This window comes from Vigna radiata, chromosome 8 (genome assembly GCF_000741045.1).
Source record: "Vigna radiata var. radiata cultivar VC1973A chromosome 8, Vradiata_ver6, whole genome shotgun sequence".
Lineage (NCBI taxonomy): Eukaryota > Viridiplantae > Streptophyta > Magnoliopsida > Fabales > Fabaceae > Vigna > Vigna radiata.
Window position 1 is genome coordinate 40,480,115 of NC_028358.1, and position 61,405 is coordinate 40,541,519.

At 30.5% G+C, this 61,405-nt stretch overlaps 8 protein-coding genes across 10 annotated transcripts in view; 2 read left to right on the forward strand and 6 right to left on the reverse strand.

The window, feature by feature from the left end:
* Positions 1-1,303, reverse strand: part of LOC106772649 (short-chain dehydrogenase TIC 32, chloroplastic) — a 4,723-nt gene extending 3,420 nt beyond the window's left edge. Inside the window, exons 1-3 of the mRNA XM_014659185.2 lie at positions 1,105-1,303; positions 258-489; positions 1-69 (exon numbers count right to left, since the gene is read on the reverse strand). The exon at positions 1-69 is cut by the window's left edge and continues 11 nt beyond it. Coding sequence (XP_014514671.1) covers positions 1-69; positions 258-489; positions 1,105-1,210 — 407 coding nt within the window. The 5' untranslated portion in view covers positions 1,211-1,303. The remainder of the gene's footprint in view (positions 70-257; positions 490-1,104) is intronic.
* A 3,661-nt stretch (positions 1,304-4,964) lies between these two features.
* On the reverse strand, positions 4,965-6,192 carry LOC106771156. Its single transcript, XM_014657078.2, has one exon. The coding sequence runs from the start codon at positions 5,993-5,995 to the stop codon at positions 5,261-5,263; it is 735 nt and encodes a 244-aa protein (XP_014512564.1). The 5' UTR covers positions 5,996-6,192; the 3' UTR covers positions 4,965-5,260.
* Positions 6,193-8,292: 2,100 nt separating this feature from the next.
* Positions 8,293-14,590, reverse strand: LOC106772577. Its single transcript, XM_014659076.2, has 10 exons — positions 14,379-14,590; positions 13,563-13,786; positions 13,131-13,267; positions 12,935-12,979; positions 12,799-12,852; positions 12,150-12,251; positions 11,843-12,046; positions 10,951-11,036; positions 9,078-10,060; positions 8,293-8,857 (listed from the first exon to the last, which is right to left on the reverse strand). Exons 2-10 carry the CDS (start codon positions 13,741-13,743, stop codon positions 8,598-8,600), a joined length of 2,052 nt encoding a protein of 683 aa, XP_014514562.1. The 5' UTR covers positions 13,744-13,786; positions 14,379-14,590; the 3' UTR covers positions 8,293-8,597.
* A 2,300-nt stretch (positions 14,591-16,890) lies between these two features.
* On the reverse strand, positions 16,891-26,595 carry LOC106772098 (U-box domain-containing protein 33). Of its 3 annotated transcripts, XM_014658269.2 has the most exons (10): positions 26,108-26,595; positions 24,558-24,688; positions 23,843-23,964; positions 22,599-22,703; positions 20,821-20,933; positions 20,575-20,690; positions 19,312-19,656; positions 19,129-19,242; positions 17,787-18,533; positions 16,891-17,412 (listed from the first exon to the last, which is right to left on the reverse strand). In XM_014658269.2, exons 1-10 carry the CDS (start codon positions 26,271-26,273, stop codon positions 17,233-17,235), a joined length of 2,139 nt encoding a protein of 712 aa, XP_014513755.1. In that variant the 5' UTR covers positions 26,274-26,595; the 3' UTR covers positions 16,891-17,232. The 3 variants fall into 3 exon arrangements, with proteins under 3 accessions (XP_014513755.1, XP_014513754.1, XP_014513753.1); XM_014658268.2 differs by having other exon boundaries at positions 19,129-19,656; positions 24,558-24,676; XM_014658267.2 differs by having other exon boundaries at positions 19,129-19,656.
* Positions 26,596-34,886: 8,291 nt separating this feature from the next.
* On the forward strand, positions 34,887-36,960 carry LOC106771391 (uncharacterized protein At3g49055). The gene is made up of 5 exons (XM_014657362.2): positions 34,887-35,640; positions 35,729-35,805; positions 36,076-36,187; positions 36,280-36,396; positions 36,496-36,960. Exons 1-5 carry the CDS (start codon positions 35,011-35,013, stop codon positions 36,820-36,822), a joined length of 1,263 nt encoding a protein of 420 aa, XP_014512848.1. The 5' UTR covers positions 34,887-35,010; the 3' UTR covers positions 36,823-36,960.
* Positions 36,961-37,626: 666 nt separating this feature from the next.
* Positions 37,627-38,873, forward strand: LOC106771160 (60S ribosomal protein L36-3). The gene is made up of 4 exons (XM_014657084.2): positions 37,627-37,756; positions 37,883-37,988; positions 38,356-38,555; positions 38,671-38,873. Exons 2-4 carry the CDS (start codon positions 37,887-37,889, stop codon positions 38,699-38,701), a joined length of 333 nt encoding a protein of 110 aa, XP_014512570.1. The 5' UTR covers positions 37,627-37,756; positions 37,883-37,886; the 3' UTR covers positions 38,702-38,873.
* A 2,837-nt stretch (positions 38,874-41,710) lies between these two features.
* On the reverse strand, positions 41,711-46,119 carry LOC106772180 (protein NLP6). Its single transcript, XM_014658398.2, has 5 exons — positions 45,687-46,119; positions 44,404-44,975; positions 44,242-44,289; positions 43,198-44,134; positions 41,711-43,020 (listed from the first exon to the last, which is right to left on the reverse strand). The coding sequence occupies exons 1-5, from the start codon at positions 45,946-45,948 to the stop codon at positions 41,873-41,875; spliced, it is 2,967 nt and encodes a 988-aa protein (XP_014513884.1). The 5' UTR covers positions 45,949-46,119; the 3' UTR covers positions 41,711-41,872.
* Positions 46,120-53,119: 7,000 nt separating this feature from the next.
* Positions 53,120-57,275, reverse strand: LOC106772775 (signal peptide peptidase-like 1). Its single transcript, XM_014659361.2, has 4 exons — positions 57,160-57,275; positions 55,721-56,646; positions 54,881-55,081; positions 53,120-53,453 (listed from the first exon to the last, which is right to left on the reverse strand). The coding sequence occupies exons 2-4, from the start codon at positions 56,516-56,518 to the stop codon at positions 53,337-53,339; spliced, it is 1,116 nt and encodes a 371-aa protein (XP_014514847.1). The 5' UTR covers positions 56,519-56,646; positions 57,160-57,275; the 3' UTR covers positions 53,120-53,336.
* Positions 57,276-61,405: the final 4,130 nt, after the last annotated feature.

Below are 61,405 nucleotides of genomic sequence, written 5' to 3' on the forward strand. Positions count from 1 at the left end.
GTGGCGAACTGTAGTTCAATTTTGTCTGCAGAGAGCTTGAAAGGGCATGCCATAATTCCTGCGTTGTTTCTAAACAAACCAGAAAACAATATTACCCTTGTGCTTTCTTGAATGATCAGGATTAAGAGATATCACTTGCAACATAGCCACACAAAATGAGAGAGAACCAGTAACTGACGATTTCACTAAAAAACAGTGATAAAATAAACAGTGAATAATTAGTTGTTAATATGATTTATGTCATCTGCTTTTCTTACATCAAGATGTTCAACGGAAGACCAGAAGACTTAAAATCTGATGCAAATTTATTGACAGAATCCAGTGAACTGAGATCTAATTCCAAGGCATCAACTTTTGCAGAGGGAATCTCCTTGAGTATGGTTTCTTTGACATCTTTAGCAGCAACCATATTTCTCACACCCATGATCACATGGACACCTCGCAAAGCAAGTACACGTGTAGTCTCAGTGCCAATACCACTGGATGCTCCTGTTACCACAATGTTCACATACCATATTCAAACGATGGAACATTTCGAGAATTATTTATCATGCTAATTGCAAGAATTCAATAAAGCATACATATGAAAAGATAAAGTATGCTACTTCCCAGTAGTTTTTTTATACAGAAGGTCTAAATTTAAAAATCAGTCCATAAGAATTTCAGCCCGAAGTCGACATTTTTGGATTGTCTATAACTGCAACCTGACCACAACTGTGGCTGCCTAAGCTGCGATTCTTTACAATATCAAAGATTCAGACAATAGGGCCCACTAAAAAAACTCATTAACAAGATGAACAAATTTATAGGTAAAAAAGCACTACCGCTTAGTCTGCTTAGCAATAACATAAGCCAATTGAACCCGAGATTAAACATTTTTCAATTTGTTCAGTCAAACACTGAACTGGATAGAAGAAAAATTGCAGCAAGAACATGAGAATAAAAAAGATTTTTCAAAGCCAACTACAACGTCAAAACAGCGTCTGCAAGATCAGACAAAAAGGTCATCGGGGAAAAAAAATGTTTTTTTTACATGGATGAAAGATACCCATGAAAAAAAATATATAAGAAAAAAGAAAAAAATATGGAAAAAAAGTGAGGGACCTGTAACAATGGCAGTGAGACCAGTTCCATCAAGACCTTCAGTGACTTGCTCAGCAGTGGATGATGATGAAAACCCAGAAGCCCCTTTCCTGCCGAATGGCCACATTCTCTCTCACACACAAACAGACAAAATCTATCACACAGAAATGGCACTGTTGCACTGTCTGAAACTGAAACCAGGTGGATATTTTATATATACAAATACGCAATTCTGCAAATGTTACATTTATTGCTCCTTCAATCACAAAATAGAGTTTTTATAATAATTATATTATATATCTTATCCATGGTTTCTCCCATCACAAAAACACATGAGAAGTTTTGTTATTTTTGTTCCTTATAATAATCATATAAAAAAAATTAATGACTTGTAAGAATAATTTTATCACTTGAAAATACATACTTTTAACTTTTATTTTAAAATAATTTTTTTCATTTTCATGTTCATGTATTTACTTTAATGCTCTTTCCTTAACTCTATTTTAATTAGACTATAGTTAACTTAATTAAAATATTAAAAAAGGACATTAATTAGATTATAATTGACTTAATTAAAATATTAAATAAGGACATCATTATATCAGTCGAATTTAATAAGTTTAGCCATTTACACCTTGCCGAGTCAGTAATGTTAAGAAATTATTACTTCCATGTAAGTGAATTGTAAATGACAATCAATATAATTAATAATCACATGATGACTTCGTATATGAGATGTTGTAGTATAGAAATTTATAATTAATTTTTTTCATATAATTTTAATGACTTTAATGCTCCAAAAAGGTAAAGCTAAGCCACATGTATCGTGTGTGATTTTTCATATTATAATTTTAATGATTTTAATGTTCAAAAAGGGTAACGTTCAGCCACAATATTGTTATCTAAAGAAATTACACAAATTTCTGATTTGATGGTATATGAGAGGTGTTGAGCTTTAATTCCTAGGGGGAAAAAAGTAAATTAATTTGCTTTCACACTATAAGTAAAAGTATAATCAATTCCTTGAATTTCATAGTTAATCAGAGATTAAATTTAATCAGTTATTGGCATAATTGCAAAGAATTTTCATGTACCTATAGGGATATAATGGATATCACATTTTTTGAATAATTTATTTTCTGTCATATAAATCAAATTGCAAACTTTTGGAAAATGAATTTCAGCTTCTCCTTCTAAACTGTAGAGATGATTGGATTATATTGATGCTAAAACAAATTGGACCACATTACAATTTCTTCTTGCACCTCCATACATTTATTTTACCTGCTATTTTCAGATTGTATAATAATAATTTTTTAAATTTTTAAAAAATAATGATTTCTGAATTATGTAATTTTAAAATATTTTTTATTAAAAAATTAATTTATTTAATCTATAAATCATTTTTTTAAAATGACTTTCAGAATTATATAATTTGAAAATAAAATAAAGTATGAAACCGTAGATAGTTATTTTATTCTAAACGACATTTCTTTCTCTGCCAGTATTGTTTAAATTTGCATATCCATAAATTTAAAAGTTACAAAATTATTTATTGATTTAGAATTTTAGGTATGTAATTTAGAAATATTTCAGATTATATAATTTTAAATATTAAATATTAAATATTAATATTTTTGACTTGAAATGTACAATTCAAAACATAAATTTATAGATTTAATTTGATTACTATTTTGATCATAATATTTTGAGTTTTGATTTCTTTTCTCACAATATTTATTATGTATTAAATCAATTTAATACTGTCATCAATAAATATAAATTGGCGTAATGCCTAAAAGATAATACGTGTCAATTTAATAAATAAATTAGTTTCTATATTTTTTTTTACTTAATTAAAATTTTATATTTTTCACATGAGATATGGTCCAAATGTCATATTTCACGAAAAAAAAATAGTGAAAAATAGTTTAGTTCATATTGAGATAAGCTTTATTTTAAAAACATAAATAAAAACCAAAACAATTCAAAAATTTTAGAGTCTGGACGATAAATTTATAATTAAAAATATTTAATTATAGATTCTAAAAGATAAATTTATGTTATAAATTACATATTCTATGATAAAAAATAAAAGAATATTTTAAATTATGCAACCTATAGCAAATTTTTTAAAGGTAAATTTCTAGAAGAAAAAAACACTTAATTAGAAAGCAGTGATTAAAAGAAAAAGTTGTTAGCTTATGACCAAAAAAACACAGAAAATAAAACTCCTAATTAGAGAGCAGTGATTAAAAGAAAAATTTGTTAGCTTATGACACAGAAAATAAAACTCAGGAAATAAAGAAAAGAAGAGTAAACGGGTTATTATGAATATTGAAATTATGGTGATGGAAATTTTTTAGGCCAAAATACCTTTCTTTAATATGTTAATTTTTTATATTAAAAATCTAATTATGTTAATTTTTATATTAAAATAAATCGTATTAAATAATATAAACAATTTAACATAAAACACGTTTAACACGTCACTTAAAAATATTTAACATAATTAAATTGAAAAACTAGTTAAAAGTTAAAAATATTTAATATAATTGAATTAAAAAACCAGTTTAAATTTTTTAATGTAACTAAATTAAAAAACTATAATAAGTTTTAAAATTAAAAGATGAAAACATATCAAGATTTTGGACAATTCTAATTTTACATAATAATTTTAAATTGAATTTAAAAGGCTAAAAATTATATTTAATCTTTTATTAAAATACATTATTTTTTCCTCTATTCTCAATAATTTCTTTGTATTTGGTGTTAACCAAATGAAAATAACTACTTTTAAACCTTTTTTAGAATTCGAGAACATAGTTTTACAAATTAAAAAATATATTACCAATTACACAATTCAAATTGTATTTTCAAGTATATAATTAAAAAATATATATTTAAAATATGTGAAATATATTTCTAAATTATTTATAATTCTAGATAACTTGAAATTCTCTTCACACCTATTATTAATACAGAAAGAAAATAAAAGAGTTCTAAAAAGATTATACTAGACCATAACTGGCTAAAAGAACAATTTGTGAGTGAATTTACTTGTGTTTAAAACAAATTTTCTTAATTTTCCTTTTGACAATTCTCACCTTTTATACGACCATTCAATAACAATTTTCATATTTATACCATATTTATTCCAACAACTATGTTGTTTTATTTTAAATTTTACATTTTGTAATTTAAAAAGACTGTAAAGGTGGTTAAGGAAAACAATGATAATTTTCCTTTTTGTGAAAAAAAAAAAGTTCAGGTATATTTCAAATAAAAAGCACACCTATTTAATAACTCATTTTCATAATATAATATTTCCATTTTAAATAAAAAATAATAATTAAAGATATTAATATTAATATTTTAAATTGAAAAATTAAAGAAATATGGTTAAAACATTAACGTATATGTAAAAATATCATCATCTTTTTGTCCACAAAACATTTTTTTGATGCTAGATATTTGCATAATTTTTTAAATATTTTTTTTAAACAGTTTATTATTAATTCCTTTCAAATATTTTTTTAACATAAATTCGTTATTAAAAAAAATTTAAAATATCATTGTCCTTAAAAATTAAGTTATCTGTCCATATTTTCCCATTCCTAATTTCATCCACCAATTATGCCATGACATATCATGATTTATTTGAAACAGAATAAAAAATTTATTTAACACAGAATAAAATGATAAAAAAAAATGTAAAATTTTGTAATTTAAAAAAAAATAAAAATTAAATAAAGATATCGTGAAATGAATGTAAAGAATTTAGATGTGTGAAAAGTGTCATTTCTCAGTTTCATCATCTGCTCTTCTTTAAGTGGAGAAGGACTGAAATCAAAATTCTACTAGGAACTTTAAGAACTGAGAAGCTAGAAGCTTTGCTATTGAGTAAATTTATTTATACTACAAAAGATACTTCTTCTAAGATTTATTTAAGAGCAGTCACTTGTATCAGTATCTGGTTTATGTAAAAAGAAGAAAAACAACAACATTGACTTGTTATGTAAAAGGAGAAGAATAACAGCAACAAGAAAGCTAAGACCAAAAACAGTCATTAAGGAAATACTATCACACACTAACCAGAAGGAAATTAAGGTTGAAGAAAACCAAATTACATAATAAACATTAACAAGCAAAAGCAAACCTCCTTGTTTGTCCTTGATCAGTCCTTCTCTTTGGGAGCAGAGTAATACAACTTGAAAACTCTAGGAAGATAAACAGGCAACAGAAATCCAAACAAATTGTAACACCAGAAGGCCATATTTGCTACGGCAAGCACTCTCCCCACAAAGATCCTCCTTGCAGACCCACTATGCTCTTCATTAACCTTGTTGATCTCACTCCTCAGCCAATCCACGATGGTGAAGATTCTCCTTGAATTGTAAAAGATAGGCACAAAAGCTCTAATTGGTATCGAGAACCCACCATAGTATGTCACCCCTTCCATGAAAACTTGACTGGCCAAGAGGAAAACATGTGGTGCTGCTGCCTTGATCCCTTCCTTATCACCCTCAAATATTCCATCTAAGATATAGGCAATTGGGGCAAAAAGTCCAATGATGGCTGCTATAAATATATAAAGGGCAAACATTTTGTTTTGTGGGTTGAAAATTGTGGTTTCCTTTGATGGGTGAAGGGATGGGAAAACCACTTTTGACAGGAACAATATGTAGACTACGGAGAAGGCCACAAAAGCAAAGTCTTGTGGACAAATCATGCCACTTGCAGACAGGACAATGATCACGGCCAAGCAGTTGAGATGCCGGAAAGATGGGAAACTTGATTTTCTTGGTGTGGTGATGGTTTTGTGAAGTGAATGTTCTTCATGTTCTTTGTGAACTTGTTCTTCTCTTGGTAAGCTAATGTCAGAACCCGTTGGACCAACCCCACCAGACATTTTGTTTGTGAAGCTACTGAGAAAATGTCTGAAAGAACGGCCAAATTTGATTTTCTTCAGGAAAATGAGAATGAAGAAAGGAGTCACAGATGGAAAATGGTTAGAATAAGTGAAAAAGGTGCAAGCTTTTTACCATTGTAAATGAACCAAATATGGTGATAAGTATATGAAATTGAGAGAGAAGGCAAGATAAGGGCTGAATGGTTAGCGGTGGAGAAAGGGAGGTTTATGTGAGTATGATAAGGATGATTGATACGTGGCATGGTTAGGTTTATAATGGTGACACCTGTACTTAATTAATTGTAGACGTGGCACTCTAAGAAACAAGGATATCTAAGAACCTCTGATTTCTGCAGTCACTGAAATTATCATTAAGATTCTTTCTGATTTGTTTTTTCTGTGAGAAATCCCTAATCTAAACGAAATTAATGTAATTTTTGTGCAACATGATATTAACAGGGAATAGGATAAAAATATCTTAACTAATTTTATTCTAACGAGATTTGTTCTAAAATGTTTTTTTATTTAATTATCATTTTAGTTTTGACATAATCTTTTATAAATATAGTTTTAAAAATCTATTTTTTAAATATATTATTTTATGAATTGATGGTTATAAATAAATTGATATGTAATAAAAAAGAATCGGATAGATTGAATATTTTACTTAATTTTTACTAAATTAAAATAGATTAACTTTTTATATGGTTCATTTAAAGTGAAGTGTATTTTTTCCATCAAGTTTCACACCACCAGCAATTATTCTATGTATCAATTGAATTTTATTTTGATGGTAATATGTGGAAGTGTATGTGAAACAAATAATGGTCGTAAAAAATAAAATTATTAGGAAAAATATTATAACTTCAAAACCTAAAACCAAACATGATTAGGACATATAATTGGAATAACAAGAGAGACTAACAAAAAACTAATTTACTCTAATAAAGAAACTAACAGAACAAAAGAGTGCCTTCAATAATCATTCACTCTCCGATCTTCAAATATATAAGCAGAGAGTGAAAAAATCTAAAAAAAAAAAAGAAAGAGCTCTAAAAAAAATGTATTTAGAAAAATACTCTTATTTTAAGACAATAAAACTCTTTCATAAAATTTCTATTCATATTTTAAATTTTTATTATAAAATAATTAAATGTCATCATTTAAACATACTATCAATTTTAAAACAAAATTTTTACATTCTTATAATTTAATTTGATTTAATTAAATTAAAATTTAATTTAATTTATTTAAATAAGTATAAATTTCAGAAGAACTTCTATGATTATACTTTCAATTTTACAATAGTTGAATTTTGCATTTCGTGTATTTATATTAGTATCAGCAGCTCTAATGAATAGATAATATGCAGCTGAATTTTGTATACATTTTTTTTTCATCCAAAAATATCTTCCTAAAAAGAAGTTGAATTGAATATATGGATTACTTAATAATCTAGCAACGCAGACTATTTTTCATAGGGAAGGGTTTACATTTATTTTCACAAAGCACATCATTCGAATCGTTTCAGGTGTAATCAGGGATGAAAAAGAAAATCATCATTAAGTGAATAAAATGTATTAGTGTTAAGCGTATTTTAATTACTCAGTGATTAATGGATACATACGATAAATAAATTTCAAAATAAAATTAAAAGGTATTAATCATTAAAAAATTGTTTGAAATCTAATTTTACTTATATGCATATTCATTTCACTTAAACTTATGAAGTCTACTTTACTGTTAAGTTTATATAAATTTAATTGTTTGAAAAAAAAAATCAAATGTATTGGTACTAAACTTATATTAAGAAATTTTATATGAATCATAGTTTAATTTATTTTTTCTAAACTTATATTTAAAATTAAAAACATAAAAATTTGATGCCTTTTGTGGTCGATAGCCATCAAATAACGAATCTAAGAATGAAACGAACTAAGTTTTGTGGATAAATCTTATGAACTAAGCTTATTAGGCTGAGATCATTAGAGAGTCCATAGTAACTTTTTAACCAAAAATATAATGATTCTCTCTCGAGTAATTATTGATGACAATGAAATGGAGACCTGGACAAAATTATATAATAGTTAAATACGCCAAAGGGAGACCTTCATAAAACAGTTTAAAGCAGGAACAACGGATAAATAAAGTGGCAGGGCAAAAAATTGTTGTGCTCTCTGCATTATATCCGCAATAGAACTATTGAGACACTTTCAGTGAACAAGTAAAGCCTACCCCACGTGACAGGCCGCTTGCTTGACCAATTTTTAGCCCGTGGGACAAGGTTGTATTGTAAGTGATAACCATAAAAACAAGAGGATGCACTTTTATAATAATAACCAGACAAATTTATTACACAAAATTTTGGTAAAAAAATGCCACAAGAAAAAAAATTAAACTTAATGCACAATCCCCTATTATGCCTTCATTTGAAGGAAAAGGACGGAATATAAAAAAACCTTCAGGCAAAACCTACCTCCAACTTTTTGACAGAAGACCATCGATAAAACTGGAACCTCTGCTAATAAATTAATTGGCGAGAAGTCAATCTACGCATATCTGTCATAATTAAATAACCCAATTTCTTCTTTGTCTCTCACAACTAGGCTGCTGCTTTTTGTTTGGGAATGTACTTTATCTTCATTCCTTTTTCAGGCTTCGTTTTGGGTTTAGATCTTGCTACTCCAGAGGTTGCAGGGAACCGGTTCTCTGTACTTGCAAGAACGCCACATTTGTCCGCATCAGAAGATAGATAAGCATCTGCTGCTAGTTCACAATCCTGGACAGACTGTCCTCCAGGAGGCTCAGAATCAGGTGTGAAAACCAATTTTACATGGTCTGACGAGATAGCTTCTTTCCATCCTGTATAACAATTTTTAGTTAAATAAGCAAACTTAAGACCAAGCCAAGCACTTAGAGTCTGTTTGAATATAAAGCTAGAAGAGCTTTTGAGAAATTCTCAACTGGAAAAAAGTTCAGTAGCTCTCAAAAATACTTCTAGCTTATATACAAACAGGTTCTTAATAATCACACTGCCAGTACAGTAAATGAACAATATAATGAAGAAAGAGGTAAGGATTACTTTGGGCAAGAAAGGATTCTGCAGCATGGCTGGATAGACGTAAGCTTTCTGTATCTACTTTTGCCACATTATGGGAAAAATTGTCCCCAAAATCAATATCATCATTACCCTCTACACTACACAACCTTAAACTACTTTGACCAGACGAATTTTCATCAATTTTTCCATTTATAGCATCAGCTTCTGTCCCACCATTTTGAAGTGGAAATGGGTCTTTAGTTCCATGCTGGCTAACAGGCCTCCAAAACTTAGCTGTTAAACGACCGTTGCTTCCTGGTTTCTCCTGAGCAGTATTCAGCTTGGACAGATTCCCTGCCGAGCAATCCCGCTGGGGTGCCATAAAGTTACCTCCGGAATGGCAACAATTACCCAGACTAACTGATACAGATCCTATCAAAACTTCATGATTTTTAACTTTGTCAGGTTCTTTCAGCAGTTTGTTTTTTAGAACCAAATCATTAGATTCTGCTTTAGGTTTTCGACTCCAAACCTTACTGCCATTGATTATAGGAGCTACCCTAAGATCATGGCTGGTTCTATGCTTTTGAATAACTCCAAGCTTCGTCGGTTGAGAATTCTGGCCTGCATTCAAACCATTGGCTCTAGCCCATTGTGATTTTGGTAGCCCTTGCCATCTGGCAGGCATTGTGCCCCGGCGATTATGTCCTGGTAGTGTCTGCCGCTCTATATACTGATCCGTGTCACAATCATCATACCCTGACAGCGTATCCTTTTCTATAACATCATTAGCGTCTAAGCAGTGAGAAGTTACATGTGGTGGAGGAGGAGAATGATCCGCAAAAATATCTGGATTATGTGCATCGAAGTCACGTGTACCCAAAGACGCTTCTCCTGGTGATACATCCTCGCCTGCGCTGTTTATGTTTCCTTTAGTTTCTGTGTTGTTTTCAATTTGCTCCTTTGTCTTGTGTTCTTTCTGTCTGAGCTTTTTCTGCCGTTTCCTCTCTAAAATCTCAGCTTTTCTATGAATAGACAGAAAAAAATAAATAAAGAACCTCTTCATAATAACTAGTTTATAATAGAATACATAACATATCTAGTACCTTATTATTGGCTTCGCTATATAAACAACATAAAGAGCAAACCGTTGACTACCTAAATGATTAAAATAATGTAATTTTGTTTATTATTATAGGTCATTAGAAGTTGCCGAAGTCATTCCAAAATTTAGACAACTAAAGAAAGAGAAATATAAGTCATTACATATACGTGTCCATTTTAAGTCTATTCTTGTATCTAGAAATATTCCTAAAGCCAGAGAGTAGACCACGGGTAAACTGAGAAAAAATTGTTGCCTTATGATGTTCTGTTGGTGCAGTGAAACTATTAAAGTTTCACTAAAACTACGCATAACTCATTCTGAGCGAACATAATAAACACCAGTATCTTTCATAGAACCTGGTCCTTGTTGGGAATTGTTTCTCTCAGACACAAGGGCCTATTGTTTCTCTCACTAAAACCAAGTTAGGTTTCTTTTCGTACTGTTTTTCATACGCATTGATTCAATGACTATATAAATTCCCTGAGCTACTAAAAACAGAGTAATGCTCGGGCTCCACTTTAAATACTAAATTTCATCCAATTGAGGTGACTTCCCTGTAAAGGAGGACAATACGAATTTTAAATAGAGGCAACAAATTGAAGATTAGACCATACTTTTAAATAAAACTCAACCAAACACTTGAAATATTTTCCATTCCTTAAGAATCTAAAAATTGAAATAAAAATCAAGAAAAACTCAGGGAAGACGCAGACCAACAAGACCTGATATAAATAAAGACACTAGAACAAGGGAAGGAATGGGGAAAAGATACCAAGAAAGATTGATTGAAGGACAAAGTGGTTAATGTACCTTTTCTGAGCAGCTTCTTCCTCTTCCACAAGTAGCTTTTGGCATCTCAATGCTTCAGCATCCTTGTCAGCAAGCCAAGACTTCACCTGTGTGAAATGAAATTTTATTTCATCACTACTGTAACTAAGAAATAAATGATCATATTTCATCATTGCTGTAACTAAGAAATAGTAAAGAAAGGTTATATTATCACGTCAGACTTAAGAGAATGTACATGCAGGATATGCCATAATTTTGGTTTCACTTCCATGTCGTTTTAAAAAGCATTATAGCTCAAGCTATGTGCTGAGTCAAATCTTAAGGTGACAAGATTAAAACCTTGTAGACTTTAGGGCATCACAGGATGCCAAAATATTGTTTTATACTAATTATCTTTTTAAACCCTTCTATCGCCTCTCTGTGTAACTGAGAAATGGAATGGACTGTTGTATTACGTGTAAACTCTTCCACTTATGTATATGTCAACATATGTAAACTGTCAAAAATGATAGAAGCATGAAGTATTGTGTAATTATAAACCATTTTTTAGCACCAATAAAATCTGGATCGTGTGTAACAACCTCACTTGGGAAAAAGCCAAATAGAAGAGTAACCACGAATTGATTTTATACCAAAAATCTGACTGCGTAACTACGGATTTGTTCATAGTTAACTTTTGATATAAGTGAAGCATGCATTTGAACAAACTAAGGTATTTGTTAATAACCAACACTCCTAATGTCATTGAATGAATCGAACAACAAACAAGCCTAGACACCCACAAAATGACATCAGTGTCATCTACTAGTCTTTACAAACAAAAAGGGAAATGTAGCAAAAACCACATGAGAAAGAGGGAGGAAGAGAAGTTTAAAGGTAAACAGACAGATTCTTAAGTTTGTAAAAAAATTACCAGTTTCTGCTCTAGCAAGAAACTTGTACAAGCAACTAGGTTTTTTTGTTCAAGACCAATCTTTCCAGCCTCTCCATCAAAAACATATCTTTGCATCGACACTGCTGATCCAACCAAAAATGTTTTTTCACTAGAATCATCTAGGATACTGAACAACTCTTGGGAAGATATAGGAAAACTAGATGGCCTGGATTGAACAATATTCTGCAAAAAAATATATAGGCTGTGTTAATATATCAAAGGAATGTACAAGCAAAAAGTAGCCTGAGTGAATAATTGATAAGCAAGATCATGTAATGTTTCTTACCAAAAGGGCAGAACCAGCCCTCAGATAGTATTGCGGAAGAGAAGAAAATCCTTGTTTTCTAAGAGTTGTCAAAGCTTCTAAAATTGAAGACCCTGGAACTTCCTGGAACGCATTTTAAAATGGAAACAAAAAAAGAATAAAAGATACTTTGACTAATTCAGGTTCAAATAAAAACAAGAGCTGAAAAGAAGACAGGCATAAGAGACTAGTGTGTCATTGTATTTGTAGCCTACAAAAATTAGTGTTGTCTGCAATCAATTATCAATATAAAAAAGACAATGATATTTCCAAACGAGAACAGGGAAAAGGCTTAAAAAATTATATTCACATAACCAATACGGCAATCAAAAGAGCTTTTACCAGTCCAAAAAATACAGCACACTGAACAATAGTCTGAGTGGAAAAGTAAATTTCTGAAAGGATTTCATGTCTAGAAAATCGTATAATATGACAAACCAACGAGATTTTATCTTAGTTGAGGTGAAAATGGGAAATAGATGGAGAAGCTCATGTCACTCAACTGCTCACACTTTCATTTCTACCAATCATAGCTTAACATATTTGGCATATCACCAGAATTCGAGCAGGCAAATCCCATTAAAATAACATCATATAAAAATAAATTAGTTAATAGGCAAAAAGATATTACCTCCAGCATCACATTCTTGAATGAAACAACTTCCTTTGCCTCTTCTATAGAGAGCTACACATGTTATTGAATATCAGCATGCATAAAACAAGGTGTATTCTACATATAACTGAAATTCACAACAATCAAAGGTTACCTTATCCCAATATGCCCCTAAAAGTTCCCTATTCTTTTTAGAATCCTACAATGTGTAAGAAGCATTAGGAAAAAGTGAGGAAGGTTTGGAAAAGAAAGACAAAAAAAGGAAAATAATCTCAAGGGGGCAAAAGCATGAACTACAAGCATCAATGTGTTACATAATTGCTTCTACTCATTATAAATACAAAGATAACCTTATCAAGCTTTTTCAACCGGTGCTGCACACGTATATGTCTTCTATAGTTAATGGGAGAGCAAAATTCTCGAGAACACTTGTTGCACTTTTGTAACTGAACCTTCACAGGAGAGAGCAAAGGCCACCCTGGAAGTTCTGTAAAATGGATGAAAGGTTTTATCATAATGTCAAGGTTTAAATCAATGGCATCAGAAACAAGCTCAAAATCTACGTATGGTACTTTTATATACTAGTCAGCAAGCCTGCGATAGGTCACAGAAAAGGCAATACCAGTCTAGCAATTTTAAAATTTGAATTCTATTTTTCCTCTTTTTATAGACTTTTATGTTTTGCTGTCGAAGGAAGGCTGCATTATCATGTGAATTGCATATAACCACAGGCAGCATATAAATGCCTTTAAAATGAACCCTTAACTCTTTATTGCAAATACCTTGCTGATCTAAAGCATGAAGTAATTGAATCCACTGTACTGGGCTGTCACCGGCCCTAGGAAAGGAAAGCAACGGTTCTTTTCCAATTGCTTGTCTGAATATTGTATCTAAAGAATCATTTCCATCATCTGTTTTTGTGAAACCGGTTGTGCCTGAGGCCGGTAGTTTTGCAACTGGCATCTATTCAGACAAAAATCTTACCAAGAAATTTTGCTAGATTGCACTGCACAAAGTATAAAATTATACACGTAACCATGGGAATAAATTTAAATTCAAAGAGAAATGAAAAAGATGATGAAAGTTACTCATTCAACAAATTGAATGTCAAAGAAACTAATAAAAATTGCCAAGACATAACATATTGCTAGACCAATGCCAAAGTGATAAGAAAATTGTCACATCATATAAAACAAAACACCGAATCTCTCAACACATTAGATCGAAGAGAAATACAAAAACATTTCAAAACTCAACCTAGAGCACAATAGATCGATGTAGAATCTACACTACAACCTTGTTGGGTGACTCCATTATCAGAGAGACTTATATTCTTGCATTATCCATTGGTAAGCACTCGAAAACCATGGCTTCAACGATAAAATTACGATTCACCAAACCTAACACAATTTATCATAAACACGATCTATCATAAACATACGACCTCCTATATTCAACCTTCGTTTTCATTCTCGACTAAGGAGACGACACTGAAAGGCAAATTTACTTTCGGAAAAAACTATAATATAATGAATTCAAAGAACGTGATCTAAGATCGGGAGTGAAAAAATTAAGTGGAGTGACAGCAGATCACGTACCAGGGAAGAAGAGATCGCTTGGAGGACGAACGAACTCTGTTGTGACGATCCGAAGCGGAAGCGAAACAGCTTTGAAGGGATTGAGAGTGTTTGGATTTGGATGGAAAGAAAATCGTGAGAGAAAACGCGAGAAAATAGCGTATGAGAGAGAACTCTCTCTGTCGTTCCTGCAGGCTGCAGTTGTAGTAGGGCGAAAGAAAAACGTTTCTAACAAGAAACAACTTCAAAAACATAAAAAAGGAAATTAATTAAAACAAATAATAAAATATATTGAATTAATTACTCTTTTCACTTTTTTTTTTCACCGCTAAGATTTCTATCCACGCTCTCTCATAGCGCGTGAAAAAACGTGGTATGGAATTGTGGTTTGGTTTTACACTCACAGCATAACCAACCACTTACATTCCGAGGAAGGAGTGAGTGGCCGCACGTGCCTGTTTCCAGGACTGCACGTGGTTTACATGTAAAGTTGGTGTCCTTTTAGTCATTTCAGGGTGGAATTAAACAGAAACAATGTAAGGTAGAAAGAGTTTGGGCTTGGTCTTGTCCACTCCAAAAACAACTTCTATTTGAAAATGAAAATGACAAACTCAATAACTGAAGGTAAGGTCATAGAGAAAATCAACTAGCTAATTAATATTATTTTCTCCTTACTACTATTTTACAGATTTAAATAAAAATAAAATCTATTTCATAAATTGTATTACAGTTTATTCATAATTAATTATAAGTTTGTATGACTTTCTTAACTAATATTGATTTTCTTAGTCTTCAATCTCCGTAATAGATGAATAAGATGTTTGATACATGGTTTGCTACAATTTTGGTTTAAAAGCACATTTGAATTAAATATAAAGATGAAATTAAACCTTTTTTTGGGTTGATTTAGATAATTTTTTACCGTTTTTAATTTTCTGATTCTAAGTTTTTCTTTCCAAAAAAATATATTTCATTTTCATCTTTTAGACCAAATTATAATTAAATAAATTGTCTCTTAAAATTTAGTAAATTTGTCTTGTAATTAAATATCAATATTTAATTTGTCATTCTTCTTCTTCAAAAGTATGATTTTCCGTATTAACGAAAAAATTGTAGTGATCTAAAACAAAGTACATTTGATCACAAGACTAAATTCTTATTGGCACCGTCAATCTTTATCACGACACCATGTTTTTGTAGGTGACATATTTTTTATGAAAAAAAATAAATTAATGACATACATTTTTTATTCAGAAACCCCAAATCAAACAGAATTATTGGCTTTAAAAAAATATCCAAAGAAATAACAAATTATTTTTGTCCGTTATATTTTATTTTTTTATCAATTTGGTTTTAATCCCAGTAGACAATCTCAAATGTTTTATATAAATCAAAAGTCTCTTGGAGTTAGAATGTCAATAATATTTAAGGTGGTATTTCAAAAGGATTACTCCTTTAACGGATCTTTTAGCATGAGTAAGTTTCTTCCTTACATAAAGACGTTCATGATAATTCTGGGGATTTTTACAAAAGGCTTTTCATACTAGTTAGAAAAAAAAAATGTTAAATATATATTTTTTTCCAAATTATTTTTCTAAGATTAAATTATATTATAATCAATTGTAAAACTATTTCCTTGAATACGTGAGAAATATTTCATTCATAGTTTGATCAGAATGATATTTTATATAATTTTCATAATGACGAAATATATATGCATTTAGTTTATGAACAAAATATATTTTTTAAAAAGAAGTGAAATTTGTATAAAGATTAACACTATATTCAACCATTAGCTTTTGTATTTTCTTTGTTGATTCTCTAATCTATTTGAACTCTGTCACACAAGACATTGTTTCCTGCTTTTTGATAAAATCAAAATATCATGAAGTGATTTTACTACTATTACAATTACTCCAACACTATTAAATTTTAAATGACACAATTTTAATTTCTCATGCACAATGCTTCTAACCGTCCACCATATCCCTCATGACAAATTCAAAATAGATATTGATTGTTATTTTAAAGATTTTTTTTTAAATAATATTATTAAAATTAAAAAATAAAAATACATCTGCATTATTAATAGACACCGACTTACAAAAGAAATCCACTTTAATGTTAAAATGCTATTTATTAAAAAAAATGAACCGTTAAAAATCATGGTAAAATCAAATACATAAAGTAAAGATATTTACAACATCCTCTATGCTGATAAAAAAAAAAAAAAAAAGACAACATCCTCTACTATGTCTTTCCTTCAATTTCAAAGAACCAAATTCAAATATACGATCATTTATTTTTCAGAAAAGTTAGAAGTATATCGAGAGAACTTTAATAAATTCAATACAAAAATTGTTGTATATTATTAAATACTTGGAAAAATAATCAATCACGTTTCCGGTATTTAAAAAGGATATTGTGTCAATTAAAAAAATCTCGTTTCCTTTAATGATTAGGGCAGATAAAGAGAAGGCGGTGAAGTCAAATATTATGTTTGATTGGACTAGTTTACACATTAATCCTTCAGTTTTGGAGAACTTTAAATTGTAATTAATAAAAAAAAAACAAGGTTTATTTACATAGTCATTCTCAATTAAGGGAAAGGTTAATTAAAAAATTCCCTTGCCCTCTATTTCCTCCCTTTTCCATACCAACTTGCTATCAATACATCAGGACATGAATCTTTAAAAAGTGAAGTTTCTAAAATGAAAAAGCAAGGGTGTATTTGGATTTTAAAACGCACTATGATTTTAACTCGCTAAAATTCAAGTGTAAATACACCCTTACTGGCTCACCTTAGATTTTAATTTGTACGTGATAAGTGATTTATACCAGTGTAATATGTGCATGTATAATGGACAGTGAAGGTTTACTGTTGTTGCCACTCCAGAATTGCATTATGCAGAGCATAGTTAGGTACCAAATCCGTGTGATCAAGCTTGAGGTTTGTCATGGGGGAAGTGTCGTGGCCACTATTCAACCACCCTCTTATTGCCTCTTCTTCATACGTAAAGCCATCTGCAGCTATGTATGGATCTTCCATTACTTCCTGTAAAACCAAAAGGTAAACGTTATGATTACCACAAACAGGAAAGGAATCCCGCGGAGACCCAATGTTTTAACTTATGATTGCAATAATTCGCATATGCTATCACAGTTGCTAATTAGTAAGATGAGGAGGTGGAGGAGAAAAGAATAACCAGACCCCTTAATTGCTTATAAAAACTTAGTGTTAAAGCTGCACAACAAAACTGAGTCAGAATTTTTATAGAATTCTACTAGATTTGGGATAGAATTCAACTAGATTTGGGGGCAGTTATTGGATAAGATGAAGTTGTAAGGATCGCTAATCCACCCCGAACTTCAAAGGCAAGCTTTTTTTTTTTAAAAAAAGTGCATTTGGAAAAAATGTATGATGTTCACCTGGACAATGGGGCAGACAAAATGTGAAGGAACACGACGAAGCTTCTTAGAAATCAAATATGGTTTGTCAACGCGAATAGCTTTGAATGGTTCCAGAACACTCCAAATTTCAGACACAAGGTCTGGCCTGTTCAACCAATTCTTTTCACAACACCTCAGTGCTAAATATGCCAGCAGTTCAGTTTGATAAAGTGGCCATTCACCAGCTGAAAAATCCAAGACTGCCTTAAGGTTTTCCTTTTCCAATGCACACTTCACATTCCTTACTAACCCCAAAAGTGGTCTTCCAGTTAGAAGTTGTAACAATATGACTCCAAATGAATATACATCTGATTCGGGTGTAAACTTGCCATTGACAAAATACTCTGGATCCACATACGCCAAACGTTCATTTGGGTTATTATATATTGTGTTTGCATCAGCTGAATCCAAACTTTGCTGAACTAAACTAGGAATGCCCAAGTCACTCAGTTTGGCAACAAAGTTAGCATCGAGGAGAACTTTACTGGGTTTCAAATTCCCATGGATAATACAAGGCTTGCTGGAGTGAATGAAGATTAGAGCAGAGCATATATCTGTAGCAATAGACATTCGAATTTGCCATGGAAGTGGATTCTTTTCTTTGCGGGCAAGGTGGCTTTCAAGGCTGCCATTGTTTAGGTACTCATACACAAGTGACCTAGACTCTGCACAGCTTCCAATTAGTGTTAACAAATTTGGATGTCTTACCCTACTCAAGATCTCTACCTGAAATTCAACCAATAATATAGCCAGACAAAACGATAAAAAAATTGTGAGTTCCTCATGGACACAACCTATGACAGAAGTATTCAGTCAAGCCTTTTTGGATCAATCGCTTAACATAATTTAATTTCAAACATACTTGAAGATCAGAAGCTTGGAATTATAGTGTGTGTGTGCGCGCGCGCGTGTGTATACTACACTTATATACACTAATCTGATAACGGGAAACAATTGTACCAAACTATAAAGTGAAAATAAAATAGAACTCTGGACTTTGGAGACTTACAACTTATTTATAAGAAAAGAGAAGGAAAAGAGTCATAGATGCACCATGTCAATAATTCCTTTCGCTCAAAAATACATCAAATTATCCAAAAATCTTCAGATATCGAATGAGGTAGGATAATTTATGAAGTGTTTATGTTGTATTATAGCATAATATATGTGAACTGTTCCAAAATGGTGGAGATGACAAGTATTAATTATGTACAGCCCAAAACTCTTCTGAATAATTTTGGTGGGAGATGCGTAATGAGCATATTTTCTAGTCTAATTTCACACTTTCAAGTAGAAACTATAACAGATAACATGAAATTACCTGATGTTGGAATTTTGATAGACTCTCTTGACCGTAAGAGGGTAACATTTTAATGGCAACATGCATGTTGCGGAGCAGTCCCTTGTAAACACTTCCATACCTTCCCTCTCCAATCTTCCAAGATGGATCAAAATCATGAGTTGCCTCATTGATCTCCACAAAAGAAAATGCAGGGAATTCTACCTGATAAGAGAAGGGAGTATCCGCTTCACCGAATGTTCTAAGCACTTGGACTTCCCTAACTGCATTTGCATGCTCTATTCTAAGCCTATCTCTCTTTTCCCTGAAACTTATCAAAAGGTCCACAGCTGATATGATCTTCTCCTCAAACTCTGTTACTGTAAACTGGGACTCAGAAATTTGGCTCATAAGTGCAGAATTTTGGTCTTTGACCATTTGCAATTCTTCTAGTATTTCATCCTGCTGATTCTTCATTTTCTGTACTTCTTGCTTTGACCTTGCCAATTGTTCTTCAACTTCTTTTCTTCTTCTTATTTCCTGAGCACACTGGCTTTCAAATGCTTCATCCTGTCAAAAATGCAATTTGAAACTAGTTTCAGAAGAAAACCGGTAACACTTTAGTTCATCAATAATCAGACAGCAATTCATGCAAACATATATTATACACGTCTATCCATACGAACAAGCATATCAATTGGCTGCATTAACTTGACTATTCTATTTATCTGAGATTTGGGCTTTCACGTCAACCCGTAGTGCCATATACATAAAGGAACAATGATAAGGGATTCAGGTGATGAAGGTAGTGTGCCTGACGGTCTGAATTAATTAAAGAGTAAATAGCCCAAAAGATCTTTCTCCATTGAAATTCAAGTATAAAGCTATAGGATTGATATAGAAAAATAATTGGAAACAGTGGCGTAATTATCATTTTTCTTATTTTTAAGAAATAATACTTATAATCCAAATAGTAACCATCGAGCCAAATTTGAGAGACCAAACCAGAGAGACCATTTTATATTTAAGCAATGAAAATTGTGTTTGTCATAAATCTTGATAGTACTATTTTCTATTTTCCATCTCTTTAATGTCACTCCATTTTTTCTTTTTTTTATCAGCCTTTAATGCCACTCCATACCCTTTTTGGTTTCATGATCTTGGCATCTGCGGTGGTGTACCATTTATTTTGCTTGCTTGTTCCCTTTCTTCGAATCCCACCAGTAAAAAAAAATTAAACCAGACTAAAGATGCCAGACTACGGATTGAAACAAATATACTCTTAGAATAACAGACAATACCAAACTTGAAAACCCCTCTGATACACGCTCTAATCTTGTTCACAAGAAATCAAAACTTCCAAGTGTTGACTTAGGAACACAAATTTCGTACAGTCCTACCACTAAAGTGTAGTAGCACACCAGAAAGTGTAAAGTATAAAAAAATAAAATAAACTACACCAAGGTTAAAGCAGAAAAATCACCTCACCTCATGAAACATCAAATCTGCCAACTTTGACCTGTCCATGACCTTATTAAAGGACCATCTTGTATTTAAGGACCGGTTGGAACTGATACTTTGGATTTCTTTCATATCACCAGAATCTGCAGAAACCTGTCACAAGTTATTCCCCTGAAAGTCCTTATAGAAATTGATAAATGGCCAGATCTGAAAAATAGCTGTGCCATTCTAAATTGATAACAAACATAGAAAAGAAACATCTAAAAAGAATACCTAAACATTTCAATGCATCCGGAGTCCATTTCGATGTAGACTTTTCTGTATTTGAATTGAGCACCAACAATGCAGGCCCACCCTCTATGTCAGAAGTATGCTTGCTATATACCCTAATTTAATTTGTGCATTTCATAAAAGTGGAAGATATAGAACACATTATCAGCTAAAGGAGTTGTTGCCAATATTACAGAATATGATAAAAAAAAATCTAAGTGAAAGATCAAAACTTGTAATAAGGTCATTTAAATGAACACAACATGATTAGTGGGAGTATTAAGGTCCCTTCTGCTTTACAGAACCATTGAGTTTGCTTTTCTACTCATCCAACCTCCGAATGTGACACACAATTCATTTTGTAAATTGTCAACAAAATAAAATTAATATTTTCTTCTTTAGCTATTTCTGTCCACCAAAGCATCACCTGTCACTCTCTAACCTCTTACCACAAGGGTAATATATCCAAATATATAGATTACACAACAATGCCATTAAACCTGGTTAAAAGCCAAAACTTTAAGAATCACAATTTTTTGGCACTAAGATAAAAATAAAATCAATCGAAATTCATTACAAACATTTTTTATAAATGAATATTTCACAAAATACACAACTAGATTTAAAGATCCCTTTTTAAGATCATCTTAATAACAGATACATTAAATTATTAATCTGAAACTAAGTCATACTTCACACATAAAAGCTATCATTAGAGTCTAGTATACTCTTCATATGTAAGAATATACCAACTAAATGACTAAATACTGACTACAGTCAAATTCTTCTGAAATTTGAGCTACAGATGGGCATTAATGAATCAAAAAGCCAGCCCCCAGCCCACCATCGGCAAACTTATAAATCTTGGAAAAAAATTAGCAATACGATAAGGAACATTGGATATTTTACGAATGATCAATTAAAAGATCTAACCGTTAGACTTCTTAAATAATAGTGTGATGGTCTTTTTTTCAAATTTGATAATTATGGAATGCTCAATGATCATGATTCACTCCTCATATTCTCTGACTTTTCAATAAAGTAGTTGAAAAAAAACAGAGACAAGGAAAAAGATTACTCAGTAGTGCTGTTCACTTAATTACCAACAGAAAATGAGAAAATTCTCTTTTCAAGGGGTTTCCTTTTTGTGACAGTCCTAAGCCTAGTTATAAGATGATAAAGAAGCAGAATGACTGACCATATAACGTCCCACTATTTATGTTAATTGCCCTACGATTCTGTAACTGACTACTTTGACCAACTCTAACTTCTTTTATTTATTTGATTTTATTCTTCTATTGTGGGCCCTGTTATGAGGAAACCACACAAAAAGCAATATCCTATCTCATTACCGCCCTTTGTTGGTGGCATATGAATCTAGGAACTCTGATATGGAGAATCAGTGCTCGACCATTGGGGTTTCCCGTGCAAACCATCACATCCATTTTATCCTACAATTATTCTGACCAAAGCGTCTTAGAAACCTCTCCCTCATGTTATCCCAGATCAACCTATCGCTTTACCTCCTTACCTTTACCTGTAATGTGTTATTTTTCCTTGCCTATTATTTCTTATTTTCAAATCATAAAACCATTCATCAATAAAGAATTGAAGCCAAACCAAATTGAATAAATATACTGTTTTTAGACAGCCCATCCATCCATATCATAAACTTCTCTAAAGATATTGACAAGGAAACTTGTGCAGCCCCCCTAGTGTTGGCATAAGACATTAGAATCATGTCATTGCAGTACATTTATCATTTTCATTTACATTTTTACCTAGTACATATGAGGTTGCCCTTGCAAATGAACCAAATATTACATGATAGCAATGCTTGTTCACGTATAAAAATAGCCTTCTCCGAATCTTGCTTTGCCAGTTTGCTGCAATTCCAACCACAATAGTTTAGTAATGAAATAAAAGATGCAAATTTACACAGCTCTAATTTAGACTTGAAAGCAAACTCATGAAGCAAATTTTCATTTAACCAGACAGAAATAGGCATTTTATTTGGATATAGTACTCTGCTTCACTCTTTAACATAGTACATATATTATAAGCTTTGCTGAATACTATGGAAGTTTCACTTAAGATCTCTTGTCAATATCCTCAAGCCAAGTGGTACTTTCTAGTCATAACTCTTTTTAATACTGGTGACCCAACATGAACACCAATGTAGTATGGTGGGTATTAAGGTAGAAACTTTCAAAAAAAGGAAAATGCCGTCAATGAAGCATAACTGTCCAATATCTAGGCATATCTGAAATGAAAACCCCCCATAAAACACCTAACTATATACAGAATGGTTGAACATTAGAAGGAACCCCCTAACACAATGCCACAATCCTATCCCAAAGAAAGTTCAAGAGATATAACCATGAACCTAGAGTTGTCTAGACCAATTATATTTTCACTCTTTAAGCAGTTCCAGTTTTATAGCACAAGTATCCAGTGACTTCAATAACATAAGAAAAAACTAAATTAAAGAGAATTGAAGCAGCGATATTTCTATTTTCATCATGTATCCACATTTGATACTGATACTCACAGACACTTCACTGACACACATCAATGAAGTATCCAAACCATTAGAAAACGTTATGGATATCTAACATAGCTACATGAGACATGGAATGTGTAACAAAATCTTAGAAGCATTGTATCTTAATAAACCAAAAAATGGAAATTGTTCTTTTTGTGGATGATCTCAAAAGGGAATAAGATTGTTAGTATTCATATTCATAGACAATAGGAGTGATTTATGATAACAATGATTTATAAGTTTTATTCTGTTTAATGCAATGTGCAAGAAGTATTTTCTCAATTTGAATTTTGAAAATTGAAATTATATATTCCTCATGTTTTATGAACTTCTATACATAACTAGACATGTATCTTACATGTCCTATATATATTTAGATTAATAATATCGTCATATCGGATGGGTATTGCATCTTATACACATATTGTTTTTGCTCATCATTGCTTAAAATTAAAAGCTACTGAGGATTGGAATTGATACCCCATGTTATATCCATCTGCTGCTGCTCCCACTACAAGCCATCTAATACTGTGTTGAGCAATAGCTTCTGTGATCCCTTTCTCAATATCATCCATCTCAATCAACAATTTACAGGCCCGTACCTATGCAGACATACGCCATAATGTAAACAAAATCTGGATTTCTTCATGAAATAGATATAAACATAAAAAATGATCTTCCATTACTATAATTTGAACTGTTTAAATATAACTAAAATCAAAAGTTCACTTTAGAGAAGGTAGTGTTCCCCTTTGAAAGACCCTTCAGGTAGACACTTATCTAGTTGCTCTTAAAATAAAGGGAAAAGTTCAATTTACACCTTCAGGTTGTGTGATGTATATTTTGATTCTCGATATTCTAAAACATGCAACACAATCCCTACAAATTAAGAGAGACTGATATATTTTTTAAGGACCAAAGAGCAGTTGAACCCAAGGTAGATTTTGAACTTTCCCATTGAAAATTTTGGTAAAGCAATGTGAGCATGACCTTATGAATTGATGATTGATCGAAAGTTATGGAGTGACAAATCGTGCACTTTAAAATGTTCATCACACTCCTCATTTTTAAGTTAACGGAGGACCAAATTCACATTTGAATTGAATTTCTTATTTACTAAAATAAATACAAGTAGACTACATATTCAGTTTCAAAAATTTATCAACAGAAACAAAAAAATACGAAAAGATAATACCCCTGCAGGAACCAGATCAAGAATGTATTGGTCTAGAAGTTCGTGCACTGATTGATTTCCCTGATCCTGGAATGCCTGGATTGGAAGGTCTTTTGGTTCATACCCAGAGAGATTCTTGTCTGTTGCACATGCTTATAAACAAAAAAAAATGTTCTTAGTTTGTTAAATATTACCAAACTATCAGATAAGACCTACCCTACCTAGTATGAATATAGCCAGAATAAAATCAGTTATGTAATACAGAAGTTATATATCAAATATACGAGTCAATACCAAAATAGACCACATAAATTTCTCATTTTTTCTGTTTTAATTTTATGCTCTACTAAATTTAACATCACAATCACAGCTTATTTGATGACAAAAAAAAAGTCTCTAAGATTCAATGCGCCGTCCTTAATCCTTAAGCAATAACTGCAAAATATTTCATTATTTTTCATAAGCATGTTTTTCACCGACGTTTTTATCAAACACAAAACTTGTTCTAGATAGCAAATGAGTTTAGTCATTCATTAATTATCCAAAAGACCAAGCTCTTTTTTCAATAGTAAGCAACACAAAAGATTGGCTATAAGTTCTATTTAGTCATCATATAAATTAGTCAAATCTCAAGTTTTATAAGCTTAATATTAAAGTATGTAAGTCTGTGTGAGTCACATAAAAGTAATTTTAGATCAGAAAGTGGGTTTGAAGATAATAATAATTTAGATATTTGTATCACTTAGTAAGTAGTAATTTTATTTAGAGAATTATAATTACATGCATTGTCACAAATTCTTTTTCTATCTCATCCTATGTTTACTTCATCGGCTATCATTAAAATGGCCACAATGTAATTAAAAAATTCTTCAAGACAAAATCCCATAAAGGAAAAAGAAAACTAAGTTATAAATGAGTTGAACAGTAGACCAATCTTTAAATTTTTAAACAAAACAAGCCAAACCTTAAATTTGGCTAATTTGAACCAATGAAACAAGCTTAAGGTTCATCTTTATATTTGCAAGTCAACCCTAAGCTTCAAGTCATCAGCTGACTCACTTTAGACTCAATTACACTCTTCTCACCCTTGTTCTTTTAAAACCTTTATACACTTGCCACAAATCAAATATCACCCCAATCGCCAATTTACTAAGCAGTTTCACCATTTATAGCTTCATCTTTCATTTCATCAATAACTAGAAGTAAATGCAAAACGACATAATCCAATATTTGCCTTTTCATCTTCACCCTCAAATCCAAGAGTTCAATTCAGCATTATCAGTCTTCCTTCCTTCTTCTGAAAAGTCCCCGACCTCGAGCTTTTCTTCAATTGATAGAATACACACATAATAGCCAACCCAAAAAGTCAATCCAAACAAACAACCATCCAAACCCAACAACCAATAATTAACCAATCCAGCAACCAATTTTCCACTAAAACTCCATACATTCGTCTAAACGTTTGATGAAAAGAAAACAACAACAAGACGCACCTTTATTCTTTAATTTTTATATATAAAAAAGATAATTTAAATTTTCTGCTTAAAAGGCGTAATTGAGGAGAAACTCACAGAACGAATTGAGGGAGTGAGGTCGGTGAATATGAAGAAGACAAACATTCTTGCCAGAGAAATTATTAACCGTCCAATGCAACAGTTGTTGCGTCTTCTCCGCGTTGTTTCCCACCGCCACATACACTGTGTCAGTATCGGCGTCTTCCACGACGATGCTACCCATCGGATCCGAACCAATCAAATAGCGGCGAATCGGTGCAAGAACGGCGATCGGCAGAATCTTTCCGAGTTGCGGAGACCCAGCGATTCAAAAATCAGAAAAAGAAGGTAGTGAAAATAGAAGAGAGGGAGAAGGAAGAATCAACAAAAGGAATTGGGAAGGACTTGGCGAAGAGTGTGAAAGTTGAAGTGAAGTAGAAGGAATTGATTTTTATGGCATCAGTGCCTCAAAAAAGTTGTTTTCTTCTTCAGTGAGTGGGCCCCGTGGGAGAAGCTTTGGTGAACCGTAGAGGAGAAGGAGTACCACATCGGATATGAAGATAACTTTTCTCTGCCGATAACTATGTTCTTTATAGTTTTGTTTTCACTGATTTGTTTCATACCCAATAGGTTCTTTACTGAACTTAATTATCTCATCGAAGTTTGTCTTCAATAAAAATACTATTTTAATATCATTTCTTTCTCCAAAAAGTTAATTGAATTTGAAAAAAAAAATACTTTTGAATGATTTTTTTTTATTTTAGGAAACTTATATTTATATTGTCTATTTTAAAATGATACTTTTATTGGTGAAATTTTTGTTTTTAAATATGTTCTTGTAGTTAAAACACCAACAATAATGATTTAGATTATGTGTTACTCTTTGTTTATTGTCTAAAATAAGAAGAGATGCTTTTTACATTGTTAGGTAGAAGTCAACAATATAGTACAATAGGTAATAGAGTATAGCTTATCTGCATACAAGTAGGTTTATTTTATACCAACTAGTATCTGTATATTAGAAAACAACATTACACTTTAACAACTTATAATAAATAAATAACCATTTCCCAATTAACTATATAAATATTTTTTTAATTAAACCATTATTATATTATTAAAATAAAGTTGTCAATGGAGGGTTTTTTTGATAAAGAATAGAAAAATAAAACATTTTGTTTAAAAAAAGAAATTCCGAGAAAATCACACAGCCAGAACAAGTTTTGTAAGGGTTAAATAAATGAAAGGAATTGAATAGAATAGAATAGAAGCTGCACCATCTTTGATCAAGTGACTTCTCCTGTGATGGTGCTATGATTCGCTGTCTAAATAGGTTTGCAATTATGATAACTTGTATAACTAAAAGTATATATCTATTTTTTTTTATTTATTGATTTGAAACTATGAAAAGAAAAGAAAAATATAGTGATTTTTCAATTTTTATCCAAAAAAACGGCTAATACACCTTTTGTTGAAAAAAAAATTAAGTAATTGTTTTACGTCTTTTAAATATGGATAAATTATTTGATTATCTCTTTTCGAAAATTCGATCAAGAATGAATTCATGAAGTTAATTCGTTTCTTTTTTAGTATCCTCATATCTCCAAAAGCATTTATGAAAAAGTTTATGTTTATTAATCAAAATGACTACGTGTTTTCCTTTTCTTTAAATAAACTTGATAATTATTTACTTCAATTTTTTTATTTAGTTGTTCTAATTCATCCATGAAATTGTATAATCACTTAAATATTTGTTCACAGATTTCGTTTCTTTAAACAGAGACAGGTTCTTCGGATTTAGTTTTATTTCTTCGTTTAAATCAGTTATAATTACATCAAATATGAGATATACTTTCATTCTTTAATTTTTTTTAAGTATAAATAGTAAACCTAATAACTATTTTTCTCTGACTTGTTACTTAAAAAATAATTTTTTTGATTGGAAAAAACAATTTTATTCAAAATACCTATTATTTACTTGGACCAAGTATTATTAGATGCCGAAAAAATTAGAAATTAACAATTCTTTACCCACATAAATTTGTGTAATAAAGATGAAATTTTTATGCATTTAAATTGGTATTGTCAAAATGGGTGATCCGTCCCAACCCGGTTCGGCCCACTATGGGTTAGTTATAGTCAATATAACTCGGTTCATTTATTAGCAAGTTTGAAAATTTTGAATCTGACTCGACCACGAGTTAGTGGCTTAAACAGGTTAAGCCACATACTCACTTGATTATAATTTTTTAAAATAAAATAAATTACAAACTTTTGGTAATTCAAATCTAAATAAATTTCACTCTCAACATGGTATTAAACCCAAAACAATTCAAAATAATAAAAAAAATACAATATAATTCAAATGTCATCCTATTATTTTTTAAGATTTTCATAAGATAATAATATAAAAAAATTAAATTATGTGAGTTAGTGAGCCAACCCAAATAAGTCGGATTTAAATGAACCAAAAAAAATGGGTGTTGCTCCCTCCACCTCCTCACTATTTTAATTTATTTCAAAAATATTTTATATCTCCCCACTATTTTTTTTTATTCCAAAAATACCTTACACCTTTCCACTATCCTTGACAATCTTTCTCTTTCTCTATATTAATAGAGCATTTACATGACAAGTCGGATTTAATCCATTTTAACAACTCTAGATGAAATACATAAATTATCATTTTACATTGTTTTTCATACAATAAATAGTAAAACCAATTTGATGGCACTTTTTTTATCATTAAAAACTGTTGACGGGACTGAGGACAGCTAAGATTGTTCAGGCGCATAAGGAATAGTTACATTTAAACTTAAAACAAAATATATCCAAATAGGTTAAGTTGACTTAATTTTTATTTTGATTTCCAAACATTTTTCTTCATTTTTTAAATAAAAGACGTGATTTTGGTTCTATATTTATATAAATAAATCATTCAAATTTTCTATTTCACTCGTATTACTTTAAAAAAACTCTCATTTTTTTCTTTTTTATTTTTTTTAAAAAAAACCTCTCATATGATATCGTTGACAAATATTTTTGTAATTATCATGGTGACTTTTACGATCATTGACTACTACAGTCTTTACAGATATCTGACTTAGCATACGGTACTTGACTTAGCAGGGAAATGAAAGAAAAAAAACAAAGTAGTTATTTATTTATTTTTTCCTCTTAATATTAATATCAAGGGAAAATAGTTTAATTTAGATATGATTTTTTATTTAAAGTGTATGGGCAAATGAAACTGTATTATACTATTGTACTGCTAAAAATTGTACTGAACTAAAAACTAGTTTGTTTAAACTGAACTGTAAAATAGTTCAGACAAATTGAACTGTTTATTTTTTATCAAACTGAACTTTACTGTATTAAATTATACTAAACTACAATATAAACTGAACTGAACTACTAACTATACTAATTTTAAACTGAATTGTACTAATTTTTAAACTAAATAGTATAACAATGCATGTTCTTTTTAATTGAAATTTATTTTAATATTTATCTTATTTTATTCATAACTGTCTAATAAATTGATTTTTTAATTATTTGATATTATTATTTTTTATTTTATTTATATTTCTTTTATTATTAAAAATTATTTTATTATTTATTTATTTATTTTATTTTATTTTATTGATAAAAGAATATAAAAAATAAAAGTCATACACTAACAGTAAGTATATATATATATATATATATATATATATATATATATATATATATATATATATATATATATAACTTAAAAATATAAAAATATAAATTACGTTTTTTATTTATATACGTTATATGTATTGAAAAATATAAATTTTATGATAAAAAAATTTTGTCTTAAAAAATTAATTTTCATTTTTTTATGTGAATTTGTTTTTTCGACAAGACAGAACAGTTGAACGGAAACTAGAAAAAAGGAAATAGTAGATAGAATTCTTACATTTAACTGAACTAAAACTATTAATGAGTTCAATTTTTAAAAATTGAACCTATATTCAACTTTTTAGTAAGAGTGGATAAGTTTGTTTAGTATGATATAATGCAGTTAACTATAATACAGTACATATCAATTATTTTTCTCAATCTTAGATATTTTCAATTCCTTCCCAAATATCTTGTATTTATAGGAAAATCTCTTTTAGAAGTTCACACGCTAATACTATATACTAGAAAACATATATGAGAACCAAGAAAATTTGAGATACCAATAAACGGATTTTGGTTGATGAAATTGTTCTAAACCCGTCGTCAATTATAAGTTCTAAAAGGTGATATTATTTAAGAAATTGAAAAGAGTTTAAGTATGGTATTAAATAAAAATGAAAAAAAAATTGATAATCGTTTAAATATAAAAATTTATAACTATTATTTTAAATTTTAAAATTGGAAATAATGTTTACATGTAATGTACCGTATGATCAACTAGACAACATTGTCATAGTTAATCACTTACCCAACGTTTACAAGGGATGCCGAATATTTTTCCAATTCTAAAGAAACGTGGTCACAATCGTCGACCACTAGGTGAATGTTTTCAGAGTTGATCGATTGATGATTTTATTATTAAGATCATTGTCACAAATTCAACATGTTTAATAAGTAAAAATAGATAAAAATTCACTTTGAAATCTATAAATACTTATAAAAGATAACTAAGTAGGTGATTGTATTTATTACAAATTTTAGAAGGTAAATTTTTTGTTGTCTATTTGAATGAATTTGGAGGTAAATGAGAGTAAATTTAGAAGTAAAGTTTGCAAAAATTAGTGTAAGATTTAATTCATGTGATAGATTAAAAAAATTTACTTCTAAATCCACTCTCACTTACCTCCAAATCTACCCAAATAAACAACAACAAAATCTTCCTTCAATTTTATTCAATCATTTCTCCTAAATCCATTAAAGTGAACAAAGTGTAAAGGATAGAAAAAAAAAAAAAACTAAAAATGATCATAACATAAATATAAGATAACGAACAAAAATAACATAAAATGTGAAAAAGTAATTATAGAACACACATCCAAAAATATTAATTAATTAATATTTTATTAATATTATCTTCATATGATGATTTTTCTTAAGGCTTTGTTTGTATGTAGGGATTTGGGAGAGATGATTTGAATAGATTTGAGTGGATTTGAGGGTAATTTTTTTGTTGTTTCTTTGAATGGATTTGTGGGTAATTGAGAGTGGATTTGGAAATAAAGTTTGTGAGAATTAGTGTAGGATTTGATTGATGTGACAGATGAAAAATATTAGTTTAATTGATAGAAATTGAAGATTACTAAAATGCCCCTAAGTATTAAAATAATATAAAATATTATTTATCAATGTTATATTTAATTTTAAAAATGTTTATAAAGAATAAAAATTAAAATTAATAATTAAAATTAATTTTTAAAAAGTAAAAAAATTAGTTTAATTATCACCACATTATTAATTTAAAAAAATATATTTATTATTTTTAAAATTTGAAAAATAAAATATATCAAAATTTCAAATATCAAGAAATTAAAATTTTAGGTTAAAAACATATTTCACGCATTTTTTTTGAAAGAATAGGATAATAGTATATATATATATATATATATATATATATATATATGGGGTTTGCTAACTTGCGTACACCTGTTTTTCAGTTGGTACATTTTAGCAATGTATACCGGATTTCAGTGGACAAAAATACCCTTATATATCATGAATTAAGTTTTAAGGTTAAGGATATTTTAATAATTTTGATTTTCAAAATTAAAAAAATAAAAAAAGAAACCCTCTAAACTCTTACCCACCTCTCTCATCCCTCAGAACCCTTTCTCTTTCATTTCTTTCACTCTCACCTTTTCTCTGTCATCCTACTCTAGCCCCAATTGAAAAAAAATCAAACACTTGTCTTATTTTAAAAATTTTCATTCTCAAAACTGAAAAAAGAAACCCCAAACCCTTACTTACCTCCTTCATTTCTCTCAACCCTTTCTCCTTCATCTCTCTCACTCAAACATTTTCTCTGTCATCTCTGCACTAGCTCCAACTAAAAAAACACTCATTATTAAACAATTTACTTACTTTTGTAAAGAGTTGAGTCATTGACATGTTCACCTTCCGAAAAAAAGTTCATTCATAATCTCTTTAATTTCATTATCTTCACTATATATATTACAGCCGACTGACACAACTTGCACCAAGACTTATGAACATCCTTCCTTTACATTTTGAGACACCACGTAATATTGCTCCGTGGCCATTTAATTTTTTTTGGTAGAAATTCATTAACTTGTTTTCCTTTACTAAAGAAAAAACAAATCAAAATACAATAAAATTCTCAANGATAAAATCAAACAATAAAAATTCTAAACCTTGAAATTTTATTTAAAATTATATAAAGAAAAAATTAGGTGTTTTAATTTTTTTATTTATGTAAGTATTTTTTTTCTCTAAATTATATTCAATAATGAGTGTTTTTTTAGTTGGGGCTAGTGCAAAGATGAGAGAGAAAATGTTTGAATGAGAGAGACGAAGGAGAAAGGGTTTGGTTTTTTTTTTTTTAGTTTTGAGAATGAAAATTATTAAAATAAGACAAATGTTTCTGATTTTTTACAATTGGGACTAGAGCAGGGATGACAGAGAAAAAGTATGAGTGTAAGAGATGAAAGAGAAATGGTTGAGAGGAATGAAAGAGGTGGGTAAGGATTAGGAGGGTTTCTTTTTTTATTTTTTTAATTTTAAGAATGAAAATTATTAAAATATCCTTAATCTTACAACTTATAATTCATGATATAAGGGTATTTTTGTCTACTGAAACCCGGTACACATTGCTAAAATGTACCAACTGAAAAACAGGCGTACGCAAGTTAGCAAACCCCTATATATATAACCTCACAAATTATTCTTTATTTCAGGAGCAACTTGCGTGCTTCAATTAGGTTTAAATTTGACATCTGTTTGCATTACACGTAATTTTTCCAAATCATTACACGTAACTTCAACTATCCACTTTCTCCTACCTTCAGGACGAGATTAATTAACTAGTTAATTGACAACTAACGAAATAAAACGAACAAATTAACCAGAACTAGTTAATCTATACAACACAACCCTATTTCTTAAAACAGTAAAATATTTAACACCATTTCAATATGGGACTTCAAGATCAGGCAAAGGAAACCGGAGAATGACGGCAACGCCGGTGAGCTGCGACAGTTGCGACGCCAAAACATGCATCGATGAATACGCCAAAGCCTTTCCTCTCCCTTGTCCCTTTGTCCACCTGCTGCATCAGTCATGCCAAGAACATCAAGCGCATCAGCCCATAGACGGTTAACACGCTGGAGCTAACGAATGAACGCAACGAAGGAAGGAATGCAGCTATGGAAGTCCAAATAACTCACCCACCAACCAGATACAACACAGGCCACAATCGCAACTGTAGAACCGGAACACAACCATTAGAACAAAATAAAAACATGTGGAATACGTTGCCTAGAACCAAATACGCTATACGCCTCCCTTTGCAAGTTATTCGAAACGCTGGATTCGGATACGCCAATCTTATAAACCGAATACGCAACCGAATACACAACCATAAACTCTCTTCCTGCTTCAAGATTTCGTCATCTTCATCCACTCGATCCTCATCATCAAGCGCGTACTTCCTCCTCCATTAACCACTGTCTTCCTCTTCAACCAAATGACACACCTTCAACTTGCAACAAAGAGATTAAAATCGAAAGAAACGTTAATATTTTGCTTTATTTATAATATGCATGGTTGAATATACTCTTGGAATTTTCATAATAGTAAAATATATATATATATATATATATATATATATATATATATATATATATATATATACACGTCTTTTACGCGTAAATCACCGCAAATCGCCTCAAAATAACGAAATGCTCTAAACACTCAAATCCCGCAAATCTTCACTTTTTTGTCTGAACAAATCATCGCAACTGAACAACGCTGCTCTCACAAATCCGTCCTTGCCATAAATTCTCTTCAATCGAACACAGTGTAAAAGACACAGATTAATTTTTCTCAAACTCTCATTTTATCATATATCCTAATTAAACCATATTTTTAGATGATAATCCATTTTTTTTTTTCTAAAATGGACTCGTAGACGGTGATGGTACAAAATTCAAAACTTCAACTATCCTAAAAATACGTTTTAATTTAAATTAGAAGACTATAATTCACGACAATATATATATAAATAAATATATATATATATATATATATATATATATATATATATATATTATGGAATTAAGTTTAATTTTTTAATAAACAAATTTAATGATTCACATTGTCTTAGATATTTTTTCTTAGATAATTTTGTTAATTTAAAAATACAAATACAAGACAACATAATAACCAAAAAAAAACATCAAATAACAAGAAAAAAAGCTCACGATAAAAATCAAACAAGAATAAGTGATCAAAATCATCAAACACGACACAAGTTAAGATAGATTTGGGATAAAAAAAAAATAAAATGGTACAATGTAAAACAGAATTCCGAATCCCATTACGCCATTAGACTTGTCGAATAAAGAATATTATATTAAGAAAATCTAAACTTAATTTATTTTGACAAAATTGATTTGTAAAATAAAATTAACATTTCTCTTATATTATAAATTGATTTTATTTTTAGTATAGTTAATATACTACATCCAATCCAAACAATAAAATAATAAAACTATAAATAGATGAATATAAAAATAAAATATAAATAAAAATTCATATATATATATATATATATATATTAATTATTATCTAACAATTTTTCTGTATTTACTTTCCCTTTTACAAAAGGAAGCATCAGTGCCGCAAAAAGTTGAAATTCATGCTTTAACTAACCTTCACCTCTGACTGGTAGTTTTGAAACTATTCTTTCTCGACCTCCTCTAACTCTAGTTTGATTTTGTCTTCATGAAGATCCTCAAGCATCCACTGTTACATGCAACATGGAACAATTATCTCCCCGTGCTCATCATTCAGACAGGGTCCCTTACTTCGAAGAGGTTCTGAAAGAAAAAGAAAAAGACGGGTTGGAGGGAAAAGGAGTGGAATTTTTGAAAGAAAGGGTTGATAGATTGGAGAGTGAGAGGAAAGAGAGAAATGGGGTGATGTTTATGGTTTTGGATTCTCTGACTTCAACGAAGTATAGCTTGTCTAGAGTGATAGAGGGGTTAGAGGGAGAAAAGAACGAAGCGTCAGTGAAAGATTGTAAGGAGGAGTGTTCAGGTGTGGAATCAAGGATGTTGTTGGAAGAATCGAGGTTGATCTCGAGGCTTGCGGTTGAGGTGGAGAAAAGGGTGGATGGGTACAAAGAGATGAGGAGGAAGGAGAAGAAAGAATTGGAGAGCAGTTTGATGAGTTTGACTGAGGAGAATAGGGATGTGAATAGCTTGCTTAGGATTGCCCTGTTGGAGAAAGAAGCATTGGAGAAGAGAATAAAGGGACATGACCATAAAAGGATGCCCCTTTTGCAGTTTGGTTGGTTCATGATGGGTGGTGGGAACAGTGAACAATCAACGGAGATTTCTGGGGCCAAATCAGATAGCAGTGAGTGTGAAGAGGAAGTTGTTAGTGTGGTAAGCTCTTATTAAGCTTTTAATTCTTAATATCTAGAACAATCATCTATTTCTTTTCTCTGAAATTTATAGCTATATATTTTCCAAGGCCTCAACCGTGGAAAGAATGATGAAGAATTTACGTCTTGAAATCACTCGATTGAGAAGATCTTTGGAAGAATCTAGGTACTTTGCCACCTGATGTTATATTGAAATTATACTTTTTTTGTCACAATGATATAGAGTTTCTGCTAATACTGCATGATTTACAAGGAAAATTAGTGAAATTAAATTGATGCCTCCTATTTTTCTTTGATTGTTGGCTTTATATAACGATTAGTGTATTTGAGATTATTTTTGTTTGAGGCTTGCTGCTGCAACTTATAATAATCTATTAGTATATATTGGAGTTCATATTCTTTGGTTTTGGATTATTTATCATGAACCTCATGCCAGGTCAGATACAGAGCGTCTGCAGTGTCTCACAGAAAAACAAGCAAAAGAAATTGAAGAAAACAAACTCTACATTAAAGAGTTAGAAGATAGAGAGAGAACCTTGACTCGAAATGTAATCAATTGCTTCATCAACACATGAAAAAACAGTTCCCTATAACAGCTATTTTTCTTACCAACTTTGGTTTCTGTCTAACTTGTGAAAAGGTAGAGGAGTTTTTGATGGAAATGAAAGCAGCGGAAGAAGAAGTTGCTAGATGGAAGGAAGCTTGTGAGTTGGAAGTTGAAGCTGGAAAGGTAGAGATTGAAGAGCGTGAGAAAATGGTAAAGATTCATTAGAAAATGTTGTGTAGTGGAGAACTATTTTTTCATAAGTTACCAATATGTGGTGACATTTGAGAGCTTCTTATAATGTTTCACCAGGTGGCTGTCTTAAAACAAGAACTGCATAAAACAAAGACTACTTTGGACATATCGAATGGAAAATTAAGACTGAAAGAGGAACTTGCAATGACTGCAATAACTGCACAGGAAGCAGCAGAGAGGTCTTTGAAACTGGCTGATGCTAGAGCAGTTGAACTTCGTAGGAGAGTTGAAGAACTAACCAGACAACTAGAAGAAACAGATAAATGTGAAAACAATATTCATAAAGTGAGACGCATATGTTGGCCATGGCAATTTTTCAAATTAGCAAACACTAGAGTTGGAAATGCCAAAAGGATGTTACCAGAAATGCAATCCTTGATTTAATTAACTTATATGTATACTGACATAATTTTCCAAAACAGTGAGTTATTCATCTTTAACTTTATTGATGTAAATGTGGTATACTTTATTTATATTGTAAGTATATTTTATCAATGGTTCCCTAGTGGCCCTTAAGCTGAAGAACCTTACAAAACTAAGCTTGTTAGTTAAAATGTTGGTTAAACGTTTTTTTTTTTCATATATGTGAAATCTTATTGTACATCATCAATGCGATCATTCCTAACTTCAAAAGTATTTCAAATGAAAAGAAGATAAGCTTCCATAAATTAAAATTAATTTATGAACAAATTTAAAATAAAAGATGTAGAGAAGTTAGTTGGTTTTAATTTATAAGTTCCATATTTGTTCTCTATTAAATGTGTTTTTAAATAAGTTTAGCCAATTATTTTATTTAATAAGGGCTACTTTTAAATTTATTTTAGATCAAATATTAAATTTGTTAAATTAAGAAGTACATAATATAACACAGTGCAAAACTTTTAATTGCAAACAAAATTAATTAATTTTGATCACCTAACTAAGATAGCTTCTTTTCATTGAATTCAATAACCCATCATTATTAACTAACTAATTCGAAATTCCACTAAAGTGATTGAATTCAATTTGATTTTTTTTTAAAGAAAAAAAAAAATACCATGAAAATCCCCTAAGAAAAAGTGCAAGTTTACTGGACTGAACTATTTTGAGAATAATATTTAAGAAAAATTATTAGGCGGTACATTGAGAAAAAAAGGGCCTACAGATAGAATCCGTCTATATTTTTTACATATGGACCGACCCAGTTATTATGGATCCACGACCCGACTTGACCCGGGTCTCTACCATAAAATGCTAAGCAACTCAAAAACCCTAGATGCTCTTCACTCTCTTTCACCGCACTTTCTGGTGTTAGGGTTTCTCCGTCAATCAGCTCCAGGTAATGGCTTCTGGCTTTTGGTCTCTCATTCTTTTTCTTAACTCAGTTTCGTTTTTTCATTCGTTCGTAATAGCTTCTGATTACACGGACCATTAACGATTCAGATTCATGTTTGCTTTGTGACAGAGATATGGCTCCCAAACCGCCTAGTACGGGCCTTTTTGTTGGACTGAACAAGGGTCACGTCGTCACCAAGAAGGAATTGCCTCCACGCCCCTCAGATCGCAAGGGGGTAAGTTTTATCCTTGGTTTTTCAATTTTGATTCACTCTTTTGCAGTTATAATTTGCACCTTTTTAGATTGAAATGCCGTTATTGGGATCAAATTATTATTCAAAGCAGTGACTATAATTTTAGGGTTGTCTATCTAATTGAAATAGTTGTTCTTTGTTATTTTTTTTGCTGCATAATAAAAAGCTATTTATGGTTTTAAATTTCTGCCCCTTCTATTGTATTTATTTGGTTTTAGATTGGCTAGAAGTTTCTTGTGTTAGGGAAACACAGTAGAGAATGTATTTGATAATTTTGCTACTTTCAGTTCTCAGATTTAAAATCTGTCTTTTTTTAAGGAATCTGACCTGTCTTATGTTGTGCACACAGAAAACAAGCAAAAGGGTGCACTTTGTGAGGAATCTCATAAGAGAGGTTGCTGGTTTTGCACCGTATGAGAAGCGTATAACTGAGTTGCTTAAGGTTGGGAAGGATAAGAGGGCACTCAAGGTTGCCAAGAGAAAGCTTGGAACTCACAAACGTGCCAAGAAGAAGCGTGAGGAGATGTCCAACGTTCTCCGTAAAATGAGGTTATTCTATGTTTATATATACCTTATAATCCTACTATTTACTGATTGGCTTCTCCGTATCAGTTAACTGATGCTAATGTTATTTTCTTGTGTTTCTTGTGTTTCTTGTGTGCAGGGCTGGTGGAGCTGGAGACAAGAAGAAATAAGAAATATTTACGTTGATTTAGTTTCAGTAGATGGATTTTTGTGTATTGACGTTTAAGGTGTCTTATTTTTGCCTTGGTTTAATTATTTTACTTAACGATCTTACTCTGTGGGCAAAAGTACAATTGGTCTATTTTCTGTTTAAGCAATCTGATCTTTTGGTATTTATGTTTACTCCAAGGGTTATATTGCATGCTGCTGCATTGGTCATTTTTTTAGTGTTCCCGGGCACGAAATAGCCGTCTCCTTTTTAACACTATAACTGCAATTTCGACTTTCCTTTTATTGTCTCCTAAAAGTTTCAATGTTTTAGAATAGCTGTCGAGAAGATTTGTTCCCGTCTTGAAAATCATGGATTAAGAAGTTATAACGGTGTGGGATATTTAGAGCTTGAACCATTATTTTTTTAGAATATAATAAAATGAAGACTTAAAATTGGATGCTGTAAACAATTATACAATAGCTTTATTTTATTGTTATTTGTTTTGTAATTTGTGCTAGAATATGTTGTTTAAGAAGTTAGCACTCTTTATTTATTTATTTTAATTACTATTACCATTTGGTTAATGATTGTAGTTCATTTATTTATTTTAAGGTAAAATCTTGTTTACTAATTGCTTTCTTAGAGTTATGAAAATAACAGAATTGCAAGTGCTTATTCCCTCTATTATTAAATTTATTTATACATAAATTGATTTATATTTATGTATTATAGTCTTCAAATGTATTTTATTACTATTACAATTTAGTTAATGTTAGCAGTTTACGTGAACTAAAAAGAAGCCAGAATTTTGTTCTCGGGTTGATTTCTTAAAATACAAGAGTAATGAAAATAATATTTTAGAGTTATAAGTGGTTACTCACTCCATCATTATTAATTTTATTTGTACAAAATTGATGCTATACTTCTATATTATACTTTACTCACTCTATAATTATTAATTTCATCTATACAAAAATTATGCTATATTTATATGTTATAGTCTTCCAATGTATATAATAATTGTAAGGGCCATAAATAAGGTTATTGGGTCTTATGTTAAGGCAATTAGGTCCATAGACTAAGGGTACCTTAGCCTTAGAAGGAACTTTTCAGAAATCCAATCGTTACACAGTTTTTCTTTCTCTCTCTAAAAAACAAAAATCCTTTTTTCCTAAAAGGTTCTCTGCCTTCTCTTTAGAATTCCCTGAACCGTGCAATCCTTAAATTGAAGGTTCGCAACGTGAAGGGCTTCCTCTTTCACCGATTATTTTCTCTCTTTCATTCCAGTAAGAAATTTTCCTATTTCCTCCACTGATTTTGGCACTTAGGATTTGGGGGTTCTACTGATTTCAAGCAGTTAGAACTGTCCTTTTCTAATTCCTCTTAGGTTCTAACTCTAAGAACTATTTCTACCGCTGAAATGTTAAGGGGAGCTAACTATATAAATATTTTGTTGTTTGATTAATTCCTGAATTTATGACAAAATATGTTGAATTGCGTTTGAACACTGGTTAACTCTGTTTTAATGCTCTATGCATGTTAAATTTAACTGTGATATATTATTTGATATTTAATTGTCTCTGTTTTAAGTATTTGGTCTTGGAATTTCTCTATGTTTGATTGTGATGGTTATAATCTGCCTGTTTGTATATTGATTATGATGTGCTCTAAAGGAATTTGATGAATCTTGTTGTTGGAACCTAAAAAAATAAATAATAGGATAGTTGATTAAATCAAATAAAAATACTTGGGACTGGTTGGAACCTTCTCTGTTGGTCTGATAGAGAGAACCTAAAAACCAGAGCCGCACATCCCTGATCATAGAGCAGCCCTGGTCCAGTCAGTTGTGACTAGTCATATGTGTTGGTGTCGAAGGTGAGTCTGATGCGTTAGACATCTGTTTTCTCTCCGGTGACCAATTGGGGTACGAGAAGGATTGGGAAAAATATAGAGTTATAAGGCTAGTTATATAACCAACAAGGAAATTGGGTAGTGAGCTGAGATGAGGAACAAGTATCTTGTGGTAATGAAAAATTTAACAGAACAACTCATTTTTACTCTAGAAACAAGTTAAAATGAACAAATTAGTTTAAATAGACATGTATATATAATTTAGTTAATATACGTAACATATATATATACATATATATATATATATATATATATATATATATATATATATATATAATTTAGTTAATGTACGTAACATATATATATATATATATAATCCATGATTTTTATCTTTTGATATATATTACTGTTTGGTAATAACATGACAATATTGTCTATTTGAGATGATTGGAAGTGGTTGTGGAACATGTTCTGTTATATATGATTTGATATTTAAGGCTTAAATATGTGGTTTGATTATAATTCAAAGGTGTGTGAATTGAGAAAGACTAAAACATGATTTCATAGTTGCTTATAGTAGTTTCAAAGGTAGAATCTCTCGGTGAGATCTTTAGTGTCTTAAAATGAAAGTAGAGGCTCATTATGTTAGTATGATTGCATTTAATTTATAGGTTGGTTTCTGTAGTAAAATAGGTTTTGCATTAGTTTAAGTTTCGTGTATCATTATGTTAGTATGAAAACTGTGCATTAATACAAATAATACTTCGTTAAGATTCATAAACAGCGAAAAGATTCTAATTTCTGCATAATTATTATACTCTAAAAAAATTAACATAAATTTAATATGCAATTTCAAATATTGCATTTATGAACAATATTACTTCTACAAATATTACATTTGATGAATTTTAAATAAAGTATTACACTCTAATTTTAGTATTTCTTTTTATGGAAATTGTTGGTTTGATTATAGGTCCATACCTGAAATGGAATTGATCCTCCTACAACTGGGAAAGAAAAAAAATACGTATTTTTCTTAAAAATTAAGAATAATTATAATGCGATTCTTGAAGAACTTTATAGGCTTGTATGGCTACACTTTTTGGAATATGATACTAATCATTTTTCAGCATAGAAAGCGATTCTGTTAAGTTCTTTCCAGTCTTCCTCTCTTTAATTCTTAGACAACAAATATTCAAGTCCTTTTATCTGATATGAAATTTCTTACAATTTGTGAAGACGATAACCAAAAACTATTTTGTTTCCCTGTTTTTATCCTAAAAACGAGAAAGAACCTACATAATTAAGAGTACAAACTAAACCTATGTACACACACTTCTCACTCTCCCGAGCTCTCACATGAGCTTCCAAGATTGGACGTCATGTCATGCACCAAAACCCTGATTATGTTGCTTCCTGATGATCTTGACACATCCATGCACTCCTGCAGGTCTGCATCACAGGCTATCAAAACCCATTCATGATCATCATCAAGGTACTTGATATCAAATGTACCCATCTCAAGTTTCAATCTTTTGGCAACTTCTTCTTTTAGTTCCACAATGCCACATGTCAATGAGACCCGGAATCTTATGATATCTTCTCTGTATGTTGCCTTGATAGTCACAGTCTTCATTTCTTTCGTTGCTGCAAAAGGTGTCACTGTTTTATTAGGAGCACCCATGCTTTGCTTGGGAGACAAATCTAAGGCTGGAGGATTAGTTCCACAAGCTTCAGGAACAAGGTCCTCCAAAATGGCTTCAGCTACCGAAGGACACAAATTTCTTAAGTCTTTAGAACTACCAGCATCCTCTATTAGCATCCCTCCAAATGGCTCTTGAAGTTCTGCAGCCACAAATTCAGGCATACGGAAAGGAGTGGACTGATTCGGTGTGTTAGTGGCAGGCTGCAGTGTTGACTCTGGTGATCTCCTTAGCACGGCACATTGATCATGGTTGGAAGTAATGAATAAATCTTTTACATGTGAACTTTCATTTGGGATACTGTCATGCCATGAACCGTGAGAAGGAGGGTTTGTGCTATCCTCACTTGAGCCACTTCCAGTTCTAGTCCTTTTCGGTTCTTTCCCAATCTCCTGAGTAAAACCTCTTTTATCATTGGTAACTCTCTCAATATTATGTATTCTTCCTCCTACCAATTGATCTTCCATTCCTGCTTCTCTGTTTGTTTCTAGTTCTTTGGAGGCATTCAATTCATTCACTTTCATCTGAGGTTCTGATGGTCTAATGTTCATTGAGACTGGCTGGCTGAACTTGTCTGGAGTAGATGGTTCAGGAAGGGAGCCAACTGCAATGGGAAGTGGACTTGTGCCGAGAGAATTCAAACCAAATGCTCCTTCAGCACCCTGGACAGACTCAATAACACGCTTCAGCTTGGACAGGGAACGATTAACCTTATTGATCTTTCGAGATGGCCAACGTGATATCCCATGCTGCCTACAGATGCGCTTCATTGTGGTAGGACAAACTGTACACCAAGAAAAGGTTCGTAGAGATAAAGTTCATTGTGCTACAGCAAAATTTGTATTCACAGACAAATATAAATGTTATTCTTAGATAAATGTATGATTCCTGCTAGATGTATATTGTGAAGATAACAAACAAAACTATTCATTATCGATGTGTTTCAGGAGTGTGAACATACCACCAAGGCTCTTTGCAGCATCTTTTAGACTCCCAGCAAAATATCGTTGCAAGACTTCAAGACTGATTGATTTCTCGGTTTTTCCACGCTTCCTCTCTAAGGGTTTCTTTGAGGTTTTAGTCTCTAAAGTAATCATATGATCAATTTTCCCACCTGCTTGATCACTGAGATTCGATCCATGATTGGTACCATTACAGTACATCAATATGTGTTGCTCTGATGGATCAAGTGGACCTTCCTCCTCCATATTTGGTGAAGTATCAGGTCTAGGTGGTGATCTAATAGATGGGGCAATTGGTATGGATTCAAGCCTCGTGTGAATTCTTTCAATTGTTGCTTCAATAATTTCAACCGAACCATCCTCAAGTTCAACACCAGAAGCAATCTTGAGACTCTGGAAATGCTGTTTCATTGTTGCCAATATGGACGCCAACAAAGTCTTTTGTTCATGAAAGTCTGTGATCCTAGGAGGCAGAAAAAACTCTAATACGTAATCATCAGTTCCTGTATGAGAGCTTCGTAAACATATTGCAAAACAGCTTGTTAATCCAAACATGAGAGCATAATGAACTAAGGGGTAATCAGTCTTGCAGAATTGGGTAATGTTTGAACAGAAGCACATGCTGTGGGACAAAAAAGCCCTCCCAGCAACCCCTTGACTTTGTTGTAAGTGATGCTCGACACAGGCCTCACGGAAACCCCATAAATGGGCATCTATAATATAGAATGCTACGTCAGTTGTAGACATGCAAACTTTCCCCATGCAGCTACCATCAAAACTAGAACAAATTTTCTTCACACCACCACCTTGGGCCAAGACACTCCGATGCTTACAGGGAATCCATGTTTGCGCCAGAGGTAAATTATGAGTTTCACAAACCACTGTCAGAATCTCCAAGATCTCTGATAAAGCATTCTGACGGCCTTCATTACATATCTGGTTTAAAAGCATTGCCAAGTTATATCTGTGGGAACAAAGGGTTAAGATAATGAACAACAGCAATATAACAGATGGGGATGCACCGTGTCTGATGGTTAAATCACCTGAGTGTATGGATGGTCCAAAATTTCCGAACTCCTCAAATTTACTGTCTGCAAGGAAACATACGATCGATGTTGGTATACTATTACATGTAATCACCACATGATATTTGTCAAACATGAGCAAATTATGGGCATAATTAGCCAAGTTAGAAGAAACCCAACCTCAAGGGCTTTGCAGATTTTATCAACCTCGGGAGCATAGTTAATCTTCTGAGAAGTCATTATCAACTCCAGTACACCAATACATGACTGCAATGCAGGTTCAAACACGGGCAAAGCCAAAGATCCACGAACATTGTAATGTTGAGCATGATCTCGGCGTGGGTACTCTTTACTAGAATAATAGAGAACATTGGGAGTCCATTCTGGTAATTTCTGCTGAAAAACCCGACCAGGGAGTCCCAAACTTCCATCGTTCTCCCCATCCACAGCAAACGTGTACATCAGAGAGACCGTTCTATACTGATGCAGCCCATTACTGTGTGGATCAAGAACAAATGGTTGACCTGAAGTTGTAAGCACATACCGATTACCATTCCGCACAGGTGCCCAAACTTGAGCCAGAACATTCAGTTCAGTCAACTCTTTGAAGTATCGAAGCGCTTGTGTCATCCTTTCCTTAATTACACAGTATCCGCCCACATTTTCCAGTGGTGGCATAGGCGCAAGTGGTGGCAAAATCTTCTTGTTGTCATCATTCTCCTCTGGCTTTTCAGCTATTGAATTTGAATCACCTGAAAACAGTTGCTTCGGTTAGAATAGTTGAATATCCAACAATAAAATTCATGTTTAGCTCCAAAGGACACAGGAATAGTAGACAATGAAAGCTTAACAGTTATGGTGGTAATAACACCTCTGACCTCAACTTCACAACGTATCCACAACCTCCAAACCTCATAAATACTCCAAGAATCATATAAAAAAATGTCGCATACAGTGGCAAAGGTAAAATCCAAGGGAAGCATATTACAGACAAAATTCCAGCCTGAAAACATTAGCTTGCGTGAACAAACTACACTCAAAGGAGTACAACCATGTCAAGCCATGAAATTTCAGCTGTTGCGTTTAGAATAGGTGATAAAAGAAATTCAACTTCAATCCCATAAGTTCCATCAATATATTACCGGTGCCTAATAACCAAGTTCCTCAGCAATAAAAAAGGGCTTCAACCAAAGTAATTGGATATTAAAATGGTTGTTCTAAAAAAACGCATTTTTTTTTTCAATTCGCATAAACTTCAAGCTAAAATGGGCAAAAGGAAACTCCTAACACCAAAAGAACATACACTACAGAAACTAATTCCACCCCATATTACATTTGTAAATCTATAAAATAAAATTCAGCTGCATCTATTCAAGTTACATTCCAAAGGGTGTGAGCAGGCCCAAAAAGAAGGATGCAAATTCCAAAACTGAAGTCCAAAGAAAACCAATTTGAAACCATACAAGGGAAGATCTTGTGGCAATCAGAAAAGGCAGAAGCTGGAAACTTGGTGTCTTCTCCATCAGAGAAAGCCCACAGAGGAGAGTAAGGCTGGTCAGAGTTGGAGGAGAACAGAAAAGGTGACATGGGATTGGAGCCAAAGGCCATGTGATCCAAAGGCCATGAAGTTTCTAAGTCCAGATCGAAGTCCATGGTGCATCCACCTTCCTCTGCAGGCTTTGACCTTGGAACACAATCTGTATTTTCTTCCTCAGATTCTGACATTTTCTTCTCAGAGTGCTAAAGAGTTTGCGGTGAAGATTGGAACTTTGTGAAGAGAAGTTTAAGGGCAGCGTAGAATAGATGATGATGATGATGATAATGGGTAAACTTCAGGTGAATGCATAGAGTCTGTGATTCCATGTGAAAATTTTTACAACTCCCTTCCACTTGCAAGTTGCGACAAAGTGACAATTAATTATTCAATAAAATGAAATTAAAAGGAGAAAAAAATTCTTGTTGTGGAACCAACTACCAAAAGAAGGGCACTTGCACCTGTCTCTGTCTTTTCTCTTTTTATTCATTAGCAAGATTTTAATACAGAATTAAATATAGGATTTAATTCTCATATTTGTTTTCCATTCTTAATTAGATTTTCATATTTTTTTTTTGTCCCAATTGCATCCTAATATTTGTAAATTTAAGACAATTAAGACCTTTTCGTTTTTATTTGTTCCAATTGGATCTTAATATTTGTAAATTTGAGACAATTAAGCCCTCTCAATTGGCATACGACGTTAGTTCCAGTTAACGGAGAGGACTTAATTGCCTCAAATTTACAAATATTAGGATGCAATTGGGACAAAAAAAAAACATAAGGATCTAATCGAGAATAGAGAACAAATATGAGGACTAAAACATATATTTAAAAAAAAAATAATAATAATGTAGTTCTTGACAATTTTTATTATGTTATCTTTTCGTTGGTTTGCATTACAACTTTCACTGTTGGAAATTTATTAACTGGTCTCCCCATCACATTTTAAGTTTTTGACATGAAAATTCAAAATTATAATTGATATTTTAAATCTTACACAAATTTTAATACAATATTCAGTATGTTCATTTTTCTTCCATATTAATTACATTTTTTTTATTGATTTTCCTCTGTTTAAAATAAAGATTGACAATCTAAAATATAGATTTTCTTAAATATATAATATATTTTGGCAATTGAAAGGAAAGGAGAAGTTGTCTACGATTGATGAGAAAGATATGGAAAGCAAAATGAAAAGTATGTTGTGTGGCGATAACAGCATTGGTACTTGTTTGTTTGCGATTTCTTTGTCATTCAGAAGATGGGTGGTCAGCATACTCCTCAGAATCTGTCCAATTCAAAGCTATAAATTTTCTTCCCACCATTTTCATATCTCATCCGTCGCAATTCCTTCAACACAGATTAATATTGAAAAAAAAAATAGCACTATTTTTCCAGCAATTTCTTTGTTTATGGAGCGAAAAGCAGGCAAGAGAATAATACAATGCCTTTGTGTAGGTATCCTAACCAAGTTTAGAAAGTGATGGTTATTCAAACATATCTGCTATGAAACTTTTAAATAATAAAATAAATTAAATTTTAAAATATGTATGTAATTAAGGTCAATGTGCAACAAGGATCCAATAAAACACTGGTTTTTGTTTGGTGATGGATAATGTTTGCTTGCGAGTTGCCACAGAACAATAAATCATTATTTGACGTTTTGCCTACTCAAACAAAGCAAGAAAAAAAGAAGATAGAAATAATGAAACGAAAGAAATGAGAGAGGAAAATGATTGAGATATATAATTGAATATATGAATGTCATTCAATATAAATTCCTTTTTAATTAATGGATCAACCACTCATTAGCGATATGGACATTTACGTCACGGAGTTCTGCACCCACAAATAACTTATTAATTAATTTACTCGTAAACTATGGGTCTGATCGTACGAAGGGGAGATTTAAAATAATAAATTATTACACGGATGTGAGCACAAAAAAGCTTAAAATTCACTGTAATGTTTAACATTAACTTATAAAAAGTAAATAATTTTATTATGTACACTATTTTGCATTTAATAACATCATACAAGTTATTCAGAGCGGTGGTTCATTTAAATTAAAATTTTAATTCATACTTAACTTTAACATATTTACCTTAAATAAAGTGTTACATTATAGATAACTTTTAAGAAATATCATATTATATATAACATTGACTAATTGATTATAAAGGCAACACTTAGAAAAACAAGGCAATGTCTTATTTTCCACCGGCCAATTCTGCTTTTACACGTTTGATTATTATTTTAATGAGATTTTCATCTATATTAAAGCAAACTTAGAATGAAGGTCATAGATTCGAATATTTATTATTTATTATAGAATACACGACGGATGAATAGGAAGTATTCCACTTAACTAGTGAAAAATGGCATCAAAGGATAAATAAATAAATAATTGTAATATGCTTTGATTTTAATGAATAAACTTTTATGAGTGCAATCACAAGATTTTTTTTTTTTTATCTTTTAGAGAAATTCCAAAGTGGTTATACAACATTTTATATATATATATAGTGTATTCTTCTCTTTTCATTAGAGTATTTTTTATTTTTCTTAATTTCATTTGTTACTTTTCTAATAAAGATTTTGGATAATCAAAATTTAAAGACTATTAGCAAATTTAGACACCTTTACTATGCGTATTTTTTTATTTGAAGGTATATTCAAAATGCATGAGTAAATTTTACTTTTGATATTAGTTTTTGTGAAATATTTATATCTAAAGTGTATACTCGTATATAAAAGTTTTCAGTAAATGATAGGCAATGATGTTAGAACAATGATTCCTCACAAAAGAAATGAGTTGGCTAATGCAAATAGTAATTTTCAATGTTATGCTTTTTCACGATCAAAATATTGTTTTTACAATATTTTATTTATTTTTCACACAAAATCGATTACTGTACATTGGAATCGATTCCAAATTGATTAGCACATACATGAAATCAATTAGCGATTAATAAAAAAAATAATGAATCCTGCTATTCCTAGTATTTTTCTTCCTTCTAAATTCATGCAAGTAAACATAATTTTAATCAATAATATATCTGTCGTTTTGAACAATAAATTATACACAAACAAACACAGTCTAAGAAACAAAATAATCTTACAAAATTTAACATGAAACAAATTATCGTATATATACCCTAAAGAAACTAAATTGTTTCTAAAGACCTATTTATCAAATAATAGTTTTTAAATAAATAAATGAAAATGTTTTATTTGAAATGAAAAGCAGTGTAAAAAGAAGGCCGAAAGAAACAAAGAATGATCTAAGCAGTGACCGTAGGAAAAGGTTGGAAAGAAAGTAGTGGTAGGTAGAAAAACTAGAAAAAGAGTCATGAATAAATGAAGTCAAAACAAAACATGACTTTAGGAACTTGTACGTATATACATATTATACCACACAACTTAATTTTAAGAATGCACAATTTCTTAGGCAGCAGCATTTGTTTTAATTTAACCCAAACTTCATAAAATTAACTTATGAGATCAAATTTGTACTTATATATATTGATTATATTTTTAGTCAACCGTAAATCTTGAAAGAAAAAGTTAAAAAATATGTTATTTAATTATTTAATGATATATTGGTGGAATGAAATAAAAATAAAAAAATTAGTGTGTTCAATGTCTTTTAAGGATGGTGTTTTATTAGAACTTATATGAAGTGTATATATGCATGAGACTTTGTGTTGTTTTAATTTTAAACACTTCTTTGTGTTGCACTCTTGTTTATTTCCATGGATGAGTGCAAACATGACATAAGTCTCCACTTTAAGAAAGTTCCACACAACTTCCTTCATATATATATATATATATATATATATATATATATATATATATATATATATATATATATTATTTGATGAATTCTTTCATCTATAAATTTGATAAACTTTAATTGAAATTTTATTAAAAATATTTATTAAGTATTAATTGAGTGATATATGTGTTGTTTTATCTTACTATTATTATTATTATTATTTTGTTTGAATGTATGATTTTGTAATTAATATAAAATAGTATTATATTTAATGTAAAATGAAAAATATTAATTTCTATTACTCCAGTTTACTTAAAAACATGTTAGATAACGAACAAAAAAATATTATCATCATTTACATCAATTGTGGTATTGACCATAATCCTTTGGTTGGTTGTGCATAAAATTTATTCATATGTAAAATAATTTTGTTATTTAATATGTTTTAAATTAAAATAATAAAAGTTATTTATTATTTTGTATTAACTGACATATCTTCGTATTTTAAAAAAAAAAACTATTTTTTTTTTAGACATCGAGATAACTTAGTCAAATGACTGGCAAAGATAACATCTACATAATCAAAACAATGAAAAGAAATTAAAGATAACATCTACATGATCAAAACAATAAAAAAAAATAATTAAAGGATGGATATTCAATTAAAAGTATAACATTTTTCACTATTCAAGAAATAATTTTTTTAATAAAGACTGTATTCAAAATATTTTCCTAAATTACGACCTGTATAAAATGCTATAAAATTAGGACTTCTTACTTTTTTCTCCACCATATTATTCATTTATTTAATAAAACTACTTTTCCTAAATTTAATTTGTATTCTTCCACCTTGTTTAAAAAAATATACGCGCTGCATAGGAAAGCAGAAACGCCCAAAATAATAAAGGAATTTGAAGTGGGGTGGGTCAAAATTCTTCCGTATTCTATTCCTTCTAGTAGAATGTTAAAATAGATTACAATTCGTGAGTCAACTTAGTCTATCACAGGTTTGGATCGAGTTAGATTTGAAAAAATTATATTTCTTTATACGGGACAGATTTCAACTAGACTCATTTAAATCCGGATAATGCAGGTTGAACTTTTGGTGGATCTGGTTGGCGCACCAACCCACCTATCTAATTTTATTTTATTAAAATTTAATTTTAATTTTATAAAAAAATATTTATTATTTTTTTTTGCTTGAAATAATTATTTAAGTTTTCTATTTTCAAAATTAATTAAAACACATGTTGGGAGCTAAATTTTGAAGTGAAATTTGTTTAGATTTAAATTATAGAAAGTTTATGGTTTTATTTAAGTGAGCCAATGAGTCACCTGTTTACCCACTAACCCGTGGTAGATTGGGTCGGTTTAAAATTTTTTAACCCGTGATAGATCGAGTAGGATCACGCCGGGTTACACATTTTAACAATTCTATTCTACCCTCTAGATTGTATTTATATGTTTTCTTAACTTACGTATATTTATTAATTAAGTATATAATCCTTCCTCCTTACTCTTTAAACACTAACAAAGATATTGGAAACCTAAAATGGAATCATGTCAACCTCTATTTAAAACAGATGTAATATATTTTTTTTTTCTATTCATTTTAGTGATATTTATATATAAATATCATAGGATTGAATATGTTTGAAGTTCATAAATTTTTAACACGAAATTATAATGTATTATTGTTTCAAATTTTAATATATTTTAATCTTTAATATTTAAATATTAATAAATATTATCATTTTAATCTATCAATATTAATTATTTTTATGTACTAAATATTATTTTATATTAAAATTTAAGTTGAAAGGTGTAAAATAGGATAAAAAATCAGATGTTAATCTAAAACACACTGTAAAAAAATTATTGAAAAAAATTATCTATTATTTTTTATTTTTAAATTTAAAAACTAAATTATATCAAAATTTAACATCAATATTTAAAAACTAAAAATATGTTTAATCCAATATTGTATTTAGTTTATAATTAAAATTGTTTTTAATTTCTACATTGAAATTCGTTCATATTTCCAACTTTCAATTGATATATTTTAGTTTTAAAATAAATTAATATATTTATTTTAATTTAATAATGATTTTTATTTTCAACATAAAATTTCGTATTAATATTTGAATTAAAATGTGTTAAAATAGTATAAATAACTTAAATTTTATATTAAAACATGTTTAACACATAATTTTTTTAGAATAATTAAATTTTAAAAAAAAATATCTTTTCATTGCAAAGTTTTTATAAAAATTGTATTAAAATTTGGAAGATTAAGAATTTAATTTAAGATAAAGAAAAAGTGAGTGATAGTACCTGCACCGGAAGAGTGGATATGCTTCCAGCTACACATTGCAGTACGCACCTACATTATTTGGCATTACAATGTTGACTAAATCAAAATTTTACTTTGTTTTATTAATATGGTGTGAAAGCTACTTAATCATTACAAATATTAATATGCGAAATTCAGCGCAACGAGATCGTGATTCGTGAATGAGATGTATACGATTCATTCACTATTCTCAATTAGCAGTACTTCATTATATATTGTTTTATTCTCATTCAAGTGCTCATCTATCATGGCAAAGCAATGTAATTGGTTCAGGAGATTCAACCTTGTTTTTTTATAACTACGTGTACTACTTGTTAAGTGAAAAGTGTTTATACATGTTTTTATGTCAATGTTTTTATACCAATTGTGATTATATTTTGATTTGTAGAATCAACTAGCTGTTAGACATTTGAGATGTTTATAGTTGTAGAAAGCTAACAAAAGGTCGTATAAACCCTAGAACAAATCTAGCATACCATTTTTTTCTCCCCAGAATATATGTACTGGAATGGAATATAAAATACACACGATGATAGAAATAAGGAGAATGTTTTTCATTGATGATGACCACTGCTCATCTTTCTAAAATGGAAGAGACAATTATATCCCTCCTTTAGAGAGTGATTGGAAAGAAAGTTACAAGAATTTGAAATTATTGCAAAAAATTCCAGTTATGTCAGTTGCCAATATATGAACCTTTCTCTAGCTAAGACAGACCAGACAATCCTTAATGTCTTAATGAAAGTAATAAAAGAAAGTGATAACAGTGCACTATATGGAGCACAATAATTTTTTACCAAAAAAATACAAACAATTTAAAATCTCTTTGTTGGAATTTTTTCATCGATGGGTCCTATAAAAATAGTTATGGGTCCGGATATGATTGTTTTTCTTTGTTTTTCCAACACATGACATTGTCATGTTCCTTATTATGTTTATCCAGATCCTTGATGCCACCTAATGGCATACAAAGATTGAAGAGAATGATCTTAGTTTTTTGGACATGTCACATAACATTCTGTCGGGAGAACTGCTTCGTAATTGCTGGAAGAGTTGGAAATTCAATTTATCTCAATAGATTCATCCAAATGTTTTTGCATGAGAATAAAAACATTACAAACAGTTTTTTTACTTATGTTAATAACAAAATCACTAACATTATTGTTGTACTTTTATTATTAGAAAATGTATCTTTTGATATTATCATTATCCCCCTGAGTAGTAGAGATTCAAGGCAAGTCAAGTCTTACATTAAGTCTTATGCTTGCTTGTTTAGCATAGAGGAGTTCTTATGAACTTTGTTTCGCTCAATTTATGTATGGTGTATAAATAGAAACATCAAAACATAGAAGATTGTAAATTTTGTTGACGAGTCTGACGATTAAAGGTTCTCAGTAAATTTACAACTTTGTGTTTAGCTATTATAATCCGGCGGGGTTACTAGACTAAACTTCTATTTCGCGATCCTTATCATTGAGATTCGGCATGTTTCCTTCCCACAGCTCAAGTAATTCTCTTTTCATCCAAGAGATCACAATCACAGGTCCCAAAGTAGAAGGCACCTACACAAACCAACAAAAGGAACATTATAAGAGAAACCAAACACATCATAAAATCACCAAAACATGAAATCAGCAGCACCAAGGTTAACGCAATTACTGTAAAATTTAACATTAATATGTAAAAGCTCAAGATTATCCTAGATTAAGTTTACTTTTCATTTTCGGTATGTATCAGACCCACGGATCTCCTTCTATATTATGGTGAGAAGATATTAATGTTTATTCCATATTATGATCACAGGAAACAAGATGAAAATGAGACAGGTTCCTGTTAAATATTATTCATTTAGGAAAATTCCAACAGATATGAGTTTGAATGCTCTTAAGAATGGAGCACCATTGACAATCATGAGAATAAGAACTATGGATCAGGAATGGCATTGTTTCAAATTCTACCAAGCAAATTAACTTCGAAAAAATAATAGACATGATCGAATGTACAGTGCAACTTTTGCACTGGGCCAATAGAAAGTAGTCATTATGACACTTAGACTTTGATCCTAGAAAACAGATGACAAAGTGACAAACAAATAGCACGTTACTAACATTGCAATTTACAAACTCAATATATACATCGTGAAAAAATGTTCAATAATTCCAGTTTATAGCTACGGTACAAATCTAGATAACTCCACCGAGGAACATAGAACCAACTTTTACAAGGGAAGTAAGGGTTACACAATGGAAAATGTAGCTTCTACTGTTAGAGCACCTAGGAGGAACATAGAACCAAGTTTTACAAGAGAAGCTATGTATATAAACAATGGCTACTGTAACCTCTAATGTTAAGTGCACCTAGGAGGAACATAGAAACAACTTTTACATATGCTGATAACAGAAGAGATGGGGAAATTAAGGAGTCAACTTTTATGATCCATCATAAGGCCAATAATTGCATCACATAGATAATGGATTGATGAACAATCTCCTGTTTTGATCTATTTAGTTTAACCCAAAAAAATCTGGCAAAATCATCTTCAGTTTGAATTTCAAGATGGCAATTCTTCAAGTTGCTATCCCATACTAATAGACAGGAAAGAGAAATAACAAAGCTAAAATGAGTAATAACTGTGACTACTTTCTTTTATTAGTCATACAACCTAAAACCTCCCAATATATGAATAGATAAAGGAATTCCAGTTGTGTGCCCATGACCACATAAAAAGAGTCAAAAAGGTTTCTTATCTGAAAAAAAAAAACTTTTATTATATCAAAAACGCAAAAGACATTCTATGCCAGCGATCTCGAGTAACTTAAAGTGTTTTGATGAGATGTATCCAATGTCTTCCCTGCTCATGAGCACAGAAACAGAAAAATCTATATACAAAATATGATAAGAACAAAAGTTCTGGAATAAATGATGTAAAAAGTAAAGGTAGCTATGAAATCAGTATAACGACAAGAATTAAAAGAAAAGAAAGAAATACCAGATAAAGAAGTGCAGGTTGAGGTGAGTGAGTCAAGACACCAGCAGCCAAAGCAGTTACCAAACCAATGGCATACCCAGGTAGTGCATACCATATGTACTTGTGCCCCTTTGAGGAATGTAACTCAAAGAGATTTACAATGTCCCTGCTCTTGCGATAATCAAAGCAGAGGACTAAAGCCAGAAGCATTCCTGGGATGGCCTATAAAAAGAAGAGCAAAATTTATAAGACATGGTCAGCCTACGTTGATACTGTAAACAAATAATTGATAGTTTGACAATACAAGCTCTGGAGCACAAAGAAAGCATAAGCATTTAACTTATCACATTCAATGCAATCTTACAACATAAATTTCAATGAAATCAAACCACCTTGTAGCATGAGAAATTAAAAACCCTTTCAAATTTCAGTCCAATATAAATTGGTTCAGGGGAAGGAGGTTACAGCAACATGTACAATATAACAAAGTGAACAATAGCCGTATTTTTTTTTTTCAATTTTATTGCTCTTGCTCTTGCATATGATATGACATAATATTTCCCTGAAAAGGAGTTCAAAATCATAATGATAATAAATGTTAATCCACATAACATACATAAAACCTAGCGAGGCATGATCCATGAAGAAAACGAGAGAAAGAAGTGCACGGCATATGAAATTGGCACAACCGATTTAAATCAGACAACATGAAGCTTTCTATAGTTCAATATTATGCGCAGTAAATCCAAAACAACACAATACTTCATATGACAGTAAACAATTGAAAAGACAGTCTAAAACTCAGAAACAGTTGCGGACAAATCCACATATCGTTAAAGATAGAGAGTAAGAATGTCATACCATGTCTCCTAAACCAAGCATCATGAAGTCTGTCGCATTCTCTCCAGGAACAACACCGCCCAGCAAATTTCTTGGAAAAACAATCTTTACAGGCAACTCTAACTTCTTAGTTATTAGTTGCAACCCAGGAAGGCTTAAACTATTAGCAACTGTGTGCACGGGATTTGATGCTTGCTGCGTTGCTACTGATACCATGACATTTGCACCAAAAAATCTTTCGGAGAAGAAAACCCAAAAAATGTCATATACGAATAGACAAAGAAGGAGCATTGCACAAATCTTGATATTTGGGAGACGAACATGGCTTACAAATGCAATGCATATAGATATGCCCAATAAATTATTCAGTATCCAATGACCAGAAACAAGCCAAGACGCGACTATGAAAGAGCAAACTACCAACAGTGTAGCTTGGAGTCGTGTAAAAGATTTTGAGCAACATCGTGAAACAAATGGATCAGCTAAACCAAACTGTGTCTTTAGATAGGCAACATAAGGAGACAAACAGAAGAAAAGAGAAGAAGCGGACGCAATGGCAGTGAATGCAGTGAGAAGCTGCGAGACAGATGAGAACAAGTAGAACATCAAAAGCAAGCTAAAAGAGCTCATGACAGGGATCATCAAGGCTTGTGACCTATCCAATGTAATGGATGCTTCGGATAAGTCACGATTACGCTCCATTTCCTTGCCATAATTTAGAGCTCGAAACGCAGATCCAAATGTCACAGCTACTGCTGTAGTGATAAGGGTCACAGGTGCAGGCTCGAGCAAATACAAAAGTTTCCAAAGGGATTCCATCTTACAAGAGCTACAATTATCTCAAGCCTACTTTCATGCAGACACAACTCAACACCTGTAACTTTACAACCAAAGTTGCACAGTTTTAATTTTGAAGATAAAATCCTAAGTAGTTAAGACCGTGCAACCTGCATAAAGCAAATGAACCTTAAGTATTTCATTGAAAAACAAATGTGCAACAAAAACACTTTCAGAATCAGAAGCTATATTTCCATTTATACCACACACACAAACACACACAAAAATAAAGGTTTCCTCTAAGGTCTACCCACTACAACAACAGTGCCATCCCTCTAAAGCAAACACAACCATCAGGATTATGTTCACATTATGGTTTTATTTACCCAAAATCGAAGTTCGACAGATTTTTTTTATTGATTTCAACCAAGCAACTAAATTGCGTAATGCAACCAAAATTCTCATCATCCCTTTATTCTTCTTTCTCACGATCACATCTATTAACCCCAAAAAAGAGCACACTGCCACCGACCCGCATCGCAAAAGTTGAAGATTTTGAATCGGAGATTAAAAACTTAGCACATCCGCAATTATCAAAACCCACCGGGATATTGAAGCAAAGTGTGTTATGAAAAATGGAAGAAAAGGAAATTGGGGAATTAGGGTTTAGGGGAAAGACTGACCTTGGACTTTTGCAGAGGTTAGAGAGACCCTTTGCTTTCTTGCGCTAATCAAAGATATCACCCATTTCTCCCAAAGTGATGTGAATGTCAACCTATCCATATTCTCATTTTTAACCCATCACTCTCACTTATTTTCCACTTTTTCCCCCTAATTTTCTATAGATCAATAACATTTTTCTAATAAATTAGCAAATTGATTGTAATTTTGTTTAGAAAAAAAACGGATTAAATATAAAAGGTATTATTGTTACTACACTGTAATGTTTAAAATAAATTTTACACATTTTATTATTAAAGCATAATTTAATATTTAACGGTAAAGAGTTACGTATTTATTTGCTATTTTTAGGTTTATGTTTTGTTCAAGTTGAATATTTTTTTCGTCTTAATTTTATATTAATTTTTTTAAAAGTGACTCAGTCTCGGTTAACATTATACGAAAAGTTAATCTCACGTATTAATTTATAGTTTCTTTCAAATTTTCTTTTTATTATTTTTGAATATTTGTGAACTCTTTTTGAAATTTATTTTAACATGTTAATTTAACATTGCTTCAGGTGAAACTGTTACTGTGAAAATGTTAGTGTGATTTATGTTGCAAATCTTCAGTTTAGTTATTATATTTGTATTTTTATTTAACTTAGTTTTAATTTTTATTAAAATAAGAAAATGTTGTTTTTTTATTGATAAAAAAATTATATCTTATTATGTTATCATTTTCATTAAAATTGATATTTTTATTGAATATTTATGAAAATATTTTTAAATTAATTTCAAATTTTATATAAATATATTATTTGCATATGATTATTAAATGTAATTTAAAACAAAACATAAATCAGATAAAAAATAACATAAAAAATTGAAATTAATAAGTTAAATAGTATAATTTATTAAGTTTCAAGTTTTATATATATATATATATATATATATATATATATATATATATATATATATAAGTTTTTTAATAATTACCATCTGTTTTAAAAATTATTTTATGGTTTTAATTTGATATATATTTTAAAGTTAGTTTACTTTTTCTTCAGAAATATTTAATAAAAATATGAGTGTAAAATTTATATAAAAAAATTATTTCAATTTGAAAAAAAAAATGTTTAATTTTTAAAAAAATTGATATTAAATTAAATTGAGATTTTATTACATGAAACTGACATATAGAATAACTTTAAATTGACATGTAAAAAAAATATTTCAAAAAATTAAAAAAAAAAACATAAATTAACGTATGATACTTATTTTAACCCTATTTATACAGTAAAATCAAGATAAAAAAAAAATTGAAGAACCAACTTAATACCCTTTTAGAAAAACAGTCCATGAATAATTAAATCTTACTTTTATCTATAACATAATCACTATAAAAGAAAAAATAAATAGTATTTTTTAAGACATGGAACAAAGTGTTTTTGCATGTTTAAAAGTAAACTAAATATCTAACCAATATGTTGCATTTATTAGGAATAGTCAAATTAGATTACTATGTTTTGATCACATAAAACACAAGGTATAACAATCTGTAAAATACTAATCAAATGTTTCTATAATATTTTATCTAATCAATAACTTTATATTTATATTTTATTCAAGATAGTTTGACTTTGAACAGGATGATACATACTTTTAAAAATCCATTTTACACAACCTTTTAATAATATTATATTTAGTAATTTAATTTATATTTTATTTGAATGTCTTAGTTTAATGTTTTATTTAAAAAGTTGTGTGAAATGAATTTTATTTTCAAAAGTATGTGTCAAACTATCATTCCGACGAGTTTTTAATACTAAATATGTTATTAAATAATATTTATTTTTATATTTATGAAAAGATTTAACATATTAATTTTGACACATTATTAAAAATAAAAAATAGTATTAAATTGACTTGTAACTTTACAATTCAAATTTGTATAATTAATTATTAATATAATGATAGATTTTGTGATAAACCATTTAGATTTTTTCATCATTTTTAAATCAATACGATTAATCACCATTTTTACACTAATATGTTTGTCAATATATTTTCTTTTTATTTTTCTGTACACATATTTAATCAGTTTTTTAAATTTTATTTATGTATTAATTTTTCATATTCATACTTTCTTCCTGTTTCTTAATTATTCTTCTTTTCAATTTTATATTTTGCAATATATCACAAGTTCAAATCTAAACCATGTAAATGTTTCATTAATACATAGACACGTAAAGAGAGAAAAATCATGTAAATGCTCAAAGAGAGAAAGAAAAAGATTGCTGCAGATAATGAAGAAATGTAAGATATTTTTAAAATAAAAAAAAATAATGAAAAAATGTTGAGTATTTTTGAAATAAATAAAAATAGTGAGAAGGTCCAAAAACATTTGGGGTGGTAGAGGGAACGACACCCTTCCATTAAATACCACAAAATTTTATGTTCACCAAAATTCGAAAATACATTTTTTTGTCACCAAATTTTCAAAATTTGACCAAGTATCAATTCTTTTACAGGATTTCAAAATATTTTTTTAAGTGTCAATTATTTTTGTTTACCCAATTTCTACATCCGGTTAAGTATCAATTTTGTTCTTTATTTTATTTATCAGATTTCAAAATTCAAATATAAAAAGGTTTCTGTTATTATGTGATCTTGAATTGGATCTCAGAATTCCGGATTTTATACCTCCTATATCACACATATAATAATAATTTATTTATTTAATAAATATTCTGTAGGTATAAAATGAAAACTTCGGCAAAAGTTGTGGGTGCAGGAAGCAACCAATGGGCTACGATAAGAAACCCAATCAGCTATTCTCAGAACGTAATTTTTTGAAAAGCCCAGTCAAAAGACTAAATTGGACTAAAATCCATGGTATTGGACTGAGATTACCAGACCGGCCCATATAAATATAACTGTTTCACGAGTCACGTGGCGCTCTCTCTACAACTTTGAAACAATAAAGACCACGTCCAATTTCTGAAAAAAAAGGGAAAGTGTGTAAATTCTAAAGGATAAACGATTGTTTTAATTTTTAAACGATAATCCAATGTTATTTTATTCTGTAAAAGGATGAAATAATTATTTTAACTCTTGAATGTAAAAAGAGATTTTTTATTTTTTTTAATTACGTTAAGTTTTGCATCATTATTTTGATATTAAAACATATTCCGAAAGATTAATGTAACTGTAAATCAGATATTATTTTGTTATGAAGTTGTATTACAATGATCAATTTGAATTTTTTATATAATACTAAATCGAAATTCGGCAATACCTTAAACATGCATAAATAAAATTAGTATTTTCTACAAATTCTAAACGTTTCTGATAAAAAAATTGTAAACATCCGGACATTTTTTTTTCTTTCTTAAACCATAAGGAAAATGATATTTTGACACCAATTTTTTTACACCATTTTGACACTGCACACGTATCAAAATGTGGTTGAACAATTTCAAATTAAAAAAAAAAACTTTGATTTTTTTCTTCTAAATATATCCTTATTTCAGTTTTTTTAATTTGAAATCGTCCAACCACGTTTTGACACGTGTGCAATGTCAAAATAGTATCAAAAATTGTTGTCAAAATGTCATTTTTCCACAAATAATTGTATGTTCTGACTTTTCTCTTCTAAGGTTTTTACTGTTCCCTAAACTACTGTTTGTCCATTATTCTCTTCTCGAAGAACCTTATTCAGACTTCTGCCAACAAAGAGTTACATGCCCAAAAAAATACAAACAAAACTGGATCTCACAGAAAGATGCTCTTTTACAATTTCAGATATTTGTCAAGAAGGCGTTGAAAAAACCAGTTTGATTAATAGATTAACATTAAAGAAATTGTATGCACTTGCTGCTGTCGGATTTAGAAGATAAAAGGATAAACAATAATGTTTGTATGGATAGAGGATAAAAATAATAATTTTTCATGTAAATAATGTTGATATGGCATGTGCTCCTTAACGCATTCATGTTTGTGACAACTTTTTATATAGATGAAATTAGTGGATTGGGTTTTTGTTATGCATGTGTCTTAATTAAGAACTTTAAATATCAGGATCAGTATAGATGAAAAAAATTTAAATAACTAATAAAAAAGAAAAGAAAATCATAAACTACAAACATTATAAGTCTGAAGCGAGGTGAGTTATAGCACAAGTAGGCGAACAAAATGGACCTACCACGTTTACTTCCTACACTACACAGCTCTATAGCTCCTTCTTTCTTTTTCCACCTATCTGTAC

Excerpts from the sequence above, each read along its gene's own strand:
- LOC106771156 (XM_014657078.2), bottom strand. The coding sequence starts at position 5,995 with ATGTCTGGTGGGGTTGGTCCAACGGGTTCTGACATTAGCTTACCAAGA.
- LOC106772577 (XM_014659076.2), bottom strand. The coding sequence starts at position 13,743 with ATGCCAGTTGCAAAACTACCGGCCTCAGGCACAACCGGTTTCACAAAA. Across the intron at positions 13,268-13,562 it reads TCATGCTTTAGATCAGCAAG|AACTTCCAGGGTGGCCTTTG; the intron begins GTATTTGCAATA and ends TCCATTTTACAG. Across the intron at positions 11,037-11,842 it reads TCTTGCTAGAGCAGAAACTG|GTGAAGTCTTGGCTTGCTGA; the intron begins GTAATTTTTTTA and ends CATTTCACACAG.
- LOC106772098 (XM_014658267.2), bottom strand. The coding sequence starts at position 26,273 with ATGGGTAGCATCGTCGTGGAAGACGCCGATACTGACACAGTGTATGTG. Across the intron at positions 20,691-20,820 it reads GGATGCATTGAAATGTTTAG|ATTCTGGTGATATGAAAGAA; the intron begins GTATTCTTTTTA and ends AGGTTTCTGCAG. Across the intron at positions 18,534-19,128 it reads TATCAAAATTCCAACATCAG|GTAGAGATCTTGAGTAGGGT; the intron begins GTAATTTCATGT and ends GTTGAATTTCAG.
- LOC106771391 (XM_014657362.2), top strand. The coding sequence starts at position 35,011 with ATGGAACAATTATCTCCCCGTGCTCATCATTCAGACAGGGTCCCTTAC. Across the intron at positions 35,641-35,728 it reads AAGAGGAAGTTGTTAGTGTG|GCCTCAACCGTGGAAAGAAT; the intron begins GTAAGCTCTTAT and ends ATATTTTCCAAG. Across the intron at positions 36,397-36,495 it reads TTGAAGAGCGTGAGAAAATG|GTGGCTGTCTTAAAACAAGA; the intron begins GTAAAGATTCAT and ends ATGTTTCACCAG.
- LOC106771160 (XM_014657084.2), top strand. The coding sequence starts at position 37,887 with ATGGCTCCCAAACCGCCTAGTACGGGCCTTTTTGTTGGACTGAACAAG. Across the intron at positions 37,989-38,355 it reads GCCCCTCAGATCGCAAGGGG|AAAACAAGCAAAAGGGTGCA; the intron begins GTAAGTTTTATC and ends TTGTGCACACAG. Across the intron at positions 38,556-38,670 it reads AACGTTCTCCGTAAAATGAG|GGCTGGTGGAGCTGGAGACA; the intron begins GTTATTCTATGT and ends TCTTGTGTGCAG.
- LOC106772180 (XM_014658398.2), bottom strand. The coding sequence starts at position 45,948 with ATGTCAGAATCTGAGGAAGAAAATACAGATTGTGTTCCAAGGTCAAAG. Across the intron at positions 44,976-45,686 it reads TTGCCACAAGATCTTCCCTT|GTGATTCAAATTCAATAGCT; the intron begins GTATGGTTTCAA and ends AACTGTTTTCAG. Across the intron at positions 44,135-44,241 it reads TGGACCATCCATACACTCAG|ATATGTAATGAAGGCCGTCA; the intron begins GTGATTTAACCA and ends CTTTTAAACCAG.
- LOC106772775 (XM_014659361.2), bottom strand. The coding sequence starts at position 56,518 with ATGGAATCCCTTTGGAAACTTTTGTATTTGCTCGAGCCTGCACCTGTG. Across the intron at positions 55,082-55,720 it reads TGCTTGGTTTAGGAGACATG|GCCATCCCAGGAATGCTTCT; the intron begins GTATGACATTCT and ends TTCTTTTTATAG. Across the intron at positions 53,454-54,880 it reads AACCTGCACTTCTTTATCTG|GTGCCTTCTACTTTGGGACC; the intron begins GTATTTCTTTCT and ends TGGTTTGTGTAG.